Here is a 72,089-nt window from a genome sequence, read left to right on the forward strand (position 1 = left end):
CCTGCAACTGCTTAGTCGCTTGCTCTAGAGTTAACTCTTCTAGTTCTTTTTGCTCTTTTTTCAACCTTTTCATTTCTCTCTGTTTGGATTCTTTCCGCCAATAACGAAAAGAGTCAAACATTGCCGGCCGGGCTTTCTTCCTAAACAATTTCGCTTCTAAATTGTCGAGAATCTCTTGTTCAAAACTACCATGCAGTGGCCAACTAAGGACACCATCCTTCTTACAATAACGGACCCATATCTCATTATAAGTTATAGGACCCACACCATACTTACAATATAGGTCATATAGGGGAGTCCCAATCGGAGGAACCAGACAGGAATCCTCTAATTGTGAGTCACTGTTGCAACTAAAACAAGACAACATTTTCCGACTTACCATTCTCAGTCCGGAACACAAAACAAACAAAACACGAAACAAATTGTGCACTTGAACCAAGAACTTAGGCCTACCAAAACGAACTGATGTATCGATACCCAAAACTGAACCAAATAGATTATCGTAACCAGAACAACCAATGATAATCTTACGAAACCAAACCAAACCAAGAACCGATCAAGGATTTTTAACAATCCCCACAAAAGTAACCAGCTAGCTATCACTAAATACTTAACTGAGGCACTGAAGACGTCACCAAGGAGAAACCCGTCACGTTTCGCTGTACTAAGGACTGCACCACTTCGGGTCCAAGACAGGGCGACGGTCAAGGCAACGGCCCACTGCAGCCGTCCTGAACGGGAACCCTCGTGGAAGAGAACTTCAGGGCCACTTTTGCGATATGCCGGGATCGATGAAGTGGGGCGCCTCCCTCAGGAATCTTCACACGAAGCTTCTCGAACTCTTCAGGCTTTTGGACCGGTACCGAATGACGTCGCCCCACGTTGGGCGCCAATTGGAGTTCTGGACTTTTTGGTTCCGTCCAGAGGTGTCAGGGTACAACACCCAAAGACCCCGGAGTCCCACCTGCCTTGGTGCACAAATGAACAGAAACACGGGCTTCTCGATGGTGGCGTCAAAGACCAAAGGTTTATTACTGCAGGGACACAGAAGTCACAGAATCTACACACGGGCAGAATCTAGGAGACTGTTCGATTTGTACAAAGTGGGTTGCTCCTTATATACTAAAAATTGTGCTCTAGGCAAATATTTCACATGTCGGTACATTCCCAAACCTTTGTGTCTCTAAACAATAAATATTTGGCGTTACACAGGAACTGTCGATAATATCTGATACCAAACATCACGAAGAGGGGTTCCCACCAGTCCATCACAATCCCTTGTCAATATTGCATTCAAGACCCGGACCGCCTCATCGTAAAGTTCGTTACCTCCCCCTAATAAAGGCCCAGAAGGAAAGGAACAGAGCCAGGTGCAGAAGATAGAAAAGCGGGATAAGAGATGTTTGTGGGTTGTAAATGGGCAAGGCTACCGGCTTCGGCCGCCTAATCATGATCAGGTACAATGGACAGGAAAACCAGTTCAGGTGGGCTGGCCTCGGGCAGAGGAGGCAGCCTTTGTCGAGTCATGCAGCTTCAGCGTGATCTGGTTTAAGGTGCACGTGTCATGTAAGAGGTGAATCTCCGGCTAAGGCTACGTGTCCTTAATCAAAGTGAAGTAAATGAAATGATCAGAGGCTATTGCATATGTGAGGGCAAGGAACCACAAAATGGCGGCCACGATCTAAGATGGATGCCGTGGGTATATCAGAAATATGTCAAAGGAAGGAGTGCTCTTGCTCGTAGCGTAGCGAAAACACTAGGATATACTAAATGGATCATTTGCGGTTCACTGATACCATTTTTATGTATTTCCGACAAACTTAAAAACACGGGTTCAAGTCGTCACGGAACCGTCACGGAACCTCAATACCTGCTCCTGCTCCCCTGAATCAAGCTCCTGTACTCCCTGTGGTTAACAATATTCCTCCGGCACCCCCTCTTCCAGGGTTGCCAGCTCCTCTGCCTGTGCCTGTACCACTAATACCTGTTGTTTCACAAGCTACTTTGCCTACTACCCCTACTATTGCTGTTTCCTCTGTTCCGACTACTACTCTACTTCAAACTTCTGCAAGCTATGTGACTCCGCTTTCTGTTCGTCGGAGAATCACTGAATCTGTCTCTAATATTCTATCTCCCTTTTACAAAAGTCTGACTAGAAGTCCTGCTTCTGAATCTGTTCAGAGACGTAGTCAGCTTCCTAGTAGCGAAGAACGAGGAATATTAGATTCTACTGCCCTTAGGTGGATTTCGAAAGTTGGAAGGTATAATGTACGAGATGTATTAGATACATTTATGCAATGGAATGAACCGACACAGAGCTATGTGTTTGATGTCATGTGTTCCCTTTTACGTGAAGAATGGGAGGAAAGCGAATCTGAACTAATTCCAGACGAATTAATTCATGTTCAACAAAAATTTGCTGCAGGTATGATAGTTGGTCAGGAGATAAAAGAAGCAATGGAACTAATTTTAGATTTTAGATTCGATCCTTCCCTCCGTTCACCAAGAGATTTAGAGAAACATAGTACGAAACAAGGTCGTCAATATCCTATGAGAGAAGTTCCTCCAATTTGGCGCAAAGCTGTGCAAGCTGATGCGGTCCGTGGTATTGCAGCGGCTCCGGCCCAATTCCAGAGAGTGTGGATACACATTCCGTGGAAACGAGCCGAAGTGCTAGCAGTAAAACAGGCCTTGCCAGATCCGCGTAAAAATCCCGCTGGATATTACAAAGAGTTGGCCCAGACGGTTGAAGCTTGCGTAATGAATTTAGCGGATATTGACATGCTATTTGGTAATGTAGTACCGCAACCAATTTGGGCTAAAATTCGTAAAGAAAATCATCCAGTTGCCCTAGGTGGTGATTGGGCGGCTATAATAGCGGCTGATGGTCAACAAATTGGGGGTTCTAAACCTGAACCTCTAATTGCTGATTTGCCTGGTAGAATAATCGATTTAATGAAAACTCTGTGCCAGCATTGCGCGTTAATTGGGACAAGTTGTCCGCATGCAGGCAGAAGAAAGACGAAAGCGTCTCCGACTTTTTCACCAGGTTTGAAGAAACTTTCGTAGATCACAGTGGTCAGGATATGAGCACGGAAGGAGGCCAGAGATTATTTGTTGATAAATTTGTGCACAATCTGTTACCAGAGCTCAGTAATAAATTAAAAGACTCTGAAAGTGCGTGGGCTGTCTCTACGACTGCACAAATACTTGCAACTGCCCAGTACTATGAAAATAGGGATAAAGAAGAGAAGGAAAAGTCAGATAAGAAAACAAAAGATTTAAAGACTAAAGTCCTTTTGCAGCAGGCATATCCGCCTCGCACGAATCAGGCAAACACGCAGCAAGGGCCATACCAAAGGACCGACTATGGTTCTCAGAGACCGCAATACCAATGGAATCAGTGTGCTTACTGCAAAAAGGAAGGTCATTATAAGAATGAGTGTCCAGTATAAGCACAAAATAATGCTGCTGCAGCTCAGAGAGGTCGTGGTGGTTCTACGCAAAATTCTAGAGGTCGAGGACGAGGTGCTATGCCTCCACAAACGAATGATCGCCCTTCTAATTATTTTGATCAGCGAAATGGACAATCTACACAGCCAACTAGATCTCAACAGTATCACGTTGAGGATTACTGTGAAGTTAGTGAGGAATTTCCGCAGAATGAGTACTAGGACAGCCATGGACAAAGAGAGGGAGTAGTATCAGTTCCAGTAGATCAGAGTGGGCCTTATGTCGCAGTAGCCACATCAGGTGTAGTCGAACCGTTTCTGTTGGATACTGGTGCAGCAAAAAGTTCTATCATACATGCGAAACTCCCTGGCGCACCTTTGTCTGGCTTAACAAATGTTTCAGTAGGTTTTTCAGGCGCCCCTGTTCAAAACCCCGTATCTGGTCCTTTGTCTATTTCTGTTGGACCTCGTCAATTGAAAGCACCCCTGATTTTGATGACTGGTTGTAATGAAAACCTGCTTGGTTTAGACTTGTTGAAACGCCTGTACGCGACTTTGTACTGTTCTCCGTCAGGAGTACAGCTTACATTGGGTAAGAGAATCATCTCCCCGATGTACTTGTCAATGGATGCGCTCCCGCTGGAGCTGCGTTCTCTCCCTGATACTCTTTGGGCGACTGGTCCTAACGATGTAGGTCTTTTGGAAATTCCACCCTATGTAGTAACTTTGAAAGCAAATGTCAAATTTCCACGAATCCCTCAATACAAGATCTCTAGTGAAGGTGAACGTGCACTCTTATTGATAGTGCAAGATTTGATCAAGAAAGACGTAATAGAGGAAACTAGAGGAAATGTCTGTAACAGCCCTGTACTGCCAATTCTAAAACGCACTGATCCTTCAAAGCCTCCAGTTTATAGATTTGTAATAGACCTTAGAGAGGTTAACAAAATTGTGATCCCACAGTTCCCTATGGTCCCAGACATTACTGCATTGTTAACGTTGATTCCTGCTACAGCCACATGGTTCTCAGTTATCGACTTGAAGAATGCCTTTTTCAGCATTCCGATAGCCGAGGAAAGCAGAGATATTTTCGGCCTCTCTTTAGGAGGCCGAAGCTTCAGGTTTAAACGTGCTCCACAAGGATATTGTGAAAGTCCATCCATTTACAGTCAGGCATTAAAAAGTCAGTTAGATTCTTTTGTACTTCCTCCTGGTTCTGCTTTAGTGCAATATGTCGATGATCTTCTAGTGGCTGCCGATGACAAGGAAACTTGCAAAGCAGCTACAATTTCTTTATTGAATCATTTGTCTGATTTGAATCACAAGGTGTCACCTTCCAAAATGCAATATTGTTGTCAAGAAGTGACCTACCTAGGTCATCTCTTGTCAAAGGAGGGAAGAAGGTTGACCCCAGAGAGAATAAAAGCAATTACGCAGATGAATGTTCCTAGCACACAGAGAGAAGTGCGTGCGTTTTTAGGTATTACCTCATACTGCAGGCAATGGATCCCAAATTTTTCTCTTTTGGCAAAACCATTGGTGGCCTTGACTGGAAAAGGTGTTCCGAGTCCGGTGCCATGGTCTGCCGAATGTCAGCAAAGTTTCTCTGAGTTACGAAATGCACTGTGTTCAGCTCCGGTGTTGGGTACACCTGACTACAGTAAGCCATTTACACTCTATGTTCACGAGAGAGAAGGTTGCGCGTTGAGTGTGCTGACGCAACGATTTGGTGATAAACAACGCCCTTGTGCGTATTTTTCATCAACATTAGATCCGGTAGCCAGAGCATTGCCTAGTTGCTTGAGAGCTACAGCAGCAGCTGCAGCGTCCATTCGACAATCTGCTGGTTTGGTCATGAACAACATGCTAGTGGTCATGGTTCCACACGCCGTGGACACGCTCATGAACCGAACCAAGACACAGCACCTTACCAGTGCTAGATTATCAGGCTACGAGCTGACACTGCTAGCAAGCCATATTCAGATTAAAAGATGCAATGTATTGAATCCAGCAACATTGTTGCCGACTAGTCAGGAGTCGAGTGATTCTGAACCACATGACTGTTGTTTCAGAACCGAGGAGGAGACAAAAGGACGGATTGATCTTAAAGACACTCCATTATCAGATCCAGATGGCACATTGTATGTGGACGGGTCTTGTTTTAAATTGGAGAATGGTGATGTAACAGCTGCCTATGCAGTAACGACTTTGAGTACGATTGTGGAGACTGCAAGAGTGAGTCAGAATTCTGCCCAAGCTGCAGAATTAATTGCATTGACTAGAGCGTGTGTTTTAGCTAAGGGAAAGAGAGTGAATGTGTTCACAGATAGTCAGTACGCGTTCGGTGTAGCGCATAGTTTTGGCCGATTGTGGAAGGAAAGAGGTTTTATTACGTCCCATGGGACTAAGATCCAGCATGGTCAGCTAGTCAATGACTTGTTGGAATCTCTAACCTTACCGACTGAAGTTGCGATTGTGAAGTGCAGTGCTCATCGAGCAATCACGGATGATGTTGGTCGTGGAAATGCCTTTGCTGATGAGACCGCTAAACAGACAGCTAGGAATACGATGAGTAGGATGTATGTTGCAATGTCTGCAAGATGGATTACGGAATCAGGAATGTGTGAGGACACAGAGGAAAGTGTGAAAGCAATTCAGGAAGCAACGACTGAAGAGGAAAAACTTGCGTGGAAAGAGGGTACGGGTAAATTGGACTCGAGTGGATGTTGGATTGATTTGTCGGAGCAGCAGCGTTGGATGTTGCCTGATGCGTATGTGCTTGCGGTGGTAACGATGGCGCATGGAGCAGCGCACATCAGTTCTAAAGGGATTTGTAAGATGTTGGCTCCAGTCTGGAAGAATGATGGAATTAGTAAGTGTGCAGAAAGAGTGGTGAAAAATTGCATGATATGCCTGATGCATAATCCTGGCAAGGCAATCCCCACACCCGCTGGTCACTTCGCTCCTCCTTCTTGCCCCTTCGAAGTGATCCAGTTGGATTTCATTCACATGGATCGATGTAACAACCTTAAGTACGTCCTAGTGGTAGTCTGTGCTTTTTCAAGGTGGATCGAAGCATACCCACTAAAAGATAACACTGCCATGTCCACTGCTAAAATTCTCCTAAAAGAATACTTCCCCAGGTATGGTATGCCACGGATTGTATGGTCAGATAACGGGAGTGAATTCGTAGGGAAAGTTATGCAGAGTGTGTGTGCAGGTTTGAATATTAAGCAAAAGTTTCACAGTGCGAATCACCCCCAGTCAGCAGGTTTAGTAGAAGGGTACAATGGCACCCTCAAGCTGAAACTGGCCAAGATACAAGCCTCCACGGGCTTGTCCTGGCCTGACGCACTACCTTTGGCCCTGTTATCCACAAGAGCGACTGTGCATTCTCGAGTAGGGCTTAGCCCCTATGAGATTGTGTTCGGTCGCCCTGCTAATGTTTGGGGGGTACCTAGACCGAGGGAGTTCAAACAACTGGAATACCCAATGCTAATTGATTACCTTTTTGACTTGACTTCTAAATTGAGTCTCATTCACCAACAGGTTTTCGATGCATTGCCAAAGCCTCCGGAAAGTCCAGGTCATCAGCTGAAACCCGGCGACTATATTGTTATCAGGAACTTTGGACGGACCAGGAACCTTCAACCCAAGTTCGTCGGCCCGTTCCAAGTACTGTTGGCGACAAGGACTGCTGTACGTGTGGCTGGAAGAAAAAATTGGGTCCACGCGACACATACTAAGCTTGTACCCCTTCCACTCCCTTATGATAATTGGGTGAGAAAAGGAATTGGTGCCTCTGAAACCGAACCGGTTCCTAGATATGTTCCTTTCAGTGATGCAGAACTGATAACTGATTCACCGAACTCTGACTCCCCTTCTGAAACTGCTCCTTTGAACACTGAACATTTGTCCTTTGCATCAAACGAACATTTGCCCTCTGCGAACTCGAACATTGTAACTCCTGCTGAATATAGACTATTTCCAGATCAAACTGCTCCAGGAAAACTGAGATACAACCTACGTTCTCATTCTGAGGACTAATAAAGCAGGAAACTGCCTATTTTTCATATTCTGATCTGATACATTGCCTCCAGCCAGGAAGCTTGCTGAATATTGTGTATTTCTGTTGTTTTAATTACCTTGCCGTCTGGGTAGCCGTAGGGTCGTGGCTTTGTGCCTAGTTGAATCTGCGGGGGCCAGACACAAGGTCGGTCTTTCTGTTGGTTCTGGGAACTCCCAGGGCTGATAGAGGCATTTTCAACTACGTACATATCATCAGTGGTCGCGAGCGGTTGTAGAAGATGGAGCTTCCTGGGCTGCACCGAGAGAATGTAATTCATGTTCGCAGAAATAGACTCTACAAGATTCTTCATAACAAATGTTTTCTGATGCAATGTGCAATTACGTTTTTGATTGTTTTAATAACGTTGGTGGGTGGAATCGTCTTTGGTATCCAGTTAATTTTTTCACCGATAACAACTACAGTACCTCCCCTTGATCTTGTTTCTCCTACTATTGCTTCTTTTCATTCCTTTCATCCGTTCCCCGAACATGAGCAAGCTCAACGCTCAGAATTTATAAATAACACTTTTGTACAGCTCTTGCATCAACACCAACTGGTAGTTAACACAACAAACTGCTGGGTGTGTGGTTTGATACCACACACTATGGATAAAGGCATTCCCTACCTGGTCTTGCCTTTTAGCTATAATGGATCATGTCGGGCCTTCCAAACTGTATTTGTCTATGCTCTCGAGACCTATCCCCCGCGTCCTCCACGTTCCGCTAAGTATAGCTCCGTTAATAAAGCCTTGATAAAGGGAATAACTGACATGATTAAAGACGTCAATAACTCCCCATCTGTCCCTAGAGATGAACTACGAGTTTATCTGAGTTGGAACTCTATGGAGTATAGCATCAGTTTGGGTGAAAGCAAGCGTAAGAGCTCCACTCCAGTCTGGGTCGTACCTCACCGAGGTCAATTCTCCTTGCAAGGCAATGGGAGAAATCCAAGAGCTCGGCTAGGGAAGAGTGATTGTGTTGAGACTTATGTGTATCCGTCAAACTCTTCCCCTGCCTTCCTAACTGCTAAGGGTACCTATTTCATCTGTCAGGATAGGGCATATACATGGCTGCCTGGTGACTTTTCAGGTTCATGCTATATTGCTCGACTGTTGCCTCCGACATACACTGCTTCCCCAGATTATCACAAGACCAGAGTAGCAAGAGGTGTTTTCAGCAAAGAAGATACCGCTGGTCAGGAAGCCGGAGACTTTTTCAAAGGTTTCCTTCCGTTCTGGGGGCCTATGGCCAATAGTAGAAATCTACGTCAGCTAACACGGGTAGTTGAATCTCCTATTACAGAAACTGCTGGTGACCTTAGTAATTTAACAGCTGAGCTCCAGGCGGACCGTCTCATGACGTTACAGAACCGTATGGTTCTTGACGTAATACTTGCAGATCGAGGTGGGGTATGCAGAATGATCCAATCGAGCTGCTGTGTTTTTATCCCCAATAATGCTCCGACCGTATACGAAGCGATCTCTAAGCTACACAAGATTTCCGACTCTATTCACGTAGACAAGGGAAATTGGTCCTTAATGGAGTGGCTTTGGACTCTACTATCAGCGTGGGGATGGAATGTTCTGATGGTCGTTGGTATTATCTTAGTATTCCTATTCTCGTGCTGCCTTATTATCCAATGTGGTCCCGCTCTGTGTAGCCTCTGTGCTGCAACCTGTTTCAGAAAACCGCCTGTGTTTGGAGACAAGGTGCGAGAAAGGATGATGATGCAACAACATATCACTGACCTAATGAACATCGAGATAGACTCTGACATAGACTGAGTAATTGCCTATGTAGGGCAAAAGGAGGGTCTGAGGTTCCGTGACGATTTGAACCCGTGTTTTCAACATTGTCATAAACACATAATTTTGGTACCAGTGAACCGCAAATGGTCCATTTAGTATATCCTGGTGTTTTCGCTATGCTACGAGCAAGAGCACTCCTGTTATAACCACATTTCCGATACACCCATGGCATCAATTTTAGATTATGGCATCCATCTTGTATTCTTGCCCTCACATAGTCAATGGACACACAGTGACCTCTGATCAATTCATTTCACTTAAGGACACGTAGGCTTTAGCCGGCGATTCACCTTGCTAATGACACGTGCACCTGAGGACAGAAACGCTGTGGCCGCATGACTCGGCAAAAGCTGCCTCCTCTGCCTGAGGCCAGTCCTGCTATACTGGTTCTCGTGTTCGTTGGCCTGATCATGATTAGGCGGCCGAAGCTGGTAGCCTTGCCCATTTACAACCCACAAACATCTCTTATCCTGTTTTTGTATCTTCTGCACCTGGCTCTGCTCCTTTCCTTCTGGGCCTTTATTAGGGGGAGGTAACGAAATTTACGATGAGGCGGTCCGGCTCTTGAATGAAGAGATGAAATAGGATTATGATGGAACAGTGGGAACCTCTCATTCGTAATGTTTTGACATCAGATATTGTTGACGATTCCTGTGTAACGCCAAATATTTATTGTTTTGAACATAAAGGTTTAGAAACACACGGGTATGTGGAGAATGTTGCCCCCAGCTAGAAATACTGTATTTAAGGAGCAACCCACTTTGTGCAAATCGAACAGGCTCCTAGAATCTGCCCGTGTGTAGTTTCTGTGACTTCTGTGTCCCTGCAGTAATAAACCTTTGGTCTTTGACGCCACCATCGAGAAGCCCGTGTTTCTGTTTATTTGTGCACCGAGACAGGTAGAACTCAGGGGTCTTCAGGTGTTGTCCCTGACACCTCTGGACCTTAATAAAAAGTCCAGAACTCCACTCACCGCACCAGCCCTCACTGCACCAGCCCTCACAACACCAGCCCTCACTTCACCAGCCCTCAGAGCACCAGCCCTCACAGCACCAGCCCTCACTGCACCAGCCCTCACTGCACCAGCCCTCACTGCACCAGCCCTCACCGCACCAGCCCTCACAGCACCAGCCCTCACTGCACCAGCCCTCAGAGCACCAGCCATCACAGCACCAGCCCTCACAGCACTAGCCCTCACTGCACCAGCCCTCACTGCACCACAGCACCAGCCCTCACTGCGCAAGCCCTCACAGCACCAGCCCTCACAGCACCAGCCCTCACTGCACCAGCCCTCTCTGCACCAGCCCTCACTGCACCAGCCCTCACAGCACCAGCCCTCACCGTCACAGCCCTCACCGCACCAGCCCTCACTGCACCAGCCCTCACAGCAGCAGCCCTCACTTCACCAGCCCTCAGAGCACCAGCCCTCACAGCACCAGCCCTCACTGCACCAGCCCTCACTGCACCAGCCCTCACTGCAGAAGCCCTCACCGCACCAGCCCTCACAGCACCAGCCTTCACTGCACCAGCCCTCACTGCACCAGCCCTCACTGCACCAGCCATCACAGCACCAGCCATCACAGCACCAGCCCTCACAGCACTAGCCCTCACTGCACCAGCCCTCACTGCACCACAGCACCAGCCCTCACTGCACAAGCCCTCACAGCACCAGCCCTCACAGCACCAGCCCTCACTTCACCAGCCCTCACAGCACCAGCCCTCACTGCACCAGCCCTCACAGCACCAGCCCTCACCGTAACAGCCCTCTCGCACCAGACCTCACTGCACCAGTCCTCATTGCACCAGCCCTCACAGCACCTGCCCTCACTGCAGCAGCCCTCAGAGCACCAGCCCTCACTTCACCAGCCCTCACCGCACCAGCCCTCACCGCACCAGCCCTCTCAGCACCAGCCCTCACTGCACCAGCCCTCACTGCACCACAGCACCAGCCCTCACTGCAGCAGCCCTCACTGCACCAGCCCTCACAGCACCAGCCCTCACCGCACCAGCCCTCACAGCACCAGATCTCACTGCACCAGCCCTTACTGCACCAGCCCTCAGAGCACCAGCCATCACAGCACCAGTTCTCACAGCACTAGCCCTCACTGCACCAGCCCTCACTGCACCATAGCACCAGCCCTCACTGCACAAGCCCTTACAGCACTAGCCCTCACAGCACCAGCCCTCAATGCGCCAGCCCTCACTGCACCAGCCCTCACAGTACCATCTCTCACTGCACCAGCCCTCACAGCACCAGCCCTCACTGCACCAGCCCTCACAGCACCAGCCCTCACTGCACCAGCCCTCACAGCACCAGCCCTAACTGCACCAGCCCTCACTGCACCAGCCCTCAGAGCACCAGCCATCACAGCACCAGCCCTCACAGCACTAGCCCTCACTGCACCAGCCCTCACTGCACCAGCCCTCACAGCACCAGCCCTCAATGCACCAGCCCTCACAGCACCAGCCCTAACTGCACCAGCCCTCACTGCACCAGCCCTCAGAGCACCAGCCATCACAGCACCAGCCCTCACAGTACTAGCCCTCACTGCACCAGCCCTCACTGCACCACAGCACCAGCCCTCACTGCACCAGCCCTCACAGCACCAGCCCTAACAGCACCAGCCCTCACCGCACCAGCCCTCACAGCACCAGCCCTTACTGCACCAGCCCTCACTGCACCAGCCCTCAGAGCACCAGCCATCACAGCACCAGCCCTCACAGCACTAGCCCTCACTGCACCAGCCCTCACTGCACCACAGCACCAGCCCTCACTACAGCAGCCCTCACAGCACCAGCCCTAACAGCACCAGCCCTCACCGCACCAGCCCTCACTGCACCAGCCCTCACTGCACCAGCCTTAGGAGCACCAGTCATCACAGCAAAAGCCCTCACAGCACTAGCCCTCACTGGATCAGCCCTCACTGCACCACTGCACCAGCCCTCACAGCACCAGCCCTCGCAGCACCAGCCCTCGCAGCACCAGCCCTCACCGCACCAGCCCTCACCGCACCAGCCCTCACTGCTCCAGCTCTCACAGCACCAGCCCTCACTGCAGCAGCCTTCACTGCACCAGCCCTCACCGCACCAGCACTCACAGCACCAGCCCTCACTGCACCAGCCCTCACAGCACCAGCCCTCACTTCGCCAGCCCTCAGAGCACCAGCCCTCACAGCACCAGCCCTCACAGCACCAGCCCTCACTGCACCAGCCCTCACTGCACCAGCCCTCACAGCACCAGCCCTCACTTCACCAGCCCTCAGAGCACCAGCCCTCACAGCACCAGCCCTCACCGCACCAGCCCTCACAGCACCAGCCCTCACTGCACCAGCCCTCACAGCACTAGCCCTCACTGCACCATCCCTCACTGCACCACAGCAGCAGCCCTCACAGCACAAGCCCTCACAGCACCAGCCCCCACAGCACCAGTCCTCACTGCACCAGTCCTCACTGTACCAGCCCTCACTGCACCAGCCCTCACCGCACCAGCCCTCACAGCACCAGCCCTCACTGCACCAGCCCTCACAGCACCAGCCCTCACTTCACCAGCGCTCAGAGCACCAGCCCTGACTTCACCAGCCCTCACCGCACCAGCCCTCACCGCACCAGCCCTCTCAGCACCAGCCCTCACTGCACCAGCCCTCACAGCACCAGCCCTCACTTCACCAGCCCTTAAAGCACCAGCCCTCACTTCACCAGCCCTCACCACACCAGCCCTCACAGCACCAGCCCTCACAGCACCAGCCCTCACTTCACCAGCACTCACAGCACCAGCCCTCACTTCACCAGCACTCACAGCACCAGCCCTCACTTCACCAGCCCTCAGAGCACCAGCCCTCACTTCACCAACCCTCACAGCACCAGCCCTCACTTCACCAGCCCTCACCGCACCTGCCCTCACAGCACCAGCCCTCACTGCACCAGCCCTCACAGCACCAGCCCTCACTGCACCAGCCCTCACCGCACCAGCCCTCACAGCACCAGATCTCACTGCACCGCCCTCACTGCACCAGCCCTCAGAGCACCAGCCATCACAGCACCAGCCCTCACAGCACTAGCCCTCACTGTACCAGCCCTCACTGCACCACAGCACCAGCCCTCACAGCACAAGCCCTTATAGCACTAGCCCTCACAGCACCAGCCCTCACTGCACCAGCCCTCACTGCACCAGCCCTCACAGCACCAGATCTCACTGCACCAGCCCTCACAGCACCAGCCCTCACTTCACCAGCCCTCTGAGCACCAGCCCTCACCGCACCAGCCCTCCCCGCACCAGCTCTCACTGCACCAGCCCTAACTGCACCAGCCCTCACTGCACCAGCCCTCAGAGCACCAGCCATCACAGCACCAGCCCTCACAGCACTAGCCCTCACTGCACCAGCCCTCACTGCACCACAGCACCAGCCCTCACTGCAGCAGCCCTCACAGCACCAGCCCTAACAGCACCAGCCATCACCACACCAGCCCTCACTGCACCAGCCCTCGGAGCACCAGCCATCACAGCAAAAGCCCTCACAGCACTAGCCCTCACTGGATCAGCCCTCACTGCACCACTGCATCAGCCCTCACAGCACCAGCCCTCACAGCACCAGCCCTTGCAGCACCAGCCCTCACCGCACCAGCCCTCACTGCACCAGCCCTCACCGCACCAGCCCTCACTGCTCCAGCTCTCACAGCACCAGCCCTCACTGCAGCAGCCCTCACTGCACCAGCCCTCACCGCACCAGCCCTCACAGCACCAGCCCTCACTGCACCAGCCCTCACAGCACCAGCCCTCACTTCACCAGCCCTCAGAGCACCAGCCCTCACAGCCCCAGCCCTCACTTCACCAGCCCTCAGAGCACCAGCCCTCACTTCACCAGCCCTCACAGCACGAGCCCTCACCGCACCAGCCCTCACCGCACCAGCCCTCACTGCACCAGCCCTCACAGCACCAGCCTGCACTGCACCAGCCCTCACTGCACCACTGCACCAGCCCTCACAGCACCAGCCCTCACCGCACCAGCCCTCACAGCACCAGCCCTCACTGCAGCAGCCCTCACAGCACTAGCCCTCACTGCACAAGCCCTCACTGCACCAGCCCTCGCTGCAAAAGCCCTCACAGCACCAGCCCTCACAGAACCAGCCCTCACTGCACCAGCCCTCACTGCAGCAGCCCTCACTGCACCAGCCCTCACAGCACCAAGCCTCACTGCAGCAGCCCTCACAGCACCAGCCTTCAAAGCACCAGCCATCACCACACCAGCCTCCACCGCCCCACCGTACCAGCCCTCACTGCACCAGCCCTCACTGCACCAGACCTCACTGCACCAGTCCTCACTGCACCAGCCCTCACAGCACCTGCCCTCACTGCAGCAGCCCTCAGAGCACCAGCCCTCACTTCACCAGCCCTCACCGCACCAGCCCTCACTGCACCAGCCCTCTCAGCACCAGCCCTCACTGCACCAGCCCTCACTGCACCACAGCACCAGCCCTCACTTCACCAGCCCTCACTGCACCAGCCCTCACTGCACCAGCCCTCACTGCACCATCCCTCACAGCACCAGCCCTCACTTCACCAGCCCTCAGAGCACCAGCCCTCACAGCACCAGCCCTCACCGCACCAGCCCTCACAGCACCAGCCCTCACTGCACCAGCCCTCACAGCACCAGCCCTCACAGCACCAGCCCTCACAGCACCAGCCCTCACTGCACCAGCCCTCACAGCACCAGCCCTCACTTCACCAGCCCTCAGAGCACCAGCCCTCACTTCACCAGCCCTCACAGCACCCGCCCTCACTGCACCAGCCCTCACCGCACCAGCCCTCACTGCACCAGCCCTCACCGCACCAGCCCTCACAGCACCAGATCTCACTGCACCAGCCCTCACTGCACCAGCCCTCAGAGCACCAGCCATCACAGCACCAGTTCTCACAGCACTAGCCCTCACTGCACCAGCCCTCACTGCACCACAGCACCAGCCCTCACTGCACAAGCCCTTACAGCACTAGCCCTCACAGCACCAGCCCTCAATGCGCCAGCCCTCACTGCACCAGCCCTCACAGTACCATCTCTCACTGCACCAGCCCTCACAGCACCACCCCTCACTGCACCAGCCCTCACAGCACCAGCCCTCACTGCACCAGCCCTCACAGCAACAGCCCTAACTGCACCAGCCCTCACTGCACCAGCCCTCAGAGCACCAGCCATCACAGCACCAGCCCTCACAGCACTAGCCCTCACTGCACCAGCCCTCACTGCACCAGCCCTCACAGCACCAGCCCTCACAGCACCAGCCCTCAATGCACCAGCCCTCACAGCACCAGCCCTAACTGCACCAGCCCTCACTGCACCAGCCCTCAGAGCACCAGCCATCACAGCACCAGCCCTCACAGCACTAGCCCTCACTGCACCAGCCCTCACTGCACCACAGCACCAGCCCTCACTGTAGCAGCCCTCACAGCACCAGCCCTAACAGCACCAGCCCTCACCGCACCAGCCCTCACAGCACCAGCCCTTACTGCACCAGCCCTCACTGCACCAGCCCTCAGAGCACCAGCCATCACAGCACCAGCCCTCACAGCACTAGCCCTCACTGCACCAGCCCTCACTGCACCACAGCACCAGCCCTCACTACAGCAGCCCTCACTGCACCAGCCCTAACAGCACCAGCCCTCACCGCACCAGCCCTCACTGCACCAGCCCTCACTGCACCAGCCCTCGGAGCACCAGTCATCATAGCAAATGCCCTCACAGCACTAGCCCTCACTGGATCAGCCCTCACTGCACCACTGCACCAGCCCTCACAGCACCAGCCCTCGCAGCACCAGCCCTCGCAGCACCAGCCCTCACCGCACCAGCCCTCACCGCACCAGCCCTCACTGCTCCAGCTCTCACAGCACCAGCCCTCACTGCAGCAGCCCTCACTGCACCAGCCCTCACCGCACCAGCACTCACAGCACCAGCCCTCACTGCACCAGCCCTCACAGCACCAGCCCTCACTTTGCCAGCCCTCAGAGCACCAGCCCTCACAGCACCAGCCCTCACAGCACCAGCCCTCACTGCACCAGCCCTCACTGCACCAGCCCTCTAGCACCAGCCCTCAGAGCACCAGCCCTCACAGCACCAGCCCTCACTGCACCAGCCCTCACAGCACCAGCCCTCACTGCACCAGCCCTCACAGCACTAGCCCTCACTGCACCATCCCTCACTGCACCACAGCAGCAGCCCTCACAGCACAAGCCCTCACAGCACCAGCCCCCACAGCACCAGTCCTCACTGCACCAGTCCTCACTGCACCAGCCCTCACTGCACCAGCCCTCACCGCACCAGCCCTCACAGCACCAGCCCTCACTGCACCAGCCCTCACAGCACCAGCCCTCACTTCACCAGCGCTCAGAGCACCAGCCCTCACTTCACCAGCCCTCACCGCACCAGCCCTCACCGCACCAGCCCTCTCAGCACCAGCCCTCACTGCACCAGCCCTCACAGCACCAGCCCTCACTTCACCAGCCCTTAAAGCACCAGCCCTCACTTCACCAGCCCTCACCACACCAGCCCTCACAGCACTGGAGTTCTGGACTTTTTGGTTCCGTCCAGAGGTGTCAGGGAACAACACCCAAAGACCCCGGAGTTCCACCTGCCTTGGTGCGCAAATGAACAGAAACACGGGCTTCTCGATGGTGGCGTCAAAGACCAAAGGTTTATTACTGCAGGGACACAGAAGTCACAGAAACCACGCATGGGCAGTGTCTAGGAGCCTGTTCAATTTGTACAAAGAGGGTTGCTCCTTATATACTAAATTTTAAGCTGGGGGCGAATTCTTTACATGTAATACATTCTCAAAACCTTTGTGTCTAAAACAATAAATATTTGGCGTTACACAGGAACCGTCGATAAAATCTGATACCAAACATCTACGAAGAGGGGTTCCCACTAGTTCATCACAATCCCTTGTCAATATTGCATTCAAGAGCCGGACCGCCTCATCGTAAATTTCGTTACCTCCCCCTAATAAAGATTCAGAAAGAAAGGAACGGAGCCAGGTGTGGAAGATAGGAAAGCGGGATAAGAGATGTTTGTGGGTTGTAAATGGGCAAGGCTACCGGCTTCGGCCGCCTAATCGTGATCAGGACAATGGACACGAAGACCAGTTAAGCAGGACTGGCCTCGGGCAGAGGAGGCAGCCTTTGTCGAGTCATGCAGCTACAGCGTGATCTGGTTTAAGGTGCACGTGTCATGAAAGAGGTGAATCTCCGGCTAAGGCTACGTGTCCTTAATCGAAATGAAGTGATCAGAGGTTATTGCGTATGTGAGGGCAAGAAACACAAAATGGCTGCCATGATCTAAGATGGATGCCGTGGGTAGATCAGAAATGTGTTCATAACAGGAGTGCTCTTGCTCGTAGCATAGCGAAAACACCAGGATATGCTAAATGGATCATTTGCGGTTCGCTGATACCAATATTATGTATTTCCGACAATATTGAAAACACGGGTTCAAATCGTCACGGAACCTCAGACCCTCCTTTTGCCCTTACATAGGCAATTACTCAGTCTATGTCAGAATCTAATTCTATGCTCATCAGGTCAGTGACATGCTGTTGTATCATCATCCTTTCTCGTGCCTTTTCTCCAAACGCAGGTGGTTTCCTAAAACAAGTTGCAGCACAAAGACTACACAGAGCAGGACCACACTGGATAATCAGGCAGCATGAGAATAGGAATACTAAGATGACACCAATGACCATTAGAACCTTCCATCCCCACGCTGAGATCAGAGTCCAAAACCACTCCATGAAGGACCAGTTTCCCTTGTCTACGTGTATAGAGTCGGAAATCTTGTGTAGCTTAGAGATCGCCTCATAGACTGTTGGAGCATTATTAGGAATAAAGACACAGCAGCTCGATTGGATCATTCTGCATACCCCACCTCGATCTGCAAGTATAACGTCTAGAACCATACGATTCTGCAACGTCATGAGTCTATCCGCCTGAAGCTCAGCTGTCAAATTGCTAAGGGCACCAGCAGTTTCGGTAATAGTAGATTCAACTACCCGTGTTAGCTGACGTATGTTTCTACTATTGGCCATAGGCCCCCAGAACGGTAGGAAACCTTTAAAGAAGTCTCCAGCTTCCTGACCAGCAGTATCTTCCTTGCTGAAGACACCTCTCGCTACTCTGGTTTTGTGGTAGTCAGATGAAGCAGTGTATGTCGGAGGTAACAATCGAGCAATATAACATGAACCTGAAAAGTCGGCAGGCAACCATGTATAAGCTCGGTCTCGACAGATGAAGTAGGTACCCCTAGCAGTAAGAAAGGCAGGGGAAGAGTTAGCCGGAAACACATAAGTCTCTACGCACTCACTCCTCCCTAGCTGAGCTCTCGGATTTCTCCCATTACCTTGCAAACAGACCTGACCTCGGTGAGGTACGACCCAGATTGGAGTTGAGCTTTTACGCTTGCTTTCTCCCAAACTAAGGCGATACTCTGAAGAATTCCAACTCAAATATACTCGCAATTCGTCTCTAGGGTAAGATGGAGTATTATTGACGTCCTTGATCATGTCAATAATTCCCTGGACTAAAGCTTTGTTGGCAGAGTTATATTTAGTGGAACGTGGTGGACGTGGAGGATAGGTTTCAAGGGCATAAGCAAAGATGGTTTGAAGGGCCTGAAATGATCCATTGTAGCTGAAAGGCAAAACCAGATAGGGAATACCTTTATCCATAGTGTGGGGTATCAAGCCACACACCCAGCAGTCTGTAGTGTTAACTACCAGTTGGTGTTGATGCAAGAGCTGTACAAAAGTGTTATTAATGAATTCTGAGCGTCGAGCTTGCTCATGTTCAGAAAACGAGTGAAAAGAGTGTATAGAGGAAACAGTAGAAGTAACAGGATCAAGGGGAGGTACTGTAGTTACTGGCACAAAAATCAAACTCATACCGAAAACGATTCCACCCACCAACGTTATCAAAACAATCAAAAATGTAATGGCACATTGTATCAAAAAGCATTTGCTGTGAAGAATTCTGTAAAGTCTGTTTCTGCGAACATAAATCACATTTTCTCGTTGCAGCGCAGGAAGCTCCATCTTCTACAATCCGCTCGCGACCACTGATGATGTGTACGTAGATGAAAATGCCTCTATCAGCCCTGGGAGTTCCCAGAACCAACAGAAAGATCGACCTTGTGTCAGACCCCCGCAGATTCAACTAGGCACACAGTCACGACCCTACGGCTACCCAGACGGCAAGGCAATTTTAAAAACAATAAACAATAGCAAACTTCCTGGCTGAAGGCAAAAGTTCAAAATTTCAAAATATCACAATGGGCAGTTGCCTGCTTTATTTGTCCATATTACGAGGTCGTAAATTGTATCTTTGCTTCGCAGGTACTGTTTGATCGGCAAATAGTGTATCACTGGTAGCTGTTGCAGTGTTCAAGTTCGCAGATGACAGAGTTTTTTCTGATGCAGGGGACAAATGTTCAGAGTTCAAAGGAGTCTTTTCAGGAGGAGAGTCAGAGTTTGGAGTGTCGGTGATCAATTCGGCATCGCTGAAAGGGATGAACTTTGGTGTGCGTTCAAATTCGGAGGCACCAATTCCCTTCTTCACCCAGTCGTCGTAAGGAAGTGGCAAAGGTACACGTTTGACGTGAGACGCGTGTACCCAGTGCTTGCGACCAGCTACACGAACTGCGGTTCTTGTCACAAGCAGGACCTGGAAGGGGCCGACGTATCTGGGCTGAAGGTTCTTCGTCCTCGCGAAGTTTCTTATTACAACTTGATCGCCGGGTTTCAGCTGATGCCCTGGACTCTCCGGAGGCTTTGGCAATGCATCGAAAACCTGTTGGTGAATAAGACTCAATTTAGCAGTCAAGTCGTAAAGGTAGTCTATCAACATAGGATATTCTAGAGAACAAAACTCCTTAGGCCTCGGCACACCCCAAATATTTGCCGGGCGGCCAAAGACAATCTCATAGGGGCTAAGCCCCACTCTAGAATGTACAGTTGCTCTCGTTGATAACAAAGCCAAAGGAAGTGCGTCTGGCCAGGGTAAACCTGTGGATGCTTGTATTTTAGCTAGATTCAGCTTGAGGGTGCCATTGTAACCCTCCACTAAACCAGCAGACTGGGGATGGTTCGCACTGTGGAACTTCTGTTTTATGCCTAGGCCAGCACACACACTCTGCATAACTTTCCCTATAAACTCACTTCCGTTATCTGACCATACAATCCGTGGCATACCATATCTAGGGAAATATTCTTTGAGAAGAATTTTGGCAGTTGATAGGGCAGTATTGTTCTTTAGTGGGTATGCTTCGATCCACCTGGAAAAAGCACAAACTACCACCAGGACGTATTTCAGATTATTACAGCGATCCATGTGAATGAAGTCTAACTGAATCACTTCAAAGGGGCAGGAAGGAGGAGCGAAGTGACCAGCAGGAGTTGGAGTTCCCTTGCCAGGATTATGCATCAGGCATACCATACAATTTTTCACCACTCTCTCTGCACACTTACTGATCCCATCATTCTTCCAGACTGGAGCCAACATCTTACAGTTTCCTTTAGAACTTATATGCGCTACTCCATGCGCCATTGTCACCACTGCAAGCACATACGCATCAGGCAACATCCAACGCTGCTGTTCTGTCAAATCAATCCAACACCCATTTGAATCCAACTTGCCCGTACTTTCTCTCCATACACGTTTTTCCTCCTCAGTTGCCTCTTTCTGAATCTCTTTCACACTTTCCATTGTATCCTCACACATTCCAGACTCAGCAATCCATCTTGCAGACGTAGCAACATACATTCTGCTCATCATGTCTCTAGCTGTCTGTTTAGCGGTTTCATCAGCAAAAGCATTCCCACGACCAACAACATCCGTGATTGCTTTATGAGCACTGCATTTTACAATCGCAACTTCAGTCGGCAAGGTTAGAGATTCCAACAAGTCGTTAACTAGCTGACCATGTTGAATCTTAGTCCCATGGGACGTAATGAAACCTCTTTCTCTCCACAAACGGCCAAAACTATGGGCCACGCCAAATGCGTACTGACTATCTGTAAAAACATTCACTCTCTTTCCCTTAGCTAAAATACACGCTCTTGTTAAAGCTATTAATTCTGCAGCTTGGGCCGAATTCTGACTCACTCTTGCAGTCTCCACAATCGTCTTCAAAGTCGTTACTGCGTAAGCAGCAGTCACATCACCATTCTCCAATTTAAAACATGACCCATCCACATACAGCGTGCCATCTGGATCTGATAATGGAGTGTCTTTCAAGTCAATACGTCCTTTTGTCTCTTCCTCCGTTCTAAAACAACAATCATGTGGCTCGGAATCACTCGACTCTTGATTAGCCGGCAACAGCGTTGCTGGATTCAATACATTACATGTTTTGATCTGAATATGACTCGCTAGTAATGTCAGCTCGTAACCAGATAGTCTCGCACTGGTAAGGTGTTGTGTCTTGGTTCGGTTCATGAGTGTATCCACCGCATGAGGAACCATGACCACTAGCATGTTGTTCATCACCAAACCAGCAGATTGTCTAATGGAAGCCGCAGCTGCCGCTGTAGCTCTCAAACAACTAGGCAACGCTCTAGCTACCGGATCTAATGTTGATGAAAAATACGCACAAGGGCGTTGTTTATCACCAAACTTCTGTGTCAGAACACTCAACGCGCAACCTTCTCTCTCGTGAACGTAGAGCGTGAATGGCTTACTGTAATCAGGTGTACCCAATACAGGAGCTGAACACAATGCTTTTCGTAATTCAGTAAAACTCTTCTGACATTCATCAGACCATGGCACCGGACTCGGAACATTTTTCCCAGTCAAAGCTACCAACGGTTTTGCTAAAAGAGAAAAATTTGGGATCCACTGCCTACAGTAAGAGGTAATACCTAGAAAGGCACGTACTTCTCTCTGTGTGCGAGGAACACTCATCTGCGTAATTGCTTTTATTCTCTCTGGGGTCAACTTCCTTCCCTCCTTTGACAAGAGATGACCTAGGTAGGTCACTTCTTGGCAGCAGTATCGCATTTTCGAAGGTGATACCTTGTGATTCAAATTAGACAAATGATGTAATAACGAGATCGTAGCTGCTTTGCAAGTTTCCTTGTCATCGGCAGCCACTAGAAGATCATCTACATACTGTACTAGAGCAGAACCTGGAGGAAGGACAAAGGAATCTAACTGGCTTTTTAATGCTTGACTGTAAATAGATGGGCTCTCACAATAGCCTTGTGGAGCGCGTTTAAACCTAAAACTTCGACCTCCTAGACAGAAACCAAAAATATCTCTGCTTTCCTCGGCTATCGGAATGCTGAAAAAGGCATTCTTCAAGTCAATGACTGAAAACCAAGTAGCTGTAGCAGGAATCAATGTTAACAAGGCGGTAATGTCTGGAACCACAGGAAACTGCGGGACCACAATCTTATTAACTTCTCTGAGGTCGATGACAAACCTATATACTGGAGGCTTTGTAGGATCAGTTCGTTTCAAAATCGGTAATACAGGACTGTTACAAACATTTCCTCTAGTTTCTTCAACCACACCTTTCTTAATCAAATCTTGCTCAATCAATAAAAGTGTACGCTCACCTTCACTAGATATTTTGTATTGAGGAATTCTTGGAAATTTTACATTTGCTTTCAAAGTGACTACATAGGGTGGTATTTCTAAAAGGCCTACATCATTAGGACCAGTCGCCCAAAGAGAATCAGGGAGTGAACGCAGCTCTGGCGGGAGTGCATCCATTGACAAGTACATCGGAGAGGTGATTCTTTTACCCAATGTAAGCTGTACTCCTTCCGGAGAACAGTACAATGTCGCATATAGTCGTTTTAACAAGTCTAAACCAAGCAGATTTTCATTACAACCTGTCGACAAAATCAGGGGTGCTTTCAATTGACACGGTCCAACAGAAATAGACAAAGGACCAGATATGGGGTTGTAAACAGGGGCGCCTGAAAAACCTACAGAAACATTTGTTAAGCCGGACAAAGGTGCGCCAGGGAGTTTCGCATGAATGATAGAACTTTTTGCTGCACCAGTATCCAACAGAAACGGTTCGACTACACCTGATGTTGCTACTGCGACATAAGGCCCACTCTGATCCACTGGAACTGATACTACTCCCTCTCTCTGTCCATGGCTGTCCTAGTACCCATTTTGCTGAAATCCCTCATCTACTTCACAATAGTCTTCAACAAGATATTGTTGAGATCTATTTTGCTGAGTAGACTGTCCATTTCGTTGATCAAAGTGATTGGAAGGACGATAGTTCGTTTGTGGAGGCATAGCACCTCGCCCTCGACCTCTAGAATTCTGTACAAAACCACCACGACCTCTCTGAGCTGCTGCTGCATTATTTTGCGCTAAGATCGGACACTCATTCTTGTAGTGACCCTCTTTCTTACAGTACGCACACTGGTTCCACTGATATTGAGGTCTCGGTGAACTATAATCTGTTCTTTGATACGAGCCCTGTTGCGTATTAGTCTGATTCATGCGAGGCGGATACGCCTGTTGCAAAAGAACTTTAGTTTTTAAATCTTTCGTTTTCTTGTCTGATTTCTCTTTTTCCTCTTTATCCCTATTTTCATAATACTGTGCAGTTGCAAGTATTTGCGCAGTTGTAGAAACAGCCCACGCACTCTCTGAATCCTTTAATTTATTGCATAACTCAGGTAACAAATTATGCACAAATTTATCGACAAACAGTCTCTGTCCTCCTTCTGTGCTCATATCCTGACCACTATGATCTACAAAAGTCTCTTCGAACCTGGTGAAAAAGTCGGAGACACTTTCGTCTTTCTTCTGCCTGCATGCGGACAACTTGTCCCAATTAACACGCAATGCGGGCATCAGAGTCTTCATTAAGTCTATTATTCTACCTGGAAGATTAGCAATTAGGGGTTCGGGTTTTGCACCACCTGTTTGCTGACCATCCGCTGCAACGATAGCTGCCCAATCACCACCTAGGGCAACTGGATGATTCTCTCTACGAATTTTAGCCCAAATTGGTTGTGGAACTACATTGCCAAATAACATATCGATGTCTGCTAAGTTCATTATACAAGCCTCAACTGTCTGTGTTAATTCCTTATAGTATCCAGCAGGATTCTTACGCGGGTCTGGCAAGGCCTGCTTCACTGCTAGCACTTCGGCTCGCTTCCACGGAATGTGTATCCACACTCTTTGGAATTGCGCCGGAGCAGCAGCAATACCACGAACTGCATCAGCTTGTACAGCATCGCGCCAAATTGGAGGAACTTCCCTCATTGGATATTGGCGACTTAACTTCATCTTGCTTTTCTCTAAATCTCTCGGTGAACGAAGTGATGGATCATTCCTATAACTTAAAATCAGTTCCATCGCTTCTTCTATATTTTGGCCTACTATCATTCCTGCAGCAAACTCTTTCTGAACCTTAATTAGGTCTTCTAAATTTGATTCAACATCATCTTCTTCTATCTCCTCACGTAACAGCGAGCACATCTCATCAAAGACATACCGTTGTGTTGGTTCCTTCCACTGCATAAATGTATCTAGCACATCTCTCGTACTATATCTCCTACTCTTCGAAATCCATCTGAGAGCCGTGGAATCTAAAATTCCCCGTTCTTCAGTACTCGGAAGCTGACTACGTCTCTGAACAGAGTCAGAAGTAGGAGTCTTGATTAAGGTTTTATAGAAAGGAGACAGAATGCTGGAAACAGAATCAGTGATTTTTCGACGAACAGAAAGTGGAGTCAACACACTCGCAGACGTAGAGAACACAGTAGAAGTAGGAACAGATAGCGGAACAGTAGGAGTATCGAGAAAGATAGTTTGTGGAACAGTAGGTGTAAGCGAGACAGATACAGGTATAGAAGTCGGCAACCCAGGAGGAGGAGGAGCCGTAGGAACATTCATATTAACCACAGGAGGTACAGGAACTTGATTCTGAGGGGCAGGAGCAGGAATACCAGGTTGTCCAGCAACCGGCAATTGAACATTCGGTACAAGTGGAGCCGTAGCACCTTGTGCATACGGTGGAGGTGACCGTAACAGATAAGACAACAGAGGATCGTTTTCGGAATCCTCTAGTATCTTAGCTGTTTTCGATGGCAAGGCAGGGTAGCACTTGTCAATCGCTAATTTATGCTCTCTAATGGCCACCTCTATGGCCTTCTCTGACTCGTTAACTTGCAGCTGCTTAGCCGCTTGCTCCAGAGTCAACTCTTCTTGCTCTTTCTGTTCTTTCTTTAACCTTTTCATTTCTCTCTGTTTGGATTCTTTTCGCCAGTAACGGAAAGAATCAAACATTGCCGGCCGGGCTTTCTTCCTAAACAATTTCGCTTCTAAATTGTCAAGGATTTCGGGTTCAAAACTACCATGCAGTGGCCAACTAAGGACACCATCTTTCTCAGTGTATCGGACCCACACCTCATTATAAGATATAGGACCCACACCATGTTTACAGTACAAGTCATATAGGGGAGTCCCAATCGGAGGAACCAGACATGAGTCCTCCTATCGTGAGTCACTGTTGCAACCAAAACAAGACAACATACAGTTTCTCCGACTTACCATTTTTCAGTCCGGAACACAAAACAAACAAAACAAGAAACAAATATGTGCACCTGAACCAAGAACTTAGGCCTACCAAAACGAACTGATGTATCGATACCCAAACTAAACCAAATAGATTATCGTAACCAGAACAACCAGTGATAATCTTACGAAACCAAACCAAACCAAGAACCAAAAAGGATTTTAACAACCCTCACGAAGTAACCAGCTAGCAACCACTAAATACTTAACTGAGGCACTGAAGACGTCACCAAGGAGAAACCCGTCACGTTTTGCTGTACTAAGGACTGCACCTCGGGTCCAAGACAGGGCGACGGTCAAGGCAACGGCCCACTGCAGCCGTCCTGAACGGGAACCCTCGTGAAAGAGAACTTCGGGCCACTTTTGCGATATGCCGGGATCGATGAAGTGGGGCGCCTCCCTCAGGAATCTTCACACGAAGCTTCTCGAACTCTTCAGGCTTTTGGACCGGTACCGAATGACGTCGCCCCACGTTGGGCGCCAATTGGAGTTCTGAACTTTTTGGTTCCGTCCAGAGGTGTCAGGGAACAACACCCAAAGACCCCGGAGTTCCACCTGCCTTGGTGCGCAAATGAACAGAAACACGGGCTTCTCGATGGTGGCGTCAAAGACCAAAGGTTTATTACTGCAGGGACACAGAAGTCACAGAAACCACGCATGGGCAGTGTCTAGGAGCCTGTTCAATTTGTACAAAGAGGGTTGCTCCTTATATACTAAATTTTAAGCTGGGGGCGAATTCTTTACATGTAATACATTCTCAAAACCTTTGTGTCTAAAACAATAAATATTTGGCGTTACACAGGAACCGTCGATAAAATCTGATACCAAACATCTACGAAGAGGGGTTCCCACTAGTTCATCACAATCCCTTGTCAATATTGCATTCAAGAGCCGGACCGCCTCATCGTAAATTTCGTTACCTCCCCCTAATAAAGATTCAGAAAGAAAGGAACGGAGCCAGGTGTGGAAGATAGGAAAGCGGGATAAGAGATGTTTGTGGGTTGTAAATGGGCAAGGCTACCGGCTTCGGCCGCCTAATCGTGATCAGGACAATGGACACGAAGACCAGTTAAGCAGGACTGGCCTCGGGCAGAGGAGGCAGCCTTTGTCGAGTCATGCAGCTACAGCGTGATCTGGTTTAAGGTGCACGTGTCATGAAAGAGGTGAATCTCCGGCTAAGGCTACGTGTCCTTAATCGAAATGAAGTGATCAGAGGTTATTGCGTATGTGAGGGCAAGAAACACAAAATGGCTGCCATGATCTAAGATGGATGCCGTGGGTAGATCAGAAATGTGTTCATAACAGGAGTGCTCTTGCTCGTAGCATAGCGAAAACACCAGGATATGCTAAATGGATCACTTGCGGTTCGCTGATACCAATATTATGTATTTCCGACAATATTGAAAACACGGGTTCAAATCGTCACGGAACCTCAGCACCAGCCCTCACAGCACCAGCCCTCACAGCACCAGCCCTCACTTCACCAGCACTCAGAGCACCAGCCCTCACTTCACCAGCACTCACAGCACCAGCCCTCACTTCACCAGCCCTCAGAGCACCAGCCCTCACTTCACCAACCCTCACAGCACCAGCCCTCACTTCACCAGCCCTCACTTCACCAGCCCTCGGAGCACCAGCCCTCACTTCACCAGCCCTCACCGCACCTGCCCTCACTGCACCAGCCCTCACTGCACCAGCCCTCACAGCACCAGCCCTCACCGCACCAGCCCTCACAGCACCAGATCTCACTGCACCAGCCCTCACTGCACCAGCCCTCAGAGCACCAGCCATCACAGCACCAGCCCTCACAGCACTAGCCCTCACTGTACCAGCCCTCACTGCACCACAGCACCAGCCCTCACTGCACAAGCCCTTATAGCACTAGCACTCACAGCACCAGCCCTCACTGCACCAGCCCTCACTGCACCAGCCCTCACAGCACCAGATCTCACTGCACCAGCCCTCACAGCACCAGCCCTCACTTCACCAGCCCTCTGAGCACCAGCCCTCACCGCACCAGCCCTCACCGCACCAGCTCTCACTGCACCAGCCCTCACAGCACCAGCCTTCACAGCACCAGCCCACACTGCACCAGCCCTCACAGCACCAGCCCTCACTGCACCAGCCCTCACAGCACCAGCCCTCACTGCACCAGGCCTCACAGCACCAGCCCTAACTGCCCCAGCCCTCACTGCACCAGCCCTCAGAGCACCAGCCATCACAGCACCAGCCCTCACAGCACTAGCCCTCACTGCACCAGCCGTCACTGCACCACAGCACCAGCCCTTACTGCAGCAGCCCTCACAGCACCAGCCCTAACAGCACCAGCCATCACCGCACCAGCCCTCACTGCACCAGCCCTCGGAGCACCAGCCATCACAGCAAAAGCCCTCACAGCACTAGCCCTCACTGGATCAGCCCTCACTGCACCACTGCACCAGCCCTCACAGCACCAGCCCTCACAGCACCAGCCCTCGCAGCACCAGCCCTCACCGCACCAGCCCTCACTGCACCAGCCCTCACCGCACCAGCCCTCACTGCTCCAGCTCTCACAGCACCAGCCCTCACTGCAGCAGCCCTCACTGCACCAGCCCTCACCGCACCAGCCCTCACAGCACCAGCCCTCACTGCACCAGCCCTCACAGCACCAGCCCTCACTTCACCAGCCCTCAGAGCACCAGCCCTCACAGCACCAGCCCTCACTTCACCAGCCCTCAGAGCACCAGCCCTCACTTCACCCGCCCTCACAGCACGAGCCCTCACCGCACCAGCCCTCACCGCACCAGCCCTCACTGCACCAGCCCTCACAGCACCAGCCTGCACTGCACCAGCCCTCACTGCACCACTGCACCAGCCCTCACAGCACCAGCCCTCACAGCACCAGCCCTCACCGCACCAGCCCTCACAGCACCAGCCCTCACTGCAGCAGCCCTCACAGCACTAGCCCTCACTGCACAAGCCCTCACTGCACCCGCCCTCGCTGCAAAAGCCCTCACAGCACCAGCCCTCACAGAACCAGCCCTCACTGCACCAGCCCTCACTGCAGCAGCCCTCACTGCACCAGCCCTCACAGCACCAAGCCTCACTGCAGCAGCCCTCACAGCACCAGCCCTCAAAGCACCAGCCATCACCACACCAGCCTCCACCGCCCCACCGTACCAGCCCTCACTGCACCAGCCCTCACTGCACCAGACCTCACTGCACCAGTCCTCACTGCACCAGCCCTCACAGCACCTGCCCTCACTGCAGCAGCCCTCAGAGCACCAGCCCTCACTTCACCAGCCCTCACTGCACCAGCCCTCACCGCACCAGCCCTCTCAGCACCAGCCCTCACTGCACCAGCCCTCACTGCACCACAGCACCAGCCCTCACTGCACCAGCCCTCACTGCACCAGCCCTCACCGCACCAGCCCTCACTGCACCATCCCTCACAGCACCAGCCCTCACTTCACCAGCCCTCAGAGCACCAGCACTCACAGCACCAGCCCTCACCGCACCAGCCCTCACAGCACCAGCCCTCACTGCACCAGCCCTCACAGCACCAGCCCTCACAGCACCAGCCCTCACAGCACCAGCCCTCACTGCACCAGCCCTCACAGCACCAGCCCTCACTTCACCAGCCCTCAGAGCACCAGCCCTCACTTCACCAGCCCTCACAGCACCAGCCCTCACTGCACCAGCCCTCACCGCACCAGCCCTCACTGCACCAGCCCTCACAGCACCAGCCTGCACTGCACCAGCCCTCACTGCACCACTGCACCAGCCCTCACAGCACCAGCCCTCACCGCACCAGCCCTCACAGCACCAGCCCTCACTGCAGCAGCCCTCACAGCACTAGCCCTCACTGGGCAAGCCCTCACTGCACCAGCCCTCACTGCACAAGCCCTCACAGCACCAGCCCTCACAGAACCAGCCCTCACTGCACCAGCCCTCACTGCACCAGCCCTCACTGCACCAGCCCTCACAGCACCAAGCCTCACTGCAGCAGCCCTCACAGCACCAGCCCTCACTGCACCACAGCACCAGCCCTCACTACAGCAGCCCTCACAGCACCAGCCCTAACAGCACCAGCCCTCACCGCACCAGCCCTCACAGCACCAGCCCTCACTGCACCAGCCCTCACTGCACCAGCCCTCGGAGCACCAGCCATCACAGCAAAAGCCCTCACAACACTTGCCCTCACTGGACCAGCCCTCACTTCACCACTGCACCAGCCCTCACAGCACCAGCCCTCACAGCACCAGCCCTCACTGCACCAGCCCTCACAGCACCAGCCCTCACTTCACCAGCCCTCAGAGCACCAGCCCTCACAGCACCAGCCCTCACTGCACCAGCCCTCACAGCACTAGCCCTCACTGCACCAGCCTTCACAGCACCAGCCCTCACAGCACCAGCCCTCACCGCACCAGCCCTCACAGCACCAGCCCTCACTGCACCAGCCCTCAGAGCACCAGCCCTCACTGCACCAGCCCTCACAGCACTAGCCCTCACTGCACCAGCCCTCACTGCACCACAGCACCAGCTCTCACTGCACAAGCCCTCACAGCACCAGCCCTCACAGCACCAGCCCTCACTGCACCAGCCCTCACTGCACAAGCCCTCACCGCACCAGCCCTCAGAGCACCAGCCCTCTTAGCACCAGCCCTCACCGCATCAGCCCTCACAGCACCAGCCCTCACTGCACCAGCCCTCACAGCACCAGCCCTCACAGCACCTGCCCACACAGCATCAGCCCTCACTGCACCAGCCCTCACAGCACCAGCCCTCACTTCACCAGCCCTCAGAGCACCAGCCCTCACTTCACCAGCCCTCACAGCACCAGCCCTCACTGCACCAGCCCTCACCGCACCAGCCCTCACTGCACCAGCCCTCACAGCACCAGCCTGCACTGCACCAGCCCTCACTGCACCACTGCACCAGCCCTCACAGCACCAGCCCTCACCGCACCAGCCCTCACAGCACCAGGCCTCACTGCAGCAGCCCTCACAGCACTAGCCCTCACTGCACAAGCCCTCACTGCACCAGCCCTCACAGCACCAGCCCTCACAGAACCAGCCCTCACTGCACCAGCCCTCACTGCACCAGCCCTCACTGCGCCAGCCCTCACAGCACCAAGCCTCACTGCAGCAGCCCTCACAGCACCAGCCCTCACAGCTCCAGCCATCACCGCACCAGCCTCCACCGCCCTCACCGTACCAGCACTCACTGCACCAGCCCTCACTGCACCAGCCCTCACTGCACCAGCCCTCACTGCACAAGCCCTCACTGCACCAGCCCTCACTGCACAAGCCCTCACAGCACCAGCCCTCACAGCACCAGCCCTTACTGCACCAGACCTCACTGCACCAGTCCTCACTCCACCAGCCCTCACAGCACCTGCCCTCACTGCACCAGCCCTCCCCGCACCAGCCCTCACAGCACCAGCCCTCACTGCACCAGCCCTCACAGCACCAGCCCTCACTTCACCAGCCCTCAGAGCACCAGCCCTTACTTCACCAGCCATCACTGCACCAGCCCTCACTGCACCAGCCCTCTCAGCACTAGCCCTCACTGCACCGGCCCTCACAGCACCAGCCCTCACTTCACCAGCCCTCAGAGCACCAGCCCTCACTTCACCAGCCCTCACCACACCAGCCCTCACAGCATCAGCCCTCACCGCACCAGCACTCACAGCACCAGCCCTCACTTCACCAGCCCTCAGAGCACAAGCCCTCCCTGCACCAGCCCTCACTGCACAAGCCCTCACAGCACCAGCCCTCACAGCACCAGCCCTCACAGCACCAGCCCTCACTGCACCAGCCTTCACAGAACCAGCCCTCACTGCAGCAGCCCTCATAGCACCAGCTCTCAGAGCACCAGCCCTCACTGCACCAGCCCTGCACCGCCCTCACCGTACCAGCCCTCACTGCACCAGCCCTCACTGCACCAGCCCTCACTGTACCAGCCTTCACCAGCCCTCACCGCACCAGCCCTCACAGCACCAGCCCTCACTGCACCAGCCCTCACAGCACCAGCCCTCACTGCACCAGCCCTCACTGCACCACAGCACCAGCCCTCACGGCACCAGCACTCACTGCACCAGCCCTCACTGCACCTGCCCTCACCAGCCCTCACTGCACCAGCCCTCACAGCACCAGCCCTCACTGCACCAGCCCTCACTGCACCAGCCCTCACTGCACCAGCCCTCACAGCACCAGCCCTCACTGTACCAGCCCTCACCGCACCAGCCCTCACTGCACCAGCCCTCACAGCACCAGCACTCACAGCACCAGCCCTCACAGCACCAGCCCTCACCGCACCAGCCCTCACAGCACTAGCCCTCACTGCACCAGCCCTCACTGCACCAGCCCTCAGAGCACCAGCCATCACAGCACCAGCCCTCACAGCACCAGCCCTCACAGCACCAGCCCTCACTGCACCAGCCCTCACTGCACCAGCCCTCACAGCACCAGCCCTCACCGTAACAGCCCTCACCGCAACAGCCCTCAATGCACCAGCCCTCACAGCACCAGCCCTCACTTCACCAGCCCTCACTGCACCAGCCCTCACTGCACCAGCCCTCACTGCACCAGCCCTCTCCGCACCAGCCCTCACAGCACCAGCCCTCACTGCACCAGCCCTCAGAGCACCAGCCATCACAGCACCAGCCCTCACAGCACTAGCCCTCACTGCACCAGCCCTCACTGCACCACAGCACCAGCCCTCACTGCGCAAGCCCTCACTGCACCAGCCCTCACAGCACCAGCCCTCACTGCACCAGCCGTCTCTGCACCAGCCCTCACTGCACCAGCCCTCACAGCACCAGCCCTCACCGTAACAGCCCTCACCGCACCAGCCCTCACTGCGCCAGCCCTCACAGCACCAGCCCTCACTTCACCAGCCCTCAGAGCACCAGCCCTCACAGCACCAGCCCTCACTGCACCAGCCCTCACTGCACCAGCCCTCACTGCACCAGCCCTCACCGCACCAGCCCTCAACGCACCAGCCTTCACTGCACCAGCCCTCACTGCACCAGCCCTCACTGCACCAGCCATCACAGCACCAGCCATCACAGCACCAGCCCTCACAGCACTAGCCCTCACTGCACCAGCCATCACTGCACCACAGCACCAGCCCTCACTGCACAAGCCCTCACAGCACCAGCCCTCACAGCACCAGCCCTCACTTCACCAGCCCTCACAGCACCAGCCCTCACTGCACAAGCCCTCACAGTACCAGCCCTCACCGTAACAGCCCTCTCTTCAAGAGCCCTCAGAGCACCAGCCCTCACTTCACCAGCCCTCAGAGCACCAGCCCTCACAGCACCAGCCCTCACCGCACCAGCCCTCACAGCACCAGCCCTCACTGCACCAGCCCTCACAGCACCAGCCCTCACCGCACCAGCCCTCACAGCAACAGCCCTCACTGCACCATCCCTCAACGTACCAGCCCTCACTGCACCAGCCCTGCACCGCCCTCACCGTACCAGCCCTCACTGCACCAGCCCTCACTGCACCAGCCCTCACTGTACCAGCCCTCACCAGCCCTCACCGCACCAGCCCTCACAGCACCAGCCCTCACTGCACCAGCCCTCACTGCACCAGCCCTCACAGCACCAGCCCTCACTGCACTAGCCCTCACTGCACCACAGCACCAGCCCTCAAGGCACCAGCCCTCACTGCACCAGCCCTCACTGCACCAGCCCTCACAGCACCAGCCCTCACTGCACCAGCCCTCACTGCACCAGCCCTCACTGCACCAGCCCTCACAGCACCAGCCCTCACTGTACCAGCCCTCACAGCACCAGCCCTCACAGCACCAGCCCTCACAGCACCAGCCCTCATCGCACCAGCCCTCACAGCACAAGCCCTCACTGCACCAGCCCTCACTGCACCAGCCCTCAGAGCACCAGCCATCACAGCACCAGCCCTCACAGCACTAGCCCTCACTGCACCAGCCCTCACTGCACCACAGCACCAGCCCTCACTGCACAGGCCCTCACAGCACCAGCCCTCACTGCACCAGCCCTCACTGCACCAGCCCTCACAGCACCAGCCCTCACCGTAACAGCCCTCACCGCACCAGCCCTCACTGCACCAGCCCTCACAGCACCAGCCCTCACTTCACCAGCCCTCAGAGCACCAGCCCTCACAGCACCACCATCAGTGCACCAGCCCTCACCGCACCAGCCCTCACAGCACCAGCCTTCACTGCACCAGCCCTCCCTGCACCAGCCCTCACTGCACCAGCCATCACAGCACCAGCCCTCACTGCACCAGCCATCACAGCACCAGCCATCACAGCACCAGCCCTCATAGCACTAGCCCTCACTGCACCAGCCCTCACTGCACCAGCCCTCACTGCACCACAGCACCAGCCCTCACTGCACAAGCCCTCACAGCCTTCCCACTAGTTCATCACAATCCCTTGTCAATATTGCATTCAAGAGCCGGACCGCCTCATCGTAAATTTCGTTACCTCCCCCTAATAAAGATTCAGAAAGAAAGGAACGGAGCCAGGTGTGGAAGATAGGAAAGCGGGATAAGAGATGTTTGTGGGTTGTAAATGGGCAAGGCTACCGGCTTCGGCCGCCTAATCGTGATCAGGACAATGGACACGAAGACCAGTTAAGCAGGACTGGCCTCGGGCAGAGGAGGCAGCCTTTGTCGAGTCATGCAGCTACAGCGTGATCTGGTTTAAGGTGCACGTGTCATGAAAGAGGTGAATCTCCGGCTAAGGCTACGTGTCCTTAATCGAAATGAAGTGATCAGAGGTTATTGCGTATGTGAGGGCAAGAAACACAAAATGGCTGCCATGATCTAAGATGGATGCCGTGGGTAGATCAGAAATGTGTTCATAACAGGAGTGCTCTTGCTCGTAGCATAGCGAAAACACCAGGATATGCTAAATGGATCATTTGCGGTTCGCTGATACCAATATTATGTATTTCCGACAATATTGAAAACACGGGTTCAAATCGTCACGGAACCTCAGCACCAGCCCTCACAGCACCAGCCCTCACAGCACCAGCCCTCACTTCACCAGCACTCAGAGAACCAGCCCTCACTTCACCAGCACTCACAGCACCAGCCCTCACTTCACCAGCCCTCAGAGCACCAGCCCTCACTTCACCAACCCTCACAGCACCAGCCCTCACTTCACCAGCCCTCACTTCACCAGCCCTCGGAGCACCAGCCCTCACTTCACCAGCCCTCACCGCACCTGCCCTCACTGCACCAGCCCTCACTGCACCAGCCCTCACAGCACCAGCCCTCACCGCACCAGCCCTCACAGCACCAGATCTCACTGCACCAGCCCTCACTGCACCAGCCCTCAGAGCACCAGCCATCACAGCACCAGCCCTCACAGCACTAGCCCTCACTGTACCAGCCCTCACTGCACCACAGCACCAGCCCTCACTGCACAAGCCCTTATAGCACTAGCACTTACAGCACCAGCCCTCACTGCACCAGCCCTCACTGCACCAGCCCTCACAGCACCAGATCTCACTGCACCAGCCCTCACAGCACCAGCCCTCACTTCACCAGCCCTCTGAGCACCAGCCCTCACCGCACCAGCCCTCACCGCACCAGCTCTCACTGCACCAGCCCTCACAGCACCAGCCTTCACAGCACCAGCCCACACTGCACCAGCCCTCACAGCACCAGCCCTCACTGCACCAGCCCTCACAGCACCAGCCCTAACTGCCCCAGCCCTCACTGCACCAGCCCTCAGAGCACCAGCCATCACAGCACCAGCCCTCACAGCACTAGCCCTCACTGCACCAGCCCTCACTGCACCACAGCACCAGCCCTTACTGCAGCAGCCCTCACAGCACCAGCCCTAACAGCACCAGCCATCACCGCACCAGCCCTCACTGCACCAGCCCTCGGAGCACCAGCCATCACAGCAAAAGCCCTCACAGCACTAGCCCTCACTGGATCAGCCCTCACTGCACCACTGCACCAGCCCTCACAGCACCAGCCCTCACAGCACCAGCCCTCGCAGCACCAGCCCTCACCGCACCAGCCCTCACTGCACCAGCCCTCACCGCACCAGCCCTCACTGCTCCAGCTCTCACAGCACCAGCCCTCACTGCAGCAGCCCTCACTGCACCAGCCCTCACCGCACCAGCCCTCACAGCACCAGCCCTCACTGCACCAGCCCTCACAGCACCAGCCCTCACTTCACCAGCCCTCAGAGCACCAGCCCTCACAGCACCAGCCCTCACTTCACCAGCCCTCAGAGCACCAGCCCTCACTTCACCCGCCCTCACAGCACGAGCCCTCACCGCACCAGCCCTCACCGCACCAGCCCTCACTGCACCAGCCCTCACAGCACCAGCCTGCACTGCACCAGCCCTCACTGCACCACTGCACCAGCCCTCACAGCACCAGCCCTCACCGCACCAGCCCTCACAGCACCAGCCCTCACTGCAGCAGCCCTCACAGCACTAGCCCTCACTGCACAAGCCCTCACTGCACCCGCCTTCGCTGCAAAAGCCCTCACAGCACCAGCCCTCACAGAACCAGCCCTCACTGCACCAGCCCTCACTGCAGCAGCCCTCACTGCACCAGCCCTCACAGCACCAAGCCTCACTGCAGCAGCCCTCACAGCACCAGCCCTCAAAGCACCAGCCATCACCACACCAGCCTCCACCGCCCCACCGTACCAGCCCTCACTGCACCAGCCCTCACTGCACCAGACCTCACTGCACCAGTCCTCACTGCACCAGCCCTCACAGCACCTGCCCTCACTGCAGCAGCCCTCAGAGCACCAGCCCTCACTTCACCAGCCCTCACTGCACCAGCCCTCACCGCACCAGCCCTCTCAGCACCAGCCCTCACTGCACCAGCCCTCACTGCACCACAGCACCAGCCCTCACTGCACCAGCCCTCACTGTACCAGCCTTCACCAGCCCTCACTGCACCAGCCCTCACAGCACCAGCCCTCACTGCACCAGCCCTCACAGCACCAGCCCTCACTGCACCAGCCCTCACTGCACCACAGCACCAGCCCTCACGGCACCAGCACTCACTGCACCAGCCCTCACTGCACCTGCCCTCACCAGCCCTCACTGCACCAGCCCTCACAGCACCAGCCCTCACTGCACCAGCCCTCACTGCACCAGCCCTCACTGCACCAGCCCTCACAGCACCAGCCCTCACTGTACCAGCCCTCACCGCACCAGCCCTCACTGCACCAGCCCTCACAGCACCAGCACTCACAGCACCAGCCCTCACAGCACCAGCCCTCACCGCACCAGCCCTCACAGCACTAGCCCTCACTGCACCAGCCCTCACTGCACCAGCCCTCAGAGCACCAGCCATCACAGCACGAGCCCTCACAGCACCAGCCCTCACAGCACCAGCCCTCACTGCACCAGCCCTCACTGCACCAGCCCTCACAGCACCAGCCCTCACCGTAACAGCCCTCACCGCAACAGCCCTCAATGCACCAGCCCTCACAGCACCAGCCCTCACTTCACCAGCCCTCACTGCACCAGCCCTCACTGCACCAGCCCTCACTGCACCAGCCCTCTCCGCACCAGCCCTCACAGCACCAGCCCTCACTGCACCAGCCCTCAGAGCACCAGCCATCACAGCACCAGCCCTCACAGCACTAGCCCTCACTGCACCAGCCCTCACTGCACCACAGCACCAGCCCTCACTGCGCAAGCCCTCACAGCACCAGCCCTCACAGCACCAGCCCTCACTGCACCAGCCGTCTCTGCACCAGCCCTCACTGCACCAGCCCTCACAGCACCAGCCCTCACCGTAACAGCCCTCACCGCACCAGCCCTCACTGCGCCAGCCCTCACAGCACCAGCCCTCACTTCACCAGCCCTCAGAGCACCAGCCCTCACAGCACCAGCCCTCATTGCACCAGCCCTCACTGCACCAGCCCTCACTGCACCAGCCCTCACCGCACCAGCCCTCAACGCACCAGCCTTCACTGCACCAGCCCTCACTGCACCAGCCCTCACTGCACCAGCCATCACAGCACCAGCCATCACAGCACCAGCCCTCACAGCACTAGCCCTCACTGCACCAGCCATCACTGCACCACAGCACCAGCCCTCACTGCACAAGCCCTCACAGCACCAGCCCTCACAGCACCAGCCCTCACTTCACCAGCCCTCACAGCACCAGCCCTCACTGCACAAGCCCTCACAGTACCAGCCCTCACCGTAACAGCCCTCTCTTCAAGAGCCCTCAGAGCACCAGCCCTCACTTCACCAGCCCTCAGAGCACCAGCCCTCACAGCACCAGCCCTCACCGCACCAGCCCTCACAGCACCAGCCCTCACTGCACCAGCCCTCACAGCACCAGCCCTCACCGCACCAGCCCTCACAGCAACAGCCCTCACTGCACCATCCCTCAACGTACCAGCCCTCACTGCACCAGCCCTGCACTGCCCTCACCGTACCAGCCCTCACTGCACCAGCCCTCACTGCACCAGCCCTCACTGTACCAGCCCTCACCAGCCCTCACCGCACCAGCCCTCACAGCACCAGCCCTCACTGCACCAGCCCTCACTGCACCAGCCCTCACAGCACCAGCCCTCACTGCACTAGCCCTCACTGCACCACAGCACCAGCCCTCAAGGCACCAGCCCTCACTGCACCAGCCCTCACTGCACCAGCCCTCACAGCACCAGCCCTCACTGCACCAGCCCTCACTGCACCAGCCCTCACTGCACCAGCCCTCACAGCACCAGCCCTCACTGTACCAGCCCTCACAGCACCAGCCCTCACAGCACCAGCCCTCACAGCACCAGCCCTCATCGCACCAGCCCTCACAGCACAAGCCCTCACTGCACCAGCCCTCACTGCACCAGCCCTCAGAGCACCAGCCATCACAGCACCAGCCCTCACAGCACTAGCCCTCACTGCACCAGCCCTCACTGCACCACAGCACCAGCCCTCACTGCACAGGCCCTCACAGCACCAGCCCTCACTGCACCAGCCCTCACTGCACCAGCCCTCACAGCACCAGCCCTCACCGTAACAGCCCTCACCGCACCAGCCCTCACTGCACCAGCCCTCACAGCACCAGCCCTCACTTCACCAGCCCTCAGAGCACCAGCCCTCACAGCACCACCATCAGTGCACCAGCCCTCACCGCACCAGCCCTCACAGCACCAGCCTTCACTGCACCAGCCCTCCCTGCACCAGCCCTCACTGCACCAGCCATCACAGCACCAGCCCTCACTGCACCAGCCATCACAGCACCAGCCATCACAGCACCAGCCCTCATAGCACTAGCCCTCACTGCACCAGCCCTCACTGCACCAGCCCTCACTGCACCACAGCACCAGCCCTCACTGCACAAGCCCTCACAGCCTTCCCACTAGTTCATCACAATCCCTTGTCAATATTGCATTCAAGAGCCGGACCGCCTCATCGTAAATTTCGTTACCTCCCCCTAATAAAGATTCAGAAAGAAAGGAACGGAGCCAGGTGTGGAAGATAGGAAAGCGGGATAAGAGATGTTTGTGGGTTGTAAATGGGCAAGGCTACCGGCTTCGGCCGCCTAATCGTGATCAGGACAATGGACACGAAGACCAGTTAAGCAGGACTGGCCTCGGGCAGAGGAGGCAGCCTTTGTCGAGTCATGCAGCTACAGCGTGATCTGGTTTAAGGTGCACGTGTCATGAAAGAGGTGAATCTCCGGCTAAGGCTACGTGTCCTTAATCGAAATGAAGTGATCAGAGGTTATTGCGTATGTGAGGGCAAGAAACACAAAATGGCTGCCATGATCTAAGATGGATGCCGTGGGTAGATCAGAAATGTGTTCATAACAGGAGTGCTCTTGCTCGTAGCATAGCGAAAACACCAGGATATGCTAAATGGATCATTTGCGGTTCGCTGATACCAATATTATGTATTTCCGACAATATTGAAAACACGGGTTCAAATCGTCACGGAACCTCAGCACCAGCCCTCACAGCACCAGCCCTCACAGCACCAGCCCTCACTTCACCAGCACTCAGAGAACCAGCCCTCACTTCACCAGCACTCACAGCACCAGCCCTCACTTCACCAGCCCTCAGAGCACCAGCCCTCACTTCACCAACCCTCACAGCACCAGCCCTCACTTCACCAGCCCTCACTTCACCAGCCCTCGGAGCACCAGCCCTCACTTCACCAGCCCTCACCGCACCTGCCCTCACTGCACCAGCCCTCACTGCACCAGCCCTCACAGCACCAGCCCTCACCGCACCAGCCCTCACAGCACCAGATCTCACTGCACCAGCCCTCACTGCACCAGCCCTCAGAGCACCAGCCATCACAGCACCAGCCCTCACAGCACTAGCCCTCACTGTACCAGCCCTCACTGCACCACAGCACCAGCCCTCACTGCACAAGCCCTTATAGCACTAGCACTTACAGCACCAGCCCTCACTGCACCAGCCCTCACTGCACCAGCCCTCACAGCACCAGATCTCACTGCACCAGCCCTCACAGCACCAGCCCTCACTTCACCAGCCCTCTGAGCACCAGCCCTCACCGCACCAGCCCTCACCGCACCAGCTCTCACTGCACCAGCCCTCACAGCACCAGCCTTCACAGCACCAGCCCACACTGCACCAGCCCTCACAGCACCAGCCCTCACTGCACCAGCCCTCACAGCACCAGCCCTAACTGCCCCAGCCCTCACTGCACCAGCCCTCAGAGCACCAGCCATCACAGCACCAGCCCTCACAGCACTAGCCCTCACTGCACCAGCCCTCACTGCACCACAGCACCAGCCCTTACTGCAGCAGCCCTCACAGCACCAGCCCTAACAGCACCAGCCATCACCGCACCAGCCCTCACTGCACCAGCCCTCGGAGCACCAGCCATCACAGCAAAAGCCCTCACAGCACTAGCCCTCACTGGATCAGCCCTCACTGCACCACTGCACCAGCCCTCACAGCACCAGCCCTCACAGCACCAGCCCTCGCAGCACCAGCCCTCACCGCACCAGCCCTCACTGCACCAGCCCTCACCGCACCAGCCCTCACTGCTCCAGCTCTCACAGCACCAGCCCTCACTGCAGCAGCCCTCACTGCACCAGCCCTCACCGCACCAGCCCTCACAGCACCAGCCCTCACTGCACCAGCCCTCACAGCACCAGCCCTCACTTCACCAGCCCTCAGAGCACCAGCCCTCACAGCACCAGCCCTCACTTCACCAGCCCTCAGAGCACCAGCCCTCACTTCACCCGCCCTCACAGCACGAGCCCTCACCGCACCAGCCCTCACCGCACCAGCCCTCACTGCACCAGCCCTCACAGCACCAGCCTGCACTGCACCAGCCCTCACTGCACCACTGCACCAGCCCTCACAGCACCAGCCCTCACCGCACCAGCCCTCACAGCACCAGCCCTCACTGCAGCAGCCCTCACAGCACTAGCCCTCACTGCACAAGCCCTCACTGCACCCGCCTTCGCTGCAAAAGCCCTCACAGCACCAGCCCTCACAGAACCAGCCCTCACTGCACCAGCCCTCACTGCAGCAGCCCTCACTGCACCAGCCCTCACAGCACCAAGCCTCACTGCAGCAGCCCTCACAGCACCAGCCCTCAAAGCACCAGCCATCACCACACCAGCCTCCACCGCCCCACCGTACCAGCCCTCACTGCACCAGCCCTCACTGCACCAGACCTCACTGCACCAGTCCTCACTGCACCAGCCCTCACAGCACCAGCCCTCACAGCACCAGCCCTCGCAGCACCAGCCCTCACCGCACCAGCCCTCACTGCACCAGCCCTCACCGCACCAGCCCTCACTGCTCCAGCTCTCACAGCACCAGCCCTCACTGCAGCAGCCCTCACTGCACCAGCCCTCACCGCACCAGCCCTCACAGCACCAGCCCTCACTGCACCAGCCCTCACAGCACCAGCCCTCACTTCACCAGCCCTCAGAGCACCAGCCCTCACAGCACCAGCCCTCACTTCACCAGCCCTCAGAGCACCAGCCCTCACTTCACCCGCCCTCACAGCACGAGCCCTCACCGCACCAGCCCTCACCGCACCAGCCCTCACTGCACCAGCCCTCACAGCACCAGCCTGCACTGCACCAGCCCTCACTGCACCACTGCACCAGCCCTCACAGCACCAGCCCTCACCGCACCAGCCCTCACAGCACCAGCCCTCACTGCAGCAGCCCTCACAGCACTAGCCCTCACTGCACAAGCCCTCACTGCACCCGCCTTCGCTGCAAAAGCCCTCACAGCACCAGCCCTCACAGAACCAGCCCTCACTGCACCAGCCCTCACTGCAGCAGCCCTCACTGCACCAGCCCTCACAGCACCAAGCCTCACTGCAGCAGCCCTCACAGCACCAGCCCTCAAAGCACCAGCCATCACCACACCAGCCTCCACCGCCCCACCGTACCAGCCCTCACTGCACCAGCCCTCACTGCACCAGACCTCACTGCACCAGTCCTCACTGCACCAGCCCTCACAGCACCTGCCCTCACTGCAGCAGCCCTCAGAGCACCAGCCCTCACTTCACCAGCCCTCACTGCACCAGCCCTCACCGCACCAGCCCTCTCAGCACCAGCCCTCACTGCACCAGCCCTCACTGCACCACAGCACCAGCCCTCACTGCACCAGCCCTCACTGCACCAGCCCTCACCGCACCAGCCCTCACTGCACCATCCCTCACAGCACCAGCCCTCACTTCACCAGCCCTCAGAGCACCAGCCCTCACAGCACCAGCCCTCACCGCACCAGCCCTCACAGCACCAGCCCTTACCGCACCAGCCCTCACAGCACCAGCCCTCACTGCAGCAGCCCTCACAGCACTAGCCCTCACTGGGCAAGCCCTCACTGCACCAGCCCTCACTGCACAAGCCCTCACAGCACCAGCCCTCACAGAACCAGCCCTCTCTGCACCAGCCCTCACTGCACCAGCCCTCACTGCACCAGCCCTCACAGCACCAAGCCTCACTGCAGCAGCCCTCACAGCACCAGCCCTCACTGCACCACAGCACCAGCCCTCACTACAGCAGCCCTCACAGCACCAGCCCTAACAGCACCAGCCCTCACCGCACCAGCCCTCACAGCACCAGCCCTCACTGCACCAGCCCTCACTTCACCAGCCCTCAGAGCACCAGCCCTCACAGCACCAGCCCTCACTGCACCAGCCCTCACAGCACTAGCCCTCACTGCACCAGCCTTCACAGCACCAGCCCTCACAGCACCAGCCCTCACCGCACCAGCCCTCACAGCACCAGCCCTCACTGCACCAGCCCTCAGAGCACCAGCCCTCACTGCACAAGCCCTCACAGCACTAGCCCTCACTGCACCAGCCCTCACTGCACCACAGCACCAGCTCTCACTGCACAAGCCCTCACAGCACCAGCCCTCACAGCACCAGCCCTCACTGCACCAGCCCTCACTGCACAAGCCCTCACCGCACCAGCCCTCACTGCACCATCCCTCACAGCACCAGCCCTCACTTCACCAGCCCTCAGAGCACCAGCCCTCACAGCACCAGCCCTCACCGCACCAGCCCTCACAGCACCAGCCCTCACTGCACCAGCCCTCACAGCACCAGCCCTCACAGCACCAGCCCTCACAGCATCAGCCCTCACTGCACCAGCCCTCACAGCACCAGCCCTCACTTCACCAGCCCTCAGAGCACCAGCCCTCACTTCACCAGCCCTCACAACACCAGCCCTCACTGCACCAGCCCTCACCGCACCAGCCCTCACTGCACCAGCCCTCACAGCACCAGCCTGCACTGCACCAGCCCTCACTGCACCACTGCACCAGCCCTCACAGCACCAGCCCTCACCGCACCAGCCCTCACAGCACCAGGCCTCACTGCAGCAGCCCTCACAGCACTAGCCCTCACTGCACAAGCCCTCACTGCACCAGCCCTCACAGCACCAGCCCTCACAGAACCAGCCCTCACTGCACCAGCCCTCACTGCACCAGCCCTCACTGCGCCAGCCCTCACAGCACCAAGCCTCACTGCAGCAGCCCTCACAGCACCAGCCCTCACAGCTCCAGCCATCACCGCACCAGCCTCCACCGCCCTCACCGTACCAGCACTCACTGCACCAGCCCTCACTGCACCAGCCCTCACTGCACCAGCCCTCACTGCACAAGCCCTCACTGCACCAGCCCTCACTGCACAAGCCCTCACAGCACCAGCCCTCACAGCACCAGCCCTTACTGCACCAGACCTCACTGCACCAGTCCTCACTCCACCAGCCCTCACAGCACCTGCCCTCACTGCACCAGCCCTCACCGCACCAGCCCTCACAGCACCAGCCCTCACTGCACCAGCCCTCACAGCACCAGCCCTCACTTCACCAGCCCTCAGAGCACCAGCCCTTACTTCACCAGCCATCACTGCACCAGCCCTCACTGCACCAGCCCTCTCAGCACCAGCCCTCACTGCACCGGCCCTCACAGCACCAGCCCTCACTTCACCAGCCCTCAGAGCACCAGCCCTCACTTCACCAGCCCTCACCACACCAGCCCTCACAGCATCAGCCCTCACCGCACCAGCACTCACAGCACCAGCCCTCACTTCACCAGCCCTCAGAGCACAAGCCCTCCCTGCACCAGCCCTCACTGCACAAGCCCTCACAGCACCAGCCCTCACAGCACCAGCCCTCACAGCACCAGCCCTCACTGCACCAGCCTTCACAGCACCAGCCCTCACTGCAGCAGCCCTCATAGCACCAGCTCTCAGAGCACCAGCCCTCACTGCACCAGCCCTGCACCGCCCTCACCGTACCAGCCCTCACTGCACCAGCCCTCACTGCACCAGCCCTCACTGTACCAGCCTTCACCAGCCCTCACCGCACCAGCCCTCACAGCACCAGCCCTCACTGCACCAGCCCTCACAGCACCAGCCCTCACTGCACCAGCCCTCACTGCACCACAGCACCAGCCCTCACGGCACCAGCACTCACTGCACTAGCCCTCACTGCACCTGCCCTCACCAGCCCTCACTGCACCAGCCCTCACAGCACCAGCCCTCACTGCACCAGCCCTCACTGCACCAGCCCTCACTGCACCAGCCCTCACAGCACCAGCCCTCACTGTACCAGCCCTCACCGCACCAGCCCTCACTGCACCAGCCCTCACTGCACCAGCACTCACAGCACCAGCCCTCACAGCACCAGCCCTCACCGCACCAGCCCTCACAGCACTAGCCCTCACTGCACCAGCCCTCACTGCACCAGCCCTCAGAGCACCAGCCATCACAGCACCAGGCCTCACAGCACCAGCCCTCACAGCACCAGCCCTCACTGCACCAGCCCTCACTGCACCAGCCCTCACAGCACCAGCCCTCACCGTAACAGCCCTCACCGCAACAGCCCTCAATGCACCAGCCCTCACAGCACCAGCCCTCACTTCACCAGCCCTCAGAGCACCAGCCCTCACAGCACCAGCCCTCACTGCACCAGCCCTCACTGCACCAGCCCTCACTGCACCAGCCCTCTCCGCACCAGCCCTCACAGCACCAGCCCTCACTGCACCAGCCCTCAGAGCACCAGCCATCACAGCACCAGCCCTCACAGCACTAGCCCTCACTGCACCAGCCCTCACTGTGACGTAAATATATAATTTACTCTCTTAATTTCTATGCAAGTAAGTACTTAATCAATAATAACTCAAATCGGAAAGAAAGAACCAGAGTCCGTGGTGTTAGAGTTCTTAGGGGTTTTATTCCTCAAAAAGGAATGGTCAGGACCATAATATCATGTTCTTCCCACCGCAGGGGTGGAAGAAGGGATAGAGCGCTGGATTTTATTGACAGTACATAGCTTATATACTTAATTCATGTCATAGGGAACAGTATAGTAGGCGTAACAGCTGAGAGAAGACAAGATAACAGTATACACGTGTTACTAGTACGTAATCAGAAGGCGTGGACTAGGCGTGAACTGGAGGTGCGTGCTAGAAACGTCACAGATGGGTGTCACAAAGGGGTGGCACTAACAGAAATGTTGCAATGTCAGCAGAAATCGGAAGCTTGGATACGCGCGCAGCTGCATGACGTGTGATAGACGTGAAACTGGAGGGGTGCAGGGGACTTGACATTTACACTGACGGAAAGAGACAGAAGTCTGGCATGTCAGATCAACTTGTACTTCTATCATATCTGATATCTGATGTTTAGGAACCATATTATCTGGACGGAAAGGTCTCTAGGGCAGAAGCTATTCTATACTAACTGTGGATGCGTGTATAAGCGCCTAAGTGTCTGCATGAGAAGCGTGGGGGCACGGGCCTTCCATGGAAGCATGGCAACAGAAGCTATGAATTACTTGCACTGAGACAGGTCGGCCCTTTGGCTCTGCAGCTGGGGAGGATGTTTACTGAAGCTAGTAGGCAGGAATGCGTTTTCGAGGAGCGGAACAGATAACTCGAAGGTTATAGTCAGTCTTGGCAGAAAGCAGGCTGAGCTGAGCGCGAGGGGCCGCACTGGAAGTAAGTCAGAGTTCACGGATACAGAGGCAGCCTGGGCTGAGGCTGTCAGAGTCAGAAGCCAGAAAAGAGGCTCGATGGCAGAAATTCAGGGCCTACTTTGCCAGAGCAGGAAAACATGTAAAGTACACTACAAAAAGACGTTGGCATAGCATACTTAGGAACGGACTATTCAATCCATTCAGGGTGGATCTGAAAGAGGACAAGTTAACGTTGGACGCAAATGTATTTGCGTTTTCATAGCTGACACAGGAGGGAAGTTACATGCTCTTTAAGCTGGTACATGGAGTCGGTGGGGTACGCGCTAGGGAACACAACTTGACCATAAAATTTATATTTCCTCATTCCCTCCTTGTTCCCTACGGACCCTTCATGATATATCGATCCTCATGAATCGATCAGTTTGTTCTTGTAACATCATTTGTTCTTCTTTCTTTCGTTTACGTTTTGAGAGAAAACTGGAATGTTCAATACAAGAGGTGGCACACAGTCCACAAATCGCTGGCCCGCACTGCAGGCACAGGCAGCAACTGAATACTAGGACTAGGCCAATGCCTAGGAAGGATAGGATCTTCCATCCCCAAGCGGTTAACGTTGTCCAGAACCAACCGGACCAAGTCCAGGTGCCTGGATTCTGATGTATCTGATTTGCAATTTTATGGAGACGTGTAATAGCTTGATATACAGATGGTGCGTTTTGTGGAATGAAAACACAGCAACTTGACCCGATGACCTTACAGGCTCCACCTCTATCTGCCAAGATGACGTCAATAACAAGACGATTCTGAAGGACAACAACCCGCATGGCGGACTGCTCTTCTGTTAAGTTACCTAGGGCGGAGGCAGTTTCATTCACTACTGCTTCAAGTGTTCTAGTTAATCTGCGTATTAATTTACTATTTTGGACAGGTCCTAAAAAGAAAAAGAATCCTTTATTAAAATCGGTGTACTGTTCCCATGCCGTTTCTGTGTAGTCGACAAGTGGGATATCTCTTCTGGGTCTATTCTTTACTAGATTTGTATTTCTGTGGTAATCAGGAGGAGCTAGGAAAACAGGTGGCAGAAGGAATGCTATATAACAGGTACCATCCCAATCTGGAGGTAGACGTATGTATGCGGTATGACCACAAACAAAATAGGAATGACTGATAGCTTTAAAAGACGATTTTCCATGATCACTGAATTCGACCACAGTAGTGCATTTACTATGACCTAAGTGTACTGAACCTTTCTTCCTGACACATAATTCACCCGTGACGGGTAATACTGACATAGTGGGTATAACAGGTGCGGCTTCGGATTCAACAGTAAGAATCATAAGGCTAATTGTATAATTACCTAATCCATACACTTCATTTTCTAGGTCAGTTCCTATTCTAGTGGGGAGTCCCTCCTTATCGGGGTAACAGACGTCGAGCAGGACCAAGTTCAGGTTTCCCCAAACCCAGCCCCCGTCGAAAACAGCAATATCAGGATCTAAGGAATTAATTATTTTAAACCATGCACCACAGGAGCCATTGTGAGTGAACGGGTACGGAAAGAGGGGCAGAGCTCCCTTGTAATTCTGGTAGGGAGGGAGTCGGCCACATATCCAGCAGTCTGTAGCATTGTTAGTTTGATGGGAATGGTGTAGCATACTAATGAATGTGTTGTTGCGCAGCGCAAGTCTGTAGGAGAGTTCGTGTGGAGGTAATTCGCTAAAAGTGTGTTCAGCAGAGACATTGTAAGCAGATTGTTCACGCTTGAAAATTAGGGTAGTAGAGAGGGAGAAGTATACTTGCAACTATTATCAGAAGACTTAGAAAAAACATTATTAACAATGTCACTATACAGTGACTACGCAGTGATTTACAGTATGTACGTTTCTTGAATTCTCTCTCTCTATCTCGATCTAGGGGATACATGTCAGAAACTATTTAACCGATTCACCTAGGGGAGGACTTAAACAATTAAACTGTCTGACTTGCTAGATCGGAGTTTCGATCGGTACTCCTCTTGGGGAGTTTTTTCTCGTTCAGATACTGTAAAGTCTTTTGGCTCAACACAGTCTTTGGTGGGGGTGGACGAGTCTCGGTCTGGTTTCAGTTCATGGAATTTTTTCACATGACTCGTATGGACCCACCCCTTTCTCCCTTCGATCTTCACGGCGGTCCTCGTGGTGAGAAGGACGGTCTTCGGCGATTTCCAGCGGGGCTCCAGCGGGCTCTTCCTATCAAAGTTTCGCACCAATACTAGGTCCCCAGGACGGACATCATGTGGCTTTACATCAGTGTTGTCAGGGAAGGCTGCGGCAACCTGTGAACGACATGATTGGAGTGCAGACATCAAGGAGGCAAGGTAATCTGTCAGCATATTGCAATCAACATCAGTAATTTTTTTTGGAATGGGCGTCCCCCACATATTCGGTGGTCTACCAAAAACCACCTCGTACGGGGATAGCCCTGATCTCGAATGGGCAACCATTCTCATATAGAATAGTGCCACTGGCAGGGCGACTATCCAGTCGACCCCTTTCTCTTTACATATTTTAGCAAGTCGTGTTTTTAATGTCTGATTATGCCTCTCTACAAGGCCTGCGGCTTCGGGGTGTCGGACACAATGGAATTTCCACTGGTATCCTAGCAATAAAGAAACTTCTTTCATTAATGCGGATGAGAATGGCTGACCGTTATCTGAGTACACAACACGAGGCAAGCCGTACCGTGGGAAGAATTCCCGAACCAACTGCCTGGCAGTGGTCGGAGCAGTGTAATCTGGGACTGGGTATGCTTCGGTCCAGCGGGACAGAGCACAAACAACTACGAGAACATATTTAAATCCTCGACAACAGTCCATCTGGATATAATCCATCTGGAGGACTTCAAAAGGGTGATCGGGAGGATGAAATCCACCTTGCTCTACAGGGACGCTTTTACCTGGATTGAACTGACAACAGATCATGCAAGTACGCACTTTCTGTTTCGCTGCTGCTCGTAAGTGTTTATTGTTCCAAAGATTTTGTAAACTGTCTAACATCGCTTTCTCTCCTAGATGTGCTGGACTATGTGCTGTATTAATCATGACTTGAACCATAGAGTCAGGGAGAAACCATGTAGATTTTCCCTTCGTCATCCAACCTTGATCTGTCTGGATCCCTCCTAGTTCAATCCATTTCTTTATTTCTTCTGGGGTAGCATGTGTCTGAATATCAATAACATCTAGTGTGGGATCTCTGACTGTCATACAATGTGTCGGTCCTGTTGTCTTTGTCATGTCAGTTGTCAGAGTGTGAGTCAATGCTGTATGTTTTGCTGTCTGATCTGCCAGGTCGTTACCCTGGGAAACAGAATCTGTGACTTTAGTATGTGCTTTACACTTCATGACGGATATGCCTGAAGGCAGATGTATTGCTTCTAGTAGTGCTTGAATGAGGGGACCATGTTGGATCTTGGCACCGTGAGAGGTCAGAAAACCTCGTTCTTGCCATAACATGCCGAAGTCGTGTACAACTCCGAACGCATAACGGGAATCAGTGTATATGTTGATATTTCTGTTCTTGGCTAGAATACAGGCTCGGGTCAGAGCAATAAGCTCTGCCGCTTGAGCGGACAGTGTATCAATACGATGTGTTTCTTTAACTTCGGTTTCAGTGGTCACGGCATATGCGGCCACTAATTCTCCTGTACTTGTTCTCAGGCATGAACCATCCACATAAAGTGTCAGGTCTGGATTTTTCAATGGAACATCTGTTAAGTCTCGTCGGGGCTTTGTCACTGCATTAATGATCTCTATGCAATCATGCGGGGCTGGATCTGTCATAATTGTAGGTAACAGTGTTGCGGGGTTCAGAATGCTGCAGCGTCTGATTTCTATGTGTGGCTGGAATAGTGTTAATTCGTAACCTGTCAGTCGTGCTATAGTCAAGTGCTGAGTCTGGGTTCTGTTTAAAAGAACCTCTACAGAGTGTGGAACTTGTACTGTTAACTGATGGCCTAAAACAATTGAATCGCTCTGTCTTATGGCTAACGCTGTTGCTGCTACTGACTTTAAGCATGCAGGGAGTGCCTGGGCTACTGAATCCAATGTACTGGAAAAATAAGCGCAAGGCTTATGGGAACCTGCTTGATCTTGAGTGAGGACAGACAATGCTGTACCATCACGTTCTGTAACAAAAAGTGTAAACGGTTTACTGTAACATGGTGTCGCTAAAACTGGTGCTTGGCATAATGTTTTCTTTAATTCCTCAAAGGCTTGTGTATGTTCCTGAGTCCAAGGGAGGACAGTCGAGGTTGCTGCCTCCTGCGTCGTTAACTGGATGAGTGGTTTAGCTAGAAATGCATATTGAGGAATCCATTGTCTGCAGTACGAGGTGAGGCCTATGAAGGCCCGCACTTCCTTTTGTGTCTGGGGTCGTGGCATATTTACAATTAACTGAATGCGATCGGAAGTGAGCTATCTCCCCACTTTGGACAGCAAGTGACCCAAGTACACAACTTGCTGAACACAGAATTGCAGCTTCGAAGGAGACACCTTGTGTCCCTTGTCTGCCAGAAAATGTAGAGCTGTCAGTGATGCTTGTTCACATTCGGGCTCACTTCGTGCGGTGATCAACAGATCATCGACATATTGCAGTAAAGCTGTGTTAACTGGCATTTGAATACAATCTAGTTGTCTTTTCAGTGCTTGACTATAGATGCTGGGGCTTTCTGTGAATCCTTGAGGTGCGCGGGAAAATTTGAAACTTCGTCCATTTAAACTGAATCCGAAGAGATATTGGCTCTCCGGATCAATAGGTACACTGAAGAAAGCGTTCTTGAGATCAATTACAGTAAATAACGTTGCTTCTGAATCAATAGCAGTCAATAGGGAAGAGATATCGGGGACCACAGGGTACTGTGGTACAATACATTTGTTCAGTTCTCGAAGATCAATCACCAGCCGATATACTGACGGTGCATTGGGGTCAGTACGTTTAAGAATTGGAATGATAGGTGAATTACAGATATTGGAGTCAGTCTCTACGACCACTCCTTGTGCTATGAGCTCTTCAATGATTTCCAGTAAAGCCACTACAGCATCGGGTGGTAACTTGTATTGTCTGATTCGTGGTAGAACAACTCCTGTCTTGAGTGTAACACGGTATGGTGTGATATGCATACAACCTACATCAGTTGGGCCTTTTGCCCATAGGTGATCTGGTACATTTTTCAATCTGACATCGAATTCTCGCAACACATAGTGACCCTTGAAATCCCGTAGAAAGAGTCTAACTCCCTCCGGGGAACAGCAGATTATAGCTCCTAGAGCCTTCAATGTTTTAATTCCTAACAGATTTTCTGGGCATGAGTTCGTGAGTAACAAATCTGTAACTCGTGATAATGGACCCACAGCCAAGGGTACTGGTTCCGATACTTCATTTACAATAGGCTGTCCTGAAAAACCAAGGGAAACATTCTGTGAGCCTGAGAGGGGTGCCCCTGGGACTTCATTATGGCTGATTGTGGTGCGGCTTGCCCCTGTGTCAATTAAAAACTTTCTGTCTTTTCCCAATACGTGACTGTGTACATAAGGACCTTCTTGATCTACAGGAATTTCAATAAGAGGCAAGCCACCTTCCCTCTCTAGGCTGTTTCATGTATATCGGGGGTAATCTGGATATGCAGATTGGGCATACTGGTACATCTGTTGTGAAACTTGCTGAGTCGCGGCAATGGGCTGTGGTACTGCTACTGTCTGTGCTGTATGAGATGGGGCATGCATAGGCTGTGTATTCTGCATGGGCTGTACATTTTGTGAGGTCTGTTGCTGGACCTGATCTTGTCTAGGCGGATGCGGTCTCTCTTTAGTTTTCCCTGTTGCTATGTTATGTTTCAGAACTGGACATTCATGTACGTAGTGACCTGGCTGCTTGCAATAATTGCACGTTCCTTTAACGGGAACTGTACTGTGACTTACCTGGGTCCCACCCTTTCTTTGACCGTCGGCTGGGACCGTCTGAGCTACTAACATTTTCATCTTTGTGTCTTTCATGCGCTTCTGTTCTTGATCCTGTTCTTCTCTAATTCTATTCTGATGGTATTGTAACATTTGTAACATCTGGGATGGCGTATTTGCCTGCCAAGTACTTTCAACTTTGTACACTCGGTTTTTAACTAATGGTAGGGAATTCTCGACTAGTTTTGATACAAAAAGGTGTGGATATGACTCGCTACTTGGTTTTAGGCCACTGTTAATAATGAAACATTTCTCGAATCTTGAATAGAAGTCACTAGTATCTTCATCATGTTTCTGTTTACAGGACGAGATGGCGTCCCAATCTTCCTTTCTAGTTGTCAATAATCTTGGCAGGACCTGTACTATTAAACCGGGTAATGCTTTAGTCTTATCCCCAAGGCCTACCCCTGGGACACGTTTGCTTTCTTCGTCTTCTTCTATTTCTGCCCATACAATCTTTTTGTCCCCCACCTCCCATTCTTTTTCCTTTAATTTCTCGTAAATGCCCGTGGGCAGCAGTACCTTTAACATTTTCATGATATCCTCATACGTGTAATCCCCCATCAGTAACATGTCTTTAAGCTCTCTGTGAAAACCTGCAGGGTCTTTATCATGACACGGGACTAGTTTCTTCATTTCTAACAGTTCTAACTTAGTCAGTGGCGTGTGTACATATACACGTTTCAAGAGGTGATCCGCACCCATAACTGGGTGTACTTCTCGTAAGGGGTTCTGGCTTTCAATGCCACTCCCGTATTGCATGTGGTACATCTTCCTTTCTGGAGGCGGGGAGGGAACATATTCAGAGCTTACGAAAGTGTTATATTTATGTCGTTGTTCTAGAATTATTTGTATTAACTTGGTACTGAAACCTCTCCATCTATCCATGAGTAGTGCTTCTAATGTTTCGTGTAAGGGACCTGGATCAGAATGTTGGTTTCTGTATTTCGTGAGGAGGTGTTGAATCATGTATACACCTGCTAATTTCTGTTCGTCTGGGGAAAGGTTCAGAAACGTCTGTGCTAAGGTGTCATCATTATATATGTCTGGATTTTCGGCCCATAATATGGCTGACCGGGCTAGTTCTTGTTCATCCATCGAATTGAGTACATGGTACCCCATTCTTTCTCGTAGTCTTTTATCAGTCTCCTGGAACTGATGTTCAGAAGAATTCGGGTTTGTTAAAGCAGAGAGAAAAACTCTCTTGCTTTCTGGACGGATGCCCTTCCTAAGGTAAGTTCCCTTACCTACATACGCTATAGTATCTGTAGTCCTTTCTGGTTCTTCAAGTTCTTCTTCCTCCTCGGAGGAAGCTTTTTCTTTCTCTTTTTGGTGTACTGCTATCACTGCTTTTCTAATTTTCTTGTACATACTGGCTATGCAGGTCCCCTTGTCATGTTTTCCTTCAGCTATATTTTGACCCCACTTGTTCAGTGCTTCTAATTCACTCTGATCTGTTCCAGGCCTGTCTCGTTCTCTTATTAGACAATTTATGAAAAATCGTAGTATCTGTGCTTGAACGTCAACTTTCTGTTTCTCCATGGCATCCTTGATACTGTCAGGGTCTTTCCCTGTCTGAACAAACTCATATATTCTATCTAGACGGTCCTTCATTCCTACATAGCATAGCAAGATATCGGTAGCAGATCTTAACCGTAGTGATGCCAATATCATTAGATCGTCTTTTCCGGGTACTGGATCATATCGGCAAACTGAAAGGTTTTCTTTTAATGCGTCAAGGCGGGGTGACCTGAACGTGAGAGGACTCTGCATGTCCCTGAGATTGAATCTGTGTGTTAATCGCGGGGTCCGAAGACCCGCGGTCGCACCTCCTGAAGCGGATGCTTGGGCATTATCTCCCTGTGGAGTCTGTATCTGAACTTGAATTTGTCGTTTAGTAGGATCAGGTAGACGTGGTTTCGGTAGGTCAATTTTAGGTGCGGGAAGTGGCGGGGCTGGCGGAACGGGGGAGGTCTGTCGCGGTACCGGCGGGACATGATCTGGGGGCGGGGTGCCACCCCCGTCCCTGTCAGTAGGCAAGGCACGAACAGGCAGATAGGTGTAAGCCGGTGCTACGTCCTCTAGATAAGAATTTAGGAATATGTCTTTAGTAGTCTTATGCATTACTTTAGTTGGAACTAATGGCGGCGGTAAGTTTTTCGGTATTTCTGATAGGGCCTCAGGTGAACCCTCAGCCGCGAGATACATACCGTTCACGAGGTTATTTCGGGCACGGTCTATTTGTTCTGTTTTTACTCGGATCCCTTCAGTAACTAATTCGTTTTCTTGGGCTTTTTCTGATTCTTTAAGTCTGTCTTCTCTACGGAGTGCTTTCTCAGCACGCTTATGTGATTCCTTACGCGAAAATTCTATGGCGTCTTTCTGAGATTGTCTAGCTTTCTTTTTCCATAATGCTTCCTCTACCTTCATGATGCACTCGGCATCCATGTAACAGGCCATCTGTGTCTTTCGTCTAGATGCTTGGTATAGTCGGCCCATAACTCTAGATACAATATGGCATCTATGCCATGTTTGTGATACATAAAGTTACCTGGAGTGTCCCTAGGGGGAATAGGAATTTCTTCCTCTAGTATCCCTTTCCTAGTTCCTATCTGCTTTAACTTGTTGAAAAACGGCATCTTGTTTACTTATTACTGAATACTCAATCCTTACTACTTAATACTGGATACAGCTAGTTTATACAAGAAACACAATAATGCACATTAAAACGGTCACATTCATACCACGACATTAATCACATGAAAAGACATTTGAGACATAGATGACTACCCCCTTTACTAGATGTACTGCTAAACAGTACAGATACACTGGTGTAACAGTGCAGAAATTCAGAATTTCAGAATACTAGATATACTGCTAAACAGTACAGATACACTGCCTAAAAACAGTGCAGACCGGACTTGTGTACCCAAACCCGTCTAGATACGTCCCAGCAATGGTACTCACCGGGAAGCACGGAAACAGAAGGCCTCGGAAAACTCGACTGGACTGGACTCGACTCGGCTCGATTTCGGAAAACTTCGGAAAACTGGTGGGCCTCTTGACACCTCGGACCTTGCTTCTTTCGGCTAGGCTCTGGTCGGGATCCTCCGCACTCCTCACCGCCTCGTCTGGGCACTGATCGCAGTCTTCGTCACCTCCGTGGGTCAGAGGGAGATGCAGGAAATCCTGCCGGTACGCGTAGTTTCCATCTAACTGATGGCAGGGGACAGAGCTTGCAACGCACCAACCGGCGCGTGAGGTGGGGGAGGGGTCCCTGTTCGGGCGCCAAAATGACGTAAATATATAATTTACTCTCTTAATTTCTATGCAAGTAAGTACTTAATCAATAATAACTCAAATCGGAAAGAAAGAACCAGAGTCCGTGGTGTTAGAGTTCTTAGGGGTTTTATTCCTCAAAAAGGAATGGTCAGGACCATAATATCATGTTCTTCCCACCGCAGGGGTGGAAGAAGGGATAGAGCGCTGGATTTTATTGACAGTACATAGCTTATATACTTAATTCATGTCATAGGGAACAGTATAGTAGGCGTAACAGCTGAGAGAAGACAAGATAACAGTATACACGTGTTACTAGTACGTAATCAGAAGGCGTGGACTAGGCGTGAACTGGAGGTGCGTGCTAGAAACGTCACAGATGGGTGTCACAAAGGGGTGGCACTAACAGAAATGTTGCAATGTCAGCAGAAATCGGAAGCTTGGATACGCGCGCAGCTGCATGACGTGTGATAGACGTGAAACTGGAGGGGTGCAGGGGACTTGACATTTACACTGACGGAAAGAGACAGAAGTCTGGCATGTCAGATCAACTTGTACTTCTATCATATCTGATATCTGATGTTTAGGAACCATATTATCTGGACGGAAAGGTCTCTAGGGCAGAAGCTATTCTATACTAACTGTGGATGCGTGTATAAGCGCCTAAGTGTCTGCATGAGAAGCGTGGGGGCACGGGCCTTCCATGGAAGCATGGCAACAGAAGCTATGAATTACTTGCACTGAGACAGGTCGGCCCTTTGGCTCTGCAGCTGGGGAGGATGTTTACTGAAGCTAGTAGGCAGGAATGCGTTTTCGAGGAGCGGAACAGATAACTCGAAGGTTATAGTCAGTCTTGGCAGAAAGCAGGCTGAGCTGAGCGCGAGGGGCCGCACTGGAAGTAAGTCAGAGTTCACGGATACAGAGGCAGCCTGGGCTGAGGCTGTCAGAGTCAGAAGCCAGAAAAGAGGCTCGATGGCAGAAATTCAGGGCCTACTTTGCCAGAGCAGGAAAACATGTAAAGTACACTACAAAAAGACGTTGGCATAGCATACTTAGGAACGGACTATTCAATCCATTCAGGGTGGATCTGAAAGAGGACAAGTTAACGTTGGACGCAAATGTATTTGCGTCTTCATAGCTGACACAGGAGGGAAGTTACATGCTCTTTAAGCTGGTACATGGAGTCGGTGGGGTACGCGCTAGGGAACACAACTTGACCATAAAATTTATATTTCCTCAACTGCACCACAGCACCAGCCCTCACTGCGCAAGCCCTCACAGCACCAGCCCTCACAGCACCAGCCCTCACTGCACCAGCCGTCTCTGCACCAGCCCTCACTGCACCAGCCCTCACAGCACCAGCCCTCACCGTAACAGCCCTCACCGCACCAGCCCTCACTGCGCCAGCCCTCACAGCACCATCCCTCACTTCACCAGCCCTCAGAGCACCAGCCCTCACAGCACCAGCCCTCACTGCACCAGCCCTCACTGCACCAGCCCTCACTGCACCAGCCCTCACCGCACCAGCCCTCAACGCACCAGCCTTCACTGCACCAGCCCTCACTGCACCAGCCCTCACTGCACCAGCCATCACAGCACCAGCCATCACAGCACCAGCCCTCACAGCACTAGCCCTCACTGCACCAGCCATCACTGCACCACAGCACCAGCCCTCACTGCACAAGCCCTCACAGCACCAGCCCTCACAGCACCAGCCCTCACTTCACCAGCCCTCACAGCACCAGCCCTCACTGCACAAGCCCTCACAGTACCAGCCCTCACCGTAACAGCCCTCTCTTCAAGAGCCCTCAGAGCACCAGCCCTCACTTCACCAGCCCTCAGAGCACCAGCCCTCACAGCACCAGCCCTCACCGCACCAGCCCTCACAGCACCAGCCCTCACTGCACCAGCCCTCACAGCACCAGCCCTCACCGCACCAGCCCTCACAGCAACAGCCCTCACTGCACCAGCCCTCACTGCACCAGCCCTCACTGCACCAGCCCTCAACGTACCAGCCCTCACTGCACCAGCCCTACACCGCCCTCACCGTACCAGCCCTCACTGCACCAGCCCTCACTGCACCAGCCCTCACTGTACCAGCCCTCACCAGCCCTCACCGCACCAGCCCTCACAGCACCAGCCCTCACTGCACCAGCCCTCACTGCACCAGCCCTCACAGCACCAGCCCTCACTGCACTAGCCCTCACTGCACCACAGCACCAGCCCTCAAGGCACCAGCCCTCACTGCACCAGCCCTCACCAGCCCTCACTGCACCAGCCCTCACAGCACCAGCCCTCACTGCACCAGCCCTCACTGCACCAGCCCTCACTGCACCAGCCCTCACAGCACCAGCCCTCACTGTACCAGCCCTCACAGCACCAGCCCTCACAGCACCAGCCCTCACAGCACCAGCCCTCATCGCACCAGCCCTCACAGCACAAGCCCTCACTGCACCAGCCCTCACTGCACCAGCCCTCAGAGCACCAGCCATCACAGCACCAGCCCTCACAGCACTAGCCCTCACTGCACCAGCCCTCACTGCACCACAGCACCAGCCCTCACTGCACAGGCCCTCACAGCACCAGCCCTCACTGCACCAGCCCTCACTGCACCAGCCCTCACAGCACCAGCCCTCACCGTAACAGCCCTCACCGCACCAGCCCTCACTGCACCAGCCCTCACAGCACCAGCCCTCACTTCACCAGCCCTCAGAGCACCAGCCCTCACAGCACCACCATCAGTGCACCAGCCCTCACCGCACCAGCCCTCACAGCACCAGCCTTCACTGCACCAGCCCTCCCTGCACCAGCCCTCACTGCACCAGCCATCACAGCACCAGCCATCACAGCACCAGCCCTCATAGCACTAGCCCTCACTGCACCAGCCCTCACTGCACCAGCCCTCACTGCACCACAGCACCAGCCCTCACTGCACAAGCCCTCACAGCACCAGCCCTCACAGCACCAGCCCTCACTTCACCAGCCCTCACAGCACCAGCCCTCACTGCACAAGCCCTCACAGTATCAGCCCTCCCCGTAACAGCCCTCTCTTCACCAGTCCTCAGAGCACCAGCCCTCACTTCACCAGCCCTCAGAGCACCAGCCCTCACAGCACCAGCCCTCACCGCACCAGCCCTCACAGCACCAGCCCTCACTGCACCAGCCCTCACAGCACCAGCCCTCACCGCACCAGCCCTCACAGCACCAGCCCTCACTGCACCAGCCCTCACTGCACCAGCCCTCAGAGCACCAGCCATCACAGCACCAGCCCTCACAGCACTAGCCCTCACTGCACCAGCCCTCACTGCACCACAGCACCAGCCCTCACAGCACAAGCCCTCACAGCACCAGCCCTCCCAGCACCAGCCCTCACTGCACCAGCTCTCACAGCACCAGCCCTCACTGCACCAGCCCTCACTGCACCAGTCCTCACTGCACCAGCCCTCAACGTACCAGCCCTCACTGCACCAGCCCTGCACCGCCCTCACCGTACCAGCCCTCACTGCACCAGCCCTCACTGCACCAGCCCTCACTGTACCAGCCCTCACCAGCCCTCACCGCACCAGCCCTCACAGTGGAGTTCTGGACTTTTTGGTTCCGTCCAGAGGTGTCAGGGAACAACACCCAAAGACCCCGGAGTTCCACCTGCCTTGGTGCACAAGTAAACAGAAACACGGGCTTCTCGATGGTGGCGTCAAAGACCAAAGGTTTATTACTGCAGGGACACAGAAGTCACAGAAACTACACACGGGCAGAATCTAGGAGCCTGTTCGATTTGTACATAGAGGGTTGCTCCTTATATACTAAAAATTGTGCTCCAGGCAAATACTTCACATGTTAGTACATTCCCAAACCTTTGTGTCCTAAACAATAAATATTTGGCGTTACACAGGAACCATCGATAATATCTGATGCCAAACATTACGAAGAGGGGTTCCCACTAGTTCATCACAATCCCTTGTCAATATTGCATTCAAGAGCCGGACCGCCTCATCGTAAATTTCGTTACCTCCCCCTAATAAAGATTCAGAAAGAAAGGAACGGAGCCAGGTGTGGAAGATAGAAAAGTGGGATAAGGGATGTTTGTGGGTTGTAAATGGGCAAGGCTACCGGCTTCGGCCGCCTAATCATGATCGGGACAATGGACACGAGAACGAGTTCGGTAGGGCTGGCCTCGGGCAGAGGAGGCAGCCTTTGTCGAGTCATGCAGCTACAGCGTGTTCTGTTCCAAGGTGCACGTGTCACTAGAGAGGTGAATCTCCGGCTAAGGCTACGTGTCCTTAATTGAAATGAAGTGATCAGAGGTTATTGCTTATGTGAGGGCAAGAAACACAAAATGGCCGCCATGATCTAAGATGGATGCCATGGGTAGATCAGAAATGTGTTTGTAACAGGAGTACTCTTGCTCGTAGCGTAGCGAAAACACCAGGATATGCTAAATGGATCATTTGCGGTTCGCTGATACCAATATTATGTATTTCCGACAATATTGAAAACACGGGTTCAAATCGTCACGGAACCTCAGACCCTCCTTTTGCCCTTACATAGGCAATTACTCAGTCTATGTCAGAGTCTAATTCTATGCTCATCAGGTCAGTGACATGCTGTTGTATCATCATCCTTTCTCGCGCCTTTTCTCCAAACGCAGGTGGTTTTCTGAAACAGGTTGCAGCACAAAGACTACACAGAGCAGGACCACACTGGATAATCAGGCAGCATGAGAAGAGAAATATTAAGATGATACCAATGACCATTAGAACCTTCCATCCCCATGCTGAGATCAGAGTCCAAAACCACTCCATGAAGGACCAGTTTCCCTTGTCTACATGAATAGAATCGGAAATCTTGTGTAGCTTCGAGATCGCCTCATAGACTGTTGGAGCATTGTTAGGAATAAAGACACAGCAGCTCGATTGGATCATTCTGCATACCCCACCTCGATCTGCAAGTATTACGTCTAGAACCATACGGTTCTGCAACGTCATGAGTCTATCCGCCTGAAGCTCAGCTGTCAAATTGTTAAGGGCACCAGCAGTTTCGGTGATAGTAGATTCAACTACCCGTGTTAGCTGACGTATGTTTCTACTATTGGCCATAGGCCCCCAGAACGGAAGGAAGCAATTGAAGAAGTCTCCAGCTTCCTGACCAGCGGTATCTTCCTTGCTGAAAACACCTCTTGCTACTTTGGTTTTGTGGTAGTCAGATGAAGCAGTGTATGTTGGAGGCAGCAATCGAGCAATATAACATGAACCTGAAAAGTCAGCAGGCAACCATGTATAAGCTCTGTCTCGACAAATGAAGTAGGTACCCCTAGCAGTAAGAAAAGCAGGGGAAGAGTTAGACGGAAACACGTAAGTCTCTACGCACTCACTCCTCCCTAGCTGAGCTCTCGGATTTCTCCCATTACCTTGCAAACAGACCTGACCTCGGTGAGGTACGACCCAGATTGGAGTTGAGCTTTTACGCTTGCTTTCTCCCAAACTAAGGCGATACTCTGAAGAATTCCAACTTAAATATACTCGCAATTCGTCTCTAGGGTAAGATGGAGTATTATTGACGTCCTTGATCATGTCAATAATTCCCTGGACTAAAGCTTTGTTGGCAGAGTTATATTTAGTGGAACGTGGAGGATAGGTTTCAAGGGCATAAGCAAAGATGGTTTGAAAGGCCTGAAATGATCCATTATAGCTGAAAGGCAAAACCAGATAGGGGATACCTTTATCCATAGTGTGGGGTATCAAGCCACACACCCAGCAGTCTGTAGTGTTAACTACCAGTTGGTGTTGGTGCAAGAGCTGTACAAAAGTGTTATTGATGAATTCTGAGCGTCGAGCTTGCTCATGTTCAGGAAATGAGTGAAAAGAGTGTAAAGAAGAAACAGTAGAAGTAGCAGGATCAAGGGGAGGTACTGTGGTTACTGGCATAAAAATCAAACTCATACCAAAGACGATTCCACCCACCAACGTTATCAAAACAATCAAAAATGTAATGGCACATTGTATCAAAAATCATTTGCTGTGAAGAATTCTATAAAGTCTGTTTCTGCGAACATAAATCAAATTTTCTCGTTGCAGCGCAGGAAGCTCCATCTTCTACAATCCGCTCGCGACCACTGATGATGTGTACGTAGATGAAAATGCCTCTATCAGCCCTGGGAGTTCCCAGAACCAACAGAAAGATCGACCTTGTGTCAGACCCCCGCAGATTCAACTAGGCACACAGCCACGACCCTACGGCTACCCAGACGGCAAGGCAATTTTAAAAACAATAGCAAACTTCCTGGCTGAAGGCAAAAGTTCAAAATTTCAAAATATCACAATAGGCAGTTGCCTGCTTTATTTGTCCATATTACGAGGTCGTAAATTGTATCTTTGCTTTGCAGGAACTGTTTGATCGGCAAATAGCGTATCACTATTAGTTGTTGCAGTGTTCAAGTTCGCAGTTGACAGAGTTTTTTCTGATGCAGGGGACAAATGTTCAGAGTTCAAAGGAGTCTTTTCAGGAGGAGAGTCAGAGTTCGGAGTGTCGGTAATCAATTCGGCATCGCTGAAAGGGATGAACTTTGGCGTTTTTTCAAATTCGGAGGCACCAATTCCCTTCTTCACCCAGTCGTCGTAAGGAAGTGGCAAAGGTACACGTTTGACATGAGATGCATGTACCCAGTGCTTGCGACCAGCTACACGAACTGCGGTTCTTGTCACAAGCAGAACTTGGAACGGGCCGACGAATCTTTGCTGAAGGTTCTTCGTCCTCGCGAAGTTTCTGATCACGACTTGATCGCCGGGTTTCAGCTGATTCCCTGGACTCTCCGGAGGCTTTGGCAATGCATCGAAAACCTGTTGGTGAATAAGACTCAATTTAGCAGTCAAGTCGTAAAGGTAGTCGATCAACATAGGATATTCTAGAGAACAAAACTCCTTTGGCCTAGGCACACCCCACACATTTGCCGGGCGGCCAAAGACAATCTCATAGGGACTAAGCCCTACTCTAGAATGTACAGTTGCTCTCGTTGATAACAAAGCCAAGGGTAGTGCGTCTGGCCAGGATAAACCCGTGGATGCTTGTATTTTGGCTAGTTTTAGTTTGAGGGTGCCATTGTAACCCTCAACTAGACCAGCAGACTGAGGATGGTTTGCACTATGGAACTTCTGTTTGATGCCCAAACCGGCACACACACTCTGCATAACTTTCCCTATGAACTCACTTCCGTTATCTGACCATACAATCCGTGGCATTCCGAACCTAGGGAAATATTCCTAGGGAATTTTGGCAGTTGATAGGGCAGTATTGTCCTTTAGTGGATATGCTTCGATCCATCTGGAAAAAGCACAGACTACCACCAGGACGTATTTCAAATTATTACACCGATCCATGTGAATGAAGTCTAACTGAATCACTTCAAAGGGGCAGGAAGGAGGAGCGAAGTGACCAGCAGGAGTTGGAGTTCCCTTGCCAGGATTATGCATCAGGCATACCATACAATTTTTCACCACTCTCTCTGCACATTTACTGATCCCATCATTCTTCCAGACCGGAGCCAACATCTTACAGATTCCTTTAGAGCTTATATGCGCTACTCCATGCGCCATTGTCACCACTGCAAGCACATACGCATCAGGCAACATCCAACGCTGTTGTTCTGACAAATCAATCCAACACCCACTCGAATCCAACGTGCCCGTACTTTCTCTCCATACACGTTTTTCCTCCTCAGTTGCCTCTTTCTGAATCTCTTTCACGCTTTCCATTGTATCCTCACACATTCCAGACTCAGCAATCCATCTTGCAGACGTAGCAACATACATTCTACTCATCATGTCTCTAGCTGTCTGTTTAGCGGTCTCATCAGCAAAAGCATTCCCACGACCAACATCATCCGTGATTGCTTTATGAGCACTGCACTTTACAATCGCAACTTCAGTCGGCAAGGTTAGAGATTCCAACAGATTGTTAACTAGCTGACCATGTTGAATCTTAGTCCCATGGGACGTAATGAAACCTCTTTCTTTCCACAAACGGCCAAAACTATGGGCCACGCCAAATGCGTACTGACTATCTGTAAACACATTCACTCTCTTTCCCTTAGCTAAAACACACGCTCTTGTTAGAGCTATTAATTCTGCAGCTTGGGCAGAATTCTGACTCACTCTTGCAGTCTCCACAATCGTTCTTAGAGTCGTTACCGCATAGGCAGCAGTCACATCACCATTCTCCAATTTAAAGCATGACCCATCCACATACAGCGTGCCATCTGGATCTGACAATGGAGTGTCTTTTAAATCAATTCGTCCTTTTGTCTCTTCCTCCGTTCTAAAACAACAATCATGGGGCTCGGAATCACTCGACTCTTGATTAGCCGGCAACAATGTTGCTGGATTCAATACATTACATCTTTTGATCTGAATATGACTCGCTAATAATGTCAGCTCATAACCAGATAATCTCGCACTGGTAAGGTGTTGTGTCTTGGTTCGATTCATGAGTGTGTCAACAGCATGAGGAACCATAACCACTAGCATGTTGTTCATCACCAAACCAGCAGATTGTCGAATGGAAGCCGCAGCTGCCGCTGTAGCTCTCAAACAACTAGGTAACGCTCTAGCTACCGGATCTAATGTTGATGAAAAATACACACAAGGGCGTTGTTTATCACCAAATGTCTGTGTCAGAACACTCAACGCGCAACCTTCTCTCTCGTGAACGTAGAGCGTGAATGGCTTGCTGTAATCAGGTGTACCTAATACAGGAGCTGAACACAATGCATTTCGTAACTCAGAAAAACTCTCCTGACATTCATCAGACCATGGCACCGGACTCGGAACATTTTTCCCAGTCAAAGCTACCGATGGTTTTGCTAAAAGAGAAAAATTTGGGATCCACTGCCTACAGTAAGAGGTAATACCTAAAAAGGCACGCACTTCTCTCTGTGTGCGAGGAACACTCATTTGCATAATTGCTTTTATTCTCTCTGGGGTCAACTTCCTTCCCTCCTTTGACAAGAGATGACCTAGGTAGGTCACTTCTTGGCAGCAGTATTGCATTTTCGAAGGTGATACCTTATGGTTCAAATTAGACAAATGATGCAATAACGAAATCGTAGCTGCTTTGCAAGTTTCCTTGTCATCGGCAGCCACTAGAAGATCGTCTACATACTGCACTAGAGCAGAGCCTGGAGGAAGGACAAAGGAATCTAACTGACTTTTTAATGCCTGACTGTAAATAGATGGGCTCTCACAATAGCCTTGTGGAGCGCGTTTAAATCTGAAACTTCGACCTCCTAAACAGAAGCCGAAAATATCTCTGCTTTCTTCGGCTATCGGAATGCTGAAAAAGGCATTCTTTAAGTCGATAACTGAAAACCATGTGGCTGTAGCAGGAATCAATGTTAACAAGGCAGTAATGTCTGGAACTACAGGAAACTGCGGGACCACAATCTTATTAACTTCTCTGAGGTCGATAACAAACCTATACACTGGAGGCTTTGTAGGATCAGTTCGTTTCAAAATCGGTAATACAGGGCTGTTACAGACATTTCCTCTAGTTTCTTCAACCACACCTTTTTTAATCAAATCTTGTACAATCAATAAAAGTGCTCGTTCACCTTCACCAGATATTTTGTATTGAGGAATTCGTGGAAATTTTACATTTGCTTTCAAAGTGACTACATATGGTGGTATTTCTAAAAGGCCTACATCGTTAGGACCAGTCGCCCAAAGAGTATCAGGGAGTGAACGCAGCTCTGGCGGGAGTGCATCCATTGACAAGTACATCGGAGAGGTGATTCTTTTGCCCAATGTAAGCTGTACTCCTTCTGGAGAACAGTACAATGTCGCATATAGTCGTTTTAACAAGTCTAAACCAAGCAGATTTTCATTACAACCCGTCGTCAAAATCAGGGGTACTTTCAATTGACACGGTCCAACAGAAATAGACAAAGGACCAGATATGGGGTTGTAAACAGGGGCGCCTGAAAAACCTACAGAAACATTTGTTGAGCCGGACAAAGGTGCGCCAGGGAGTTTCGCATGAATGATAGAAATTTTTGCTGCACCAGTATCCAACAGAAACGGTTCGACTACACCTGATGTTTCTACTGCGACATAAGGCCCACTCTGATCCACTGGAACTGATACTACTCCCTCTCTCTGTCCATGGCTGTCCTAGTACCCATTTTGCTGAAATCCCTCATCCACTTCACAATAGTCTTCAACAAGATACTGTTGAGATCTATTTTGCTGAGCAGACTGTCCATTTCGTTGATCAAAGTGATTGGAAGGGCCATCATTCGTTTGTGGAGGCATAGCACCTCGCCCTCGACCTCTAGAATTTTGCACAAAACCACCACGACCTCTCTGAGCTGCTGCTGCGTTATTTTGCGCTAAGACTGGACATTCGTTCTTGTAGTGACCCTCTTTCTTACAGTACGCACACTAGTTCCACTGATATTGAGGTCTCGGTGAACTATAATCTGTCCTTTGATACGAACCCTGTTGCGTATTAGTCTGATTCGTGCGAGGCGGATACGCCTGTTGCAAGAGAACTTTAGTCTTTAAGTCTTTCATTTTCTTATCTGATTTCTCTTTCTCCTCTTTATCCCTATTTTCATAATACTGTGCAGTTGCAAGTATTTTGCGCAGTTGTAGAGACAGCCCACGCACTCTCGGAATCTTTTAATTTATTGCATAACTCAGGTAACAAATTATGCACGAACTTATCGACAAACAGTCTCTGTCCTCCTTCTGTGCTCATATCCTGACCACTATGATCTACAAAAGTCTCTTCGAACCTCGTGAAGAAGTCGGAGACACTTTCGTCTTTCTTTTGCCTGCATGCGGACAACTTGTCCCAATTAACACGCAATGCGGGCATCAGAGTCTTCATTAAGTCGATTATCCTACCTGGAAGATTAGCAATTAGAGGTTCGGGTTTTGAACCACCTATTTGCTGACCATCCGCTGCAATGATAGCTGCCCAATCACCACCTAGGGCAACTGGATGATTCTCTTTACGAATTTTAGCCCAAATTGGTTGCGGAACTACATTACCAAATAACATATCAATGTCCGCCAGATTCATTACACAGGCCTCAACTGTCTGTGTTAATTCCTTATAGTATCCGGCAGGATTCTTACGCGGGTCTGGCAAGGCCTGTTTCACTGCTAGCACTTCAGCTCGTTTCCATGGAATGTGTATCCACACTCTTTGGAATTGGGCCGGAGCGGCTACAATACCATTGGCATTATCAGCTTGTACAGCTTCGCGCCAAATTGGAGGAACCTCCCTCATTGGATATTGGCGATTTAGCTTTTCTCTAAATCTCTTGGTGAACGAAGTGATGGATCACTCCTATAACTTAAAATCAGTTCCATCGCTTCTTCTATATTTTGACTTACTATCATTCCTGCAGCAAACTCTTTCTGAACCTTAATTAAGTCTTCTAGATTCGATTCAACATCATCTTCTTCTATTTCCTCACGTAAAAGCGAGCACATCTCATCAAAGACATACCGTTGCGTTGGTTCCTTCCATTGCATAAATGTATCTAGCACATCTCTCGTACTATATCTCCTACTCTTCGAAATCCATCTGAGAGCCGTGGAATCTAAAATTCCCCGTTCCTCAGTACTCGGAAGCTGACTACGTCTTTGAACAGAGTCAGAAGTAGGAGTCTTAATTAAAGTTTTATAGAAAGGAGACAGAATGCTAGAAACAGAATCAGTGATTCTTCGACGAACAGAAAGTGGAGTCAACACACTAGCAGACGCAGAGAACACAGTAGAAGTAGGAACAGATAGCGGGACAGTAGGAGTATCGAGGAAAATAGTTTGTGGAACAGTAGGTGTAAGCGAGACAGATACAGGTATAGAAGTCGGCAATCCAGGAGGAGGAGGTGCCGTAGGAACATTCATATTGACCACAGGAGGTACAGGAGCTTGATTCTGAAGAGCAGGAGCAGGAATACCAGGTTGTCCAGCAACCGGCAATTGAACATTCGGTAAAGGTGGAGCCGTAGCACCTTGTGCATACGGTGGAGGTGACCTTAACAAATAAGACAACAAAGGATCGTTTTCGGGGTCCTCCAGTATCTTAGCTGTTTTCGATGGCAAGGCAGGATAGCACTTGTCGATCGCTAAATTATGCTCTCTAATGGCCACCTCTATGGCCTTCTCAGACTCCTTAACTTGCAGCTGTTTAGCCGCTTGTTCTAGACTCAACTCTTCTTGCTCTTTCTGTTCTTTCTTCAATCTTTTAATCTCTCTCTGTTTAGATTCTTTTCGCCAGTAACGGAAAGAATCAAACATTGCCGGCCGGGCTTTCTTCCTAAACAATTTCGCTTCTAAATTATCAAGGATTTCGGGTTTAAAACTACCATGTAGTGGCCAACTAAGGACACCATCCTTTTTCGTATATCGGACCCACACCTCATTATAAGATATAGGACCCACACCATGTTTACAGTACAAGTCATATAAGGGAGTCCCAATCGGAGGAACCAGACATGAGTCCTCCAATCGTGAATCGCTATTGCAACCAAAACAAGACAACATACAATTTCTCCGACTTACCATTTTGCAATCCGGAACACAGAACAAACAAAACACAAAACAGATATGTGCACCTGAACCAAGAACTTAGGCCTACCAAAAGCGAACTGATGTATCGATACCCAAACTAAACCAAATAGATTATCGTAACCAGAACAACCAGTGATAATCTTTCGAAACCAAACCAAACCAAGAACCAAAAAGGATTTTAACAACCCTCACGAAGTAACCAACTAGCAACCACTAAATACTTAACTGAGGCACTGAAGACGTCACCAAGGAGAAACCCGTCACGTTTCGCCGTACTAAGGACTGCACCTCGGGTCCAAGACAGGGCGACGGTCAAGGCAACGGCCCACTGCAGCCGTCCTGAACGGGAACCCTCGTGGAAGAGAACTTCGGGCCACCTTTGCGATATGCCGGGATCGATGAAGTGGGGCGCCTCCCTCAGGAATCTTCACACGAAGCTTCTCGAACTCTTCAGGCTTTTGGACCGGTACCGAATGACGTCGCCCCACGTTGGGCGCCAAATGGAGTTCTGGACTTTTTGGTTCCGTCCAGAGGTGTCAGGGAACAACACCCAAAGACCTCGGAGTTCCACCTGCCTTGGTGCACAAGTAAACAGAAACACGGGCTTCTCGATGGTGGCGTCAAAGACCAAAGGTTTATTACTGCAGGGACACAGAAGTCACAGAAACTACACACGGGCAGAATCTAGGAGCCTGTTCGATTTGTACATAGAGGGTTGCTCCTTATATACTAAAAATTGTGCTCCAGGCAAATACTTCACATGTTAGTACATTCCCAAACCTTTGTGTCCTAAACAATAAATATTTGGCGTTACACAGGAACCATCGATAATATCTGATGCCAAACATTACGAAGAGGGGTTCCCACTAGTTCATCACAATCCCTTGTCAATATTGCATTCAAGAGCCGGACCGCCTCATCGTAAATTTCGTTACCTCCCCCTAATAAAGATTCAGAAAGAAAGGAACGGAGCCAGGTGTGGAAGATAGAAAAGTGGGATAAGGGATGTTTGTGGGTTGTAAATGGGCAAGGCTACCGGCTTCGGCCGCCTAATCATGATCGGGACAATGGACACGAGAACCAGTTCGGTAGGGCTGGCCTCGGGCAGAGGAGGCAGCCTTTGTCGAGTCATGCAGCTACAGCGTGTTCTGTTCCAAGGTGCACGTGTCACTAGAGAGGTGAATCTCCGGCTAAGGCTACGTGTCCTTAATTGAAATGAAGTGATCAGAGGTTATTGCTTATGTGAGGGCAAGAAACACAAAATGGCCGCCATGATCTAAGATGGATGCCATGGGTAGATCAGAAATGCGTTTGTAACAGGAGTACTCTTGCTCGTAGCGTAGCGAAAACACCAGGATATGCTAAATGGATCATTTGCGGTTCGCTGATACCAATATTATGTATTTCCGACAATATTGAAAACACAGGTTCAAATCGTCACGGAACCTCAACAGCACCAGCCCTCACTGCACCAGCCCTCACTGCACCAGCCCTCATAGCACCAGCCCTCACTGCACCAGCCCTCACTGCACCACAGCACCAGCCCTCACGGCACCAGCCCTCACTGCACCAGCCCTCACCAGCCCTCACTGCACCAGCCCTCACAGCACCAGCCCTCACTGCACCAGCCCTCACTGCACCAGCCCTCACAGCACCAGCCCTCACTGTACCAGCCCTCACTGCACCAGCCCTCACAGCACCAGCCCTCACAGCACCAGCCCTCACAGCACCAGCCCTCATCGCACCAGCCCTCACAGCACCAGCCCTCACTGCACCAGCCCTCAGAGCACCAGCCATCACAGCACCAGCCCTCACAGCACTAGCCCTCACTGCACCAGCCCTCACTGCACCATCAGCACCAGCCCTCACTGCACAGGCCCTCACAGCACCAGCCCTCACTGCACCAGCCCTCACTGCACCAGCCCTCACAGCACCAGCCCTCACCGTAACAGCCCTCACCGCACCAGCCCTCACTGCACCAGCCCTCACAGCACCAGCCCTCACTTCACCAGCCCTCAGAGCACCAGCCCTCACTGCACCAGCCCTCACTGCACCAGCCCTCACTGCACCACAGCACCAGCCCTCACTGCGCAAGCCCTCACAGCACCAGCCCTCACAGCACCAGCCCTTACTGCACCAGCCCTCTCTGCACCAGCCCTCACTGCACCAGCCCTCACAGCACCAGCCCTCACCTTAACAGCCCTCACCGCACCAGCCCTCACTGCACCAGCCCTCACAGCACCAGCCCTCACTTCACCAGCCCTCAGAGCACCAGCCCTCACAGCACCAGCCCTGACTGCACCAGCCCTCACTGCACCAGCCCTCACTGCACCAGCCCTCACCGCACCAGCCCTCACAGCACCAGCCTTCACTGCACCAGCCCTCACTGCACCAGCCCTCACTGCACCAGCCCTCACAGCACCAGCCATCATAGCACCAGCCCTCACAGCACCAGCCCTCACTGCATCAGCCCTCACTGCACAACAGCACCAGCCCTCACTGCACAAGCCCTCACAGCACCAGCCCTCACAGCACCAGCCCTCACTTCACCAGCCCTCACAGCACCAGCCCTCACTGCACCAGCCCTCACAGCACCAGCCCTCACCGTAACAGCCCTCTCGCACCAGCCCTCACTGCACCAGCCCTCACAGCACCAGCCCTCACTTCACCAGCCCTCAGAGCACCAGCCCTCACTGCACCAGCCCTCACTGCACCACAGCACCAGCCCTCACAGCACAAGCCCTCACAGCACCAGCCCTCACAGCACCAGCCCTCACTGCACCAGCTCTCACAGCACCAGCCCTCACTGCACCAGCCCTCACTGCACCAGCCCTCACCATACCAGCCCTCACTGCACCAGCCCTCACAGCACCAGCCCTCACCGTAACAGCCCTCTCGCACCAGCCCTCACTGCACCAGCCCTCACAGCACCAGCCCTCACTTCACCAGCCCTCACAGCACTAGCCCTCACTGCACCAGCCCTCACTGCACCACAGCACCAGCCCTCACAGCACAAGCCCTCACAGCACCAGCCCTCACAGCACCAGCCCTCACTGCACCAGCTCTCACAGCACCAGTCCTCACTTCACCAGCCCTCACTGCACCAGCCCTCACTGCACCAGCCCTCACCATACCAGCCCTCACTGCACCAGCCCTCACAGCACCAGCCCTCACTTCACCAGCCCTCAGAGCACCAGCCATCACAGCACCAGCCCTCACAGCACTAGCCCTCACTGCACCAACCCTCACTGCACGACAGCACCAGTCCTCACAGCACAAGCCCTCACAGCACCAGCCCTCACAGCACCAGCCCTCACTGCGCCAGCCCTCACTGCACCAGCACTCAGACCACCAGCCCTCACAGCACTAGCCCTCACTGCACCAGCCCTCACTGCACCACAGCACCAGCCCTCACAGCACCAGCCCTCACAGCACCCGCCCTCACTGCACCAGCTCTCACAGCACCAGCCCTCACTGCACCAGCCCTCACCGCACCAGCCCTCACAGCACCAGCCCTCACCGCACCAGCCCTCACAGCACCAGCCCTCACTGCACCAGCCCTCACAGCACCAGCCCTCACTTCACCAGCCCTCAGAGCACCAGCCCTCACTTCACCAGCCCTCACCGCACCAACCCTCACCGCACCAGCCCTCTCAGCACCAGCCCTCACTGCACCAGCCCTCACAGCACCAGCCCTCAAAGCACCAGCCCTCACTTCACCAGCCCTCACCGCACCAGCCCTCACAGCACCAGCCCTCACCGCACCAGGTCTCACAGCACCAGCCCTCACTGCACCAGAGCTCACAGCACCAGCCCTCACATCACCAGCCCTCAGAGCACCAGCCCTCACTTCACCAGCCCTCACAGCACCAGCCCTCACTTCACCAACCCTCAGAGCACCAGCCCTCACTTCACCAACCCT

Source organism: Lissotriton vulgaris, chromosome 1_1, assembly GCF_964263255.1.
Source record: "Lissotriton vulgaris chromosome 1_1, aLisVul1.2, whole genome shotgun sequence".
NCBI classification, from domain to species: domain Eukaryota; kingdom Metazoa; phylum Chordata; class Amphibia; order Caudata; family Salamandridae; genus Lissotriton; species Lissotriton vulgaris.